Source organism: Cynocephalus volans, chromosome 11 (genome assembly GCF_027409185.1).
Source record: "Cynocephalus volans isolate mCynVol1 chromosome 11, mCynVol1.pri, whole genome shotgun sequence".
NCBI classification, from domain to species: domain Eukaryota; kingdom Metazoa; phylum Chordata; class Mammalia; order Dermoptera; family Cynocephalidae; genus Cynocephalus; species Cynocephalus volans.
In genome coordinates, this window is record NC_084470.1 from 14,634,901 (window position 1) to 14,703,223 (window position 68,323).

A 68,323-nucleotide genomic window follows, 5' to 3' on the forward strand; every position below is an offset into this window, starting at 1 on the left:
CCCCTTCTTGACTCAAAGAGTTCAATCCATGGGCATTAGATTTGGCAAGTTCTAACCATATTTCCTGAATACTACTCAATGCAAGGCAAGGGGCAGGCATCAATATTGCCACATACTTTTCACAATGTAGGACCCCACTCCTGGTCCCTGGGGAATTTGCCACTGTAATGGTGTGAGTCAGAAAATCAATCACCCTCAATGTTTCTCCTCTCCCTTTCATAGACTAGAATCAACTCACCAGCCTCTGCCACCCCCCAAATGCTGCACACACACAGTCACTTGCACATGCATATGTGCACGTGGACATACAACTGCACAGCCCATCCTTCCTCAGTCCCTGAGCACTGGATCTGGGCTTTGGGCAGGAGAGGGCAGTGGCCCAGGGCACTGGGACCTGCTGGGCTCCCTGCAGTCCCTCTCAGGCAGTGCAGCCCCATGTGGATGCTGCTGTCTCTGAAGGCAAGTGTCAGCAGAAGACAGAGGGCCACCGTTCAACATTAATCTCTCTTTTGTTTTTCTTGTATCATTCCTAAACTGTCACCTTCCTGGATTTCTTTCTCAATCACAAACTCTGCTTTCTGTCTCTTCCACTTTTCTCCTTTCTCAGTTTTCTTCCCCTTTCTCTTCTCAGTTCTCATGAAGATCTCTTCACTAATCAGTGGTTACATGTTGTACGATAATAATTTCACTTCAGTAGTACATTTTTCTGTTTTATATGTGGTAGTTTAATGATATGTCCACAGAGTCTATGAGTGTCTCTCTCTCAGGTGGCAGAGCCTAATTCCTTTCTTTTTTGTGTAGGCTGGATGTAGTAACTGGCTTCTAACCAGTCAATAGAATGGATGTGTTGGTGTACAACCTCGGAGGCCAGCTCATAAAACGCCCTGCAGCTTCCTGCTGGCTTTCTTCTCTCTTGGATCACTTACTTTGGGGTTAGCTAACTGGTGTGTTGAGAAGCTCTATAGAGGGGCCCACATGTGTTCCTGAAACAGTCAGTAAGGAGCTGAGGCCTCCAGTCAACATCTGTGTGAGGCAGCAGCCTTAGAATGGGTCATCCGGCCAGTCAAGGTGACTGCAGCCCCGGCTGACGTTTGGCCCCAGCTTCATAAAAGAATCTGAGCAAGATCTGCTAGCTGGGCCACATTTGAATTTCTGACCCACAGAAATGAAAAGACAATTAAGGATATTTTTAGCTACTAATTTTGGGGATAACATTAGATAGACAGATGGATAGATAGATAGAAATAGATATAGATACATAGCTGCTAGTTATTTATTTCTGTGTAATGCGTAGTATATCGTACTCTTGGAAACCAGTTGCAAGTACACTCAGAGGGCCTCTTAGTGTCAGATATTGGCAACCATGACCCAAGGGCCATTTCCAGTTCACTGCCTCCTTGTGTAAATAAAGTCTTATTGGAACACTCATTTGTTTACACATTACATATGGCTGCTTTCAAAATATAAGGGTAATATTGGGTAATTTTAAAGAGATCATAAATGTCCAAATAGTTACTCTCTGTTTGTTTGTTTTTCAGTAAATGTGTGCTAAATCCTGATTTAGGTGATTTGGTTAAGGTCTTGGTAGCATCTTGCACACCAAGGTCTCTCAAACATTATACATGCATCCCATGAGGATTTGTGAAAATCCTCCTTTTCCAAATGTGGGGAAGCCCTGGGGTTGCACATTTCTGAGAGGCTCCCAGGAGATGCTCCTGCTTCTCCTGGTGATGGGACCACACTTAGAGTGTGACACTAGAAGTTCTTCCTTCATCTGTCAACCTGCCATGGACCAGGAAAGTGTGTGAGCCAGTCCCTTGAGAGCAAAGGCAACAGTGCTGTGAGGGGGCCCAAGGTACTGTTGGACTCTATTGTGGATACTTGGTGCCCTAGGAGGTCACTGTCATCGCACTTCTGGCCACATGGGTCACCAGCCATGAGTCCTAAATCAAAAACTTACACACATCTTAGTTGTGCTACCTGGAGCTAGCACCAGAGGTCTAGAAGACAGGACCCCACTGCCAGGGGACCTAGGCTGCCCTGCTGAGAATAACTCCACCAAATGCCCAGCCCCCACCCTTGAAACCATGATATACAAAGTTTCTTAAAGTGCTTATGTTTAATGAGCTATTTTACATAATGTAACTAGAGAAGTAATTTGCTTCTTTTAAAAAACAAATTATTTAAGGCTTCCAATCAAGATGGTTGAATAGATGGTCCCCAGCATCACTCTCTCCCACAAATCAACCAATTTACAACTATGAAAAAGCAATGACAGCCAAGCTGGGGCTGCTGGAGCTCAGAGGAAGAGGAGGAGAGACCTACGGAGTATATGAAGGTGGGAGAAGCCATGATGAGAAAAAGAACCACTCTGACCATTGTGAATCCCTGCCACGTCCAGGCTGGAGCTGCTGAGCACATGGAGCAGGAGCTGACAAAAGCCACAGTTGCACCCTTTGGGTGAAGTTGCTTGGAGGCGGTAGGGGAGAAGAAGGCCTTGGTGGCCCCTAGCCCAGCAAGACTACTAACAGGGTTCCCATGGACCCATATGGGAATAAGGAGCCATAGCAACTGAAAAAAGAAGCCACTCAGAGGCCAGTGAGTCATCACAAGGGACTGGAACACGACCTGCCCCATGGGAAGTGTTTGGAGCATGGGTGGTGGGAGAGACAGGCCCACTGGGGGAGCACTTGGGCACAGCAAGCATAGCTGATCTGCCCTCCAATCAGCCCAGGACCGCTCAGTGGAGACTGGTCAGGAATACAGAGGATGCAGTTTGCTGAAAAGATTCAGGCTCAGACCAGAGTTTCCACACAACCCAGGTGTGCCAGACCTCATCAGACCCAGAAGTACCTATAAAGTCAACCATTAAAACCTGAGCTGCACAAAAAGCCTTCCTCAGGGAATCAGTAGCAAAGCAGCAATTTGGTTCAGCTGCAGAGCTCAAGTGCTGGTCCCCACAGGAAGTTCCCCCATTTAAGTAAGCAAAGGACAACAAATTAGTTCCAATGCAGAGTTTAACTGGTAGGAACAGCAAATAATCCAGCACAGAACTGGAAGAAGAAAAAAAAAATACCTGCAGACCAGAGACAAAGTTTGATATTAACTAGTAAAGGTCCCACATCACCAAAGAACACCTGTAAAACCTAGAAGGACCAGAAGTCCCCTGGGCTACCAAGCCAGGGAGGGGGGAGGGTTGGGGGCCCCAGCCATGCCCCTCAACACCCGCAACCAGCCCAGTGATGACCACCAAGCCACCACAGGAAGCACCCCGGGCTCTCCCAAGCTGGGGTGGTGGGGGCCTCAGGCCTTAGCCACACACCCCCAGTACCCACAACCAGCCCAGTGACAACCACTGAGCTGTTACAAGAATTGCCATGGGCTCCTGAGCTGTGGTAGTGGGGGGTGAGGGCTTCAGCCACATCCCCCTGACACCTGCACCCAGCCAAGCTATGACCAAGCCACCACTGGAAGCCCTCTGGTCTCCCCTGCAGGAATGAGGGGGATGCCACAGGCCTTAATGCCACCCTTCCTCCTTCCCCCTTCCCCTCTACCCCTTCTCCCCAACTGCTCCACAATGATGTCATAGAATGTAAAAAAAAAAATTAATAAATAAATAAACTTAAAATAAATAAATAATTATTTATTTAAAAAATTATTACTTTATTTTTACATCTTAAAAATTAAGGTAAAATTCACATAACAAAATTAACCATGTGAAGGTAAAGAATTCAGTGGCATCCTGTGCACTTACAATGTTGTACTAACAACATCCCTATCCAGCTCTTAAACGTTCTCACCCCCAAAGTGACATTCCACATCCTGGCAACCAACAACCTGTGTTCTGTCTCTATGGATGCACCTACTGCGAACATACCACATAATGAAACCACGCAATAAGTGACACTGTGCGTCTAGCTTCCCAAGTGTACCATTCTTGAGGTCCATCCACCATGCAATGTGCATGAGAACCTTATTACTTTTTATCAATAAACAATATTTTATTGTACATATAAACCACAACTTGTTCATCCCCCTGTGAACACCTGAGCTATTTCCGCCTTTTTCAGGATAGTGCCACAAGAAACATGTTTGCATACCAGTTATCAAATGTTTCAGGTGTGGGGCTGGCCCCGTGGCTCACTCAGGAGAGTGTGGCACTGGTAGCACGGAGGCCGCAGGTTCGGATCCTATATAGGGGTGGCCTGTGCGCTCACTGGCTGAGCACGGTGCAGACAACACTGTGCCGACGGTTGCGTTCCCCTTACCAGTCACAAAAAAAAAAAAAAAATGTTTCAGGTATAAATCTAGGAGTGGATTTGCTGAGACATATGGTATCTGTGTGCTTAGCATTTGGACTGCCAAAATGTTGTCGATAGTGGTTGAAGCATTTTACATGCCCACCAGTAAAGTATGAGGGTTTGAATTTCTCCACATTCTCGTCAACACTTATTTTCCATTTTTTGGATGATAGCCATCCCAGTAGGTGTGAAGCCATAATTCACTGTAGTTTTGACTTGACTTCCCTAATGAATAGTGATGTTGAGCCTATTTTCATGTGCTTGTTGGCCATTTGTATATCTTCTCTGAAGAAACGTCCACTTATGCCTTTTGCCCATTTTTTCATTGGATTGTTTGTGTTTTTGTTTTTGAGTTGTAAAGGTTCTTTGTACATTCTAGATGCTAGGCCCTTATCAGATATATGATTTGCCAATATTTCCTACCATTCCACAAAACTTTTTCACTTTTAAAATAATGTTCTTTGATGCACAAAAACTTTTAATTTTGATGTAGTCTTATTTATCTATTTTTGCTTTTGTTTCTCCTGCTTTTGGTGTCATATCTAAGTGTCCATTGCTATATGCAAGTTTATAAAGATGCATCCCTTTTTTTCTTTTAAGAATTTTGTTTTAGATCACAGTTTTATGTTTTAGCTCATTGATACCTTTTAACTTAACTTTTGTATATGATGTGAAGTATGTGTCCAACTACATTTTTTGGCATGTGGATATCCCCCTGTCCTAGCAATATTTGTTGAGACCGTTCTCTCCCCATTGAATGACCTTGACATTCTTGTCACAAATCAACTGGCCATAGGTGTATGGTTTATTACTGAGATCTCAGTTCTCTTCTATTGGTCTATATGTTTATTCTTATGCCAGCATCAAGTTATTTTTATTAAACTGGAGTTTTATAGTTTGTTTTTCTTTGTAATATTGTAAACAATTTTGGTGCAGAAAAAGTTATTCGGGACCCTTGCAATTCCATATGAATTTGAGGATTTGCTTTTTCATTACAACAAAAAAGGCTGTTGGAACTTTGATGGAGATTGCATTGAATCTGTTGATTGGTTTAAATAGTTTTGCCATCTCGGCGATACTGTCATCCATTCCATAAACAGGGGATGACTTTTGTTTATTCTGGTCTTCGTTAATCTCTTTGAGCAATGTTTTGTAATACTTAGTGTACAAGTTTTCCTCCTCTTTGAATAAATTTATTATTAAGTATTTTATTTTGGGGCTGCTATTTTAAATAAGAATTTAAAAAATATTTTTTAAAGAGTTGTTCATTGTTATGTGAATAAACAATTTACTTTTGTGCATTGATCTTTCATTCTGTAAATTTGCTGAAATGTGTGTGTGTGTGTGTGTGTGTGTGTGTGTGTGTGTGTGTGTGTGTGTGATTTCTTTGGTGTCTTCTGTACAGTATCAATGTCATCTATGAATAAAGATAGTTTCACTTCATTTCCAATTTGGATACTTTTTATTTCTTTTTCTTGCCTAATTGGTCTGTTTAGAACTTCCAATAAAATGTTAAATATCAGTGGTGAAAGCAAACATTCTTGTCTTGTTCCTGATCTTAGGACTAAAGCTTCCAATTTTTCACAGTATTGAGTATGGTGTTAGCTATGGGTTTATATTAATGCCCTTCATCATGTTGAAGAATTTCCCTTCCATTTCTAGTTTTCTGTGTGTTTTATTATGACAATGTGTCGGATTTTGTTAAATGCTTTTTCTGCACCAGTTGACATGAACAGGTGTTTTTCTTCCTTTATTCTACTAATTTAGTTTATTCATAGTTAATTTTCTTATGTTAAACCACCCTCGCATTCTTGAGATAAATCTCACTTTCTCATGGTGCATAATGCTTTAATATGCTGTTGAATTATTTTTGCTAGATTTTGTTGAGGATTTTTGCATCTATATTTATAAGGGATATTGGTCTGTAGGTGTCTTTTCTTATAGTGTCTTTGGCTTTGGTGTCAGTGAAATACTGAACTTATGGAATGGCTTAGGAAGTGTTCCTTTCTCTTTCATATTTCAAAAGAATTTGAAAAAGGTTGGCATTAATTCTTCTCTAACTTGGTAGAATTCACCTGTGTGGGCATCTGATCCTGAACTTTTCTGTGTTGGGAGGTTTTTTTTTTTTTTTTTTTTTTTATTTCTGATTCAATCACTTTAGTGGTAACAGGAGAAATATGAGTGTTTCTAGGAATATGTCTATTTTATCTAGGCTACCTAATTTTTTGGTATATAATTGTTCATAGCATTCCTTTTTAATTGCTTTTATTTCTGAAAGGTTATTAGCAAGTTCCCACTGTCATTTCTAATCTTATCTATTTGCATCATTTCTGTTCCTTTCCTTGTCAGTCTAACTATAGGTTTGTGAATTTTGTTAATAAAATTTTGGTTTCATTGATTCTCTCTATTGATTTTCTATTTCCTAGTTTGTTTCTCTGCTCTAATCTTTATTATTTCCATCCTTCTTCTATCTATAGGTTTAGTTTGTTCTTCTTTTTCTAGTTCCTGAAGGTATTATGTATTTGAGATCTGTTATTATTTTTGCGTAGTTGTTTACTTTTATAAATTTGGCTCTAACCACTTCTTTTGCTACATTCCATAAGTTGTTGTGTTGTTTGGTATGTTGTGTTTAAGTTTTCATTCATCTCAAAGTATTTTCTAATTTCCATTGTGATATCTTCTCTGACCTCTTTGTTAAAAGTGGCTTAATTTTCACAAATTTATGAATTTTCTATTTTTTTTCCTGTTATTAATTTCCAGATTCTTTACATTGTAGTCAGATAATAAACTTCTCATAATTTCAATACTTTTGTTCATTGAGATTCTTTTCTGGCCTGACATATGGTCTATCCTGGAGTATGTTCCATGTGCAATTGAGGAAAATGTGTACAGGCACCCCTCATTTTATTGTGCTTCACAGATAGTGTACTCTTTTTCACAAATTTAAGATTTGTGGCAACCTGCATCCAGCAAGTCTATCAGCACCATTTTTTTCTAACAGCATGTGCTCACTCCAGGTCTCTGTGTCATGTTTTGGTAATTCTTGCAATATTTCAAATTTTATTATTATTATTATATCTGTGGTGGTGACCCCTGATCAGTGATCTTTTATGTTATTATTGTAATTGTTTTGGGATGCCACAAACCATGCCCATATAGGATGGTGAACTTAATGGATAAATGTTGCATGTATTCTGACTGCTCCACCAACCAGCTGTCCTACCTTTTCTCTCCCTCTCTTCAGGCCTCCCTATTCCCTGGGACACAACAATATTAAAATTAGGCCAATTAATAACTCTAAAATGGCCTCTAAGTGTTCAAGTAAAAGGAAAAGTCACACATTTCTTACTTTAAATCAAAAGCTAGGAGTGACTAAGCTTAGTAAGGAAAGCATGTCAAAAGCCAAGATGGGCCAAAAGCTAGGCCTCTGCAAGCCACAGCTAGCCAAGTTTTGAATGCAAAGAAAAAGTTCTTGAAGGAAATTAAAAGTGCTACTCCAGTGAACACACAAATAATAAGAAGGCAAAACAGCCTTATTTCTGACATGGAGAAAGATTTAGTGGTCTGGAGAGAAGATCAAACAAGCCATAACATTCCCTTAAGCCAAAGTCTAATCTAGTGTAAAGCCCTAACTCTGTCCAATTCTGTGAAAGCTAAGAGAGATATGAAAGCTTCAGAAGAAAAGTTTGATGCTAGCAGAGAGTGCTTTATAAGGTTTAAGGAAAGAAGCCATCTTCATAACACAAAAGTACAAGGTGAAGCAGCAAGTGCTGATGTAGAAGTTGCAGCCAGTGTTCAGAAGATCAAGCTAAGATCATTGATGAAAGTGGCCACATTAAACAACAGCTCTTCAATGTGTGTGAAACAGCCTTATATTGGAAGAAGATACCATCTAGGACTTTCATAGCTAGAGAGGATAAGTCAATGCCTGACTTCAAAGCTTCAAAGGACAGGCTCACCTTCTTGTTAGGAACTTATGCAGCTGTGACTTTAAGTTGAAGCTAAGACTCATTCACCATTCTGAAAATCCTAGGGCCCTTAAGAATTATGTCAAATCTACTCTGCTTATGCTGTATTATTGGAACAACAAAGACTGGATGACAGCACATCTGTTTACAGCATGGTTTACTGAATATTTTAATGCCACTGTTGAAACTTAATGATCAAAAACATTAGTATTTCCTTCAAAATATTATTGCTCATTGACAATGCACCTGGTCACCCGAGAGCTCTGATGGAGATGTATAAGGAGATTAATGTTGTTTTCACAGGTGCTAACACAACATCCTCTCTGCAACCCATGGATCAAAAAGTAATTATGACTTTCAAGTTACATTATTTAAGAAATACATTTTTAAGGCTCTACATGCCAGAGATAGTGATTCCTCTGATGGATCTGGGCAAAGCAAATTGAAAACCTTCTAGAAAGAATTCACCATTCTAAATGCCATTAAGAACATTAGTGATTCATGAGAGGAGGTCAAAATATTAACATTAACATTAATAGGAGTTTGGAAGAAGTTGATTCCAACCCTCATGGATTATTTAGTGGAGGAAGTAACTGCAGATGTGGTGGAAATAGCAAGAAACTAGAATTTGACGTGGAACCTGAAGATGTGACCAAATTGCTGCAATCTCATGATAAAACTTAATGGATGAAGAGTTACTTCTTATGGAGAGCAAAGAAAGTGGTTTCATGAGATGAAATCTATTCTTGATGAGAAAGTTGTGCACTATATTGAAATGACAACAAGGTTTTAGTATTACATAAACTTAGTTGATAAAGTAGTGGCAGGGTTTTAGAGTATTGACTCAATTTTGAAAGTTCTACCATGGGTAAAATGCTAGCAAACAGCATCACATGCTACAGAGAAATTTTTCATGAAAGAAAGAGTCACTTAATTTGGCAAACTTTATTGTTGTCTTCTTTCAAGAAATTGACAAAGCCACCCCAACCTTCATCAACCACAATTCTGATCAGTCAGCAGCCATCATGATTGAGGCAAGACCCTTCACCAGCGAAAAGATGACAACCCAATGGAGGCTCAGGTGATCATTAGTATTTTTTAGCAATGAAATATTTTTCAATTAATGTATGTACATTGACGTTTTAGACATAATGCTATTGCACCCTTAATAGACTACTTTCGTGTAAACATAACTTTTATATGCACTGGAAAACCAAAATAATTGGGTGACTCACTTTATTGTGATATTTCCTTTATAGAGGTGGTCTGGAACTGAATGTGCAATATCTCCAAAGTACGCCTGTATTCTCTTGTTACTAGGTGGAGTGTTCTGTATAGGTCTGTTAGGTCTAGTTTGTTTGTACTGTTTTTAAAGTTCTCCATTTCCTTATTGACCTTCTGTATGTTTTTTTTAAATCCGTTATTCAAGTTGGTGTATTGAAATTTCCAACTGATAGTATAAAACTCTGTACTTTCTCTAATATTCTATCAATTTCTCATCTCATATATATTAGAGCTCTGTTATTAAGTGCATCTATGTTCATAGTTGCTATATCTTCTTGAAAGATCAACTCTTTCACCTTTATATAAAGTTCTCCTTTGTCTGTTGAAGCAATTATTGGTGTATTCTCTATTTTGCTTCATATTACTATAGTCCCTCACAGCTTTCTTATGGTTGCTGTTTGAATAAAATTTCATGTTCTATCCTTTCACTTTAAACTTATTGGTGTCTTAGGATCTAAGTATGTCTCTTGCAGACAGAGTATATTGTGTCATTTTTTTTTTCATTTTTTCTACCATAAGCAGCACCAACATATCCTGGTGGCCTCTCAGAAATGTACAACTTCAGGACCTCACAGCCTTGAAAAAAGCCTTTCACAAATCCCCAGGGTGATGATATTTCAAGCAGAATAAATATTATACAATATATAAAAGGTAGGATCAGCTTGAGGAAGAAATCAAGACAAAGCTATCTGCTCCCAGACTGAAGGGGGTATTCAGGGAGAGGTGAGCAGGTGCATGGTGACAGAGGAAAGGAAACAGATGAGACTGGGATTTATTAAAATAATAACTAATTACTTAATTTCTGGATGAGCTGAGGTAGATGGAAAATATCAGAAACATAGGAGTTGAAAACCCCAATTCTCAAGTTCAGTTGTGGAGGACATTTTAATGATATTTATTAAAAATCCTTGTAATGAAGTCAGCAGCACAGCAAAATAGCACTTTCCAGCATTCCTCCCTCGCAGAAATATCAGTTTGAACCAGATACAGCCTCTGGTTGGAGAACAAAAATTAGAAAAGAAGCATTGAAGAGGGTAGAAAAGACAGGTTTGCATAATACATGTCACCTCTCCCAACCTTAGGCAGCACAGCATAGAGAGAGGCACCCTCCATGTGGGGGAAGGAGAGGGAAGTGTGGCCTGGATTTTGTCTGGGATCACAACACTGTACCTGCCGCAGTAAAACCCAGCAAGAGGCAGGCCCCCATGGCCCTAGACTTCGGGCCCATCCCTGAACCAGTCTCACCCCATATCAGGCCCTAGGCCATCCCAGAAGAATCAGTCTTCAGGCCCATTCCATGGCCAGGATGGCCCGAACAGCACAAGCTACAGTCCTCTCCCAGGCTTCAGACTGGCGCACACATGCTAAGCTCCAGCAGACTCAAGGTTCAGGGCCATCCCAGTAGATCATGTTGGCAGGCCACTGTGATAGACCCAGGCTCTGAAACAACTCTACAGATTCAAGTTCTAAGCTCTCCCTCTGAGGAGGCTCCAGGCCACCCCTCACAAATCTAGACCGCAGACCAGAATCCACCCACCTAGTCCACTTTTGGTTACCTTGGACCCAAGGCTCCAGGCTAGCTCCCAGGGCTCCAGGCACCAAGTCAACATCCATATCCCCAGAGTTCACACTGGCCCCCATGGGCTCATGCTTCAGTACTGTTCCAGCACAAGGCACACCTCAGGATCCAGGCCAGTCACTTTGGCCTGAGGGTTCAGTGGAATAAGGGTCTAGGAAATTCTCTGTAGACCTGTAGGCTGGTCCACAGGCACTCAGGTTTCTGAACCACCACTGTGGACCCAGGCCCCATGCTGGAAGATACAGACCAAGGACACAGGCCTGCCCCCTCACAGTTGTGCTTTGGGTCCACTGTAGTGCCAGGCTGTTTCTTGTGGACTCAGACTACAGGCCTGTCCCCATGGATTCATGCACTAGGCCCATCCTAGCGCCTGTCTGGCCCCTTCAGACTCACAACAAAGCTCCGCCCAGTGCCAAGCAGTCCCCATGGACTCTAGCTTTAGTTCAACCTGCACATTTACAGGTTTTAGGCTTATTCTTGTGGAATAAGTCTCTATGACAACCCCTGCAGACCTAGTCAACAGGTCCACCCCAGTAGATCCTGGCTTCAGGCCTGCCCCAGAGGACCCAGGATCCACTGGAATAAGTGCCCACATCAAGAAATGCACAGACACCAACACATAGCCACAAAAATCACAAATGATCAGTGAAATATGACATAACCAAAGGAACAAATAATACCACTATTTGATCCTGAAACAATGGAGGCTTAAAAACTGCCCAACAAAGATTCATATGATAGTAATAGAAAGCACAGTAAGGTACAAAGAATACAGATAGACAACAAATTAAATCAGGTAACCAAACACAAACAAAATCATAAGGTCAACAAAGAAGTAGTAACCGTAAAATGAATCAAACAGAAATTCTGGAGCTGAAGAACACAATGACCATACTAAAAAATTTCACAGACAGATTCAGCAGAAGATTCAAACAGAATAATTAGTGAGTTTGAACGCAGGTCATCTGAAACTACCCAGTGTGAGGAATAAAAAGACAAAAGATAGAATAAAATTTTCAAATTTTATTTGGGAATAAAATAAAATTTTATTTTATCTTATGGGAATTGTGGGGCACCATCAAGCAAACCAATATATGCATTATGGATATCCCAGTAGGAGCATAGAAAGAGAAAAGGGCAGAAAGCTTATTTAAAAAATAATGCCAGAAAACTTCCCAAATTTGAAGAGAGAAAGAGATTAAAGAAGTCCAAGGAGCCCCAAATTGATTAAATAAAGATAGACCTCCACTAAGACACATTATAATTAAATTTACAAAAATCAAACACAAAGAGATAATTTTGAAAATACCAGGTGAAAAGCAACTCAACACATGCAAAGGTATCTCAATAACCCTATCTTTAAATCTGTTAACCAGGAAAGAATGAGATGGTATATTTAATGTTCCAGAAGAAAAAAACTGGCAAGCAAGAATACTATACCTCCAAAGCCATTCTTCAAAACTGAAGGAGTAATAAGAACTTTTTCATACAAACAAAAGCTGTACAAGTTCATCACCACTAGACCTGCCTTACAAGAAATCCAAAAGGGAGTTTTTAAACCTAAAAAAAAGAATGATAATTAAAGATATAAAAACATATAAAACATATAAAAGTATAAAACTCACTGATGAAACTAAGTGCATAATCAGATTCAGAATACTTTAATACAGTAATGGTGTTATGTAAATCACATCTTTAGTAGAAAGGTTAAAATACAAAACTATTTAAATTAATAATAGCTACAGTTTTTATGGGATAATCTGATATGAGACATACAATATAAGAAGATGTAATTTGTGACACCAAAAACATAAAATGTGAAGAGAGGAGTAAAAGTATCAAGCTTTGTTATGCAATTAAAGTTATATGTTGCTATCAGCTCAAAATAGCCTGTTATAATTAATAAGATATTTTATGTGAGCCTCTTGATAATTGCATAGTAAACTAGATAAAGAAAAGGTAAAAGTTCAAAGCATAACACTACATAAAATCATCTAATCACAAAGAAAGACAGCAAAAGAGGAGGAAAAGAACAAAAGATCTACAAAACAACCAGAAAACAATTAACAAAATGACAGCAGGAAGTCCTTACGTATCAATAATTACTTTCAATAAAAATGGTTTAAATACTCCATTAAAAGACATAGACTGGCTGAATGGATTAAAAAACAAGACCCAACTGCATGCTGTTTGCAAGAGACTCACTTCACCTTTAAAGTCACAAGTAGATAGAAAATAAAGAGATGGAAAAAAATATTTCTTTCTAAAGGAAATGAAAAGAGAGCAGGGGTAGCCATACTGATAATGTATAAAAGAGACTTTAAGTCAAAAACTGTTAAGTGAGAAAAAGAAGGTCATTACATAATAATAAAGGTGGTCAATCATCAAGAGAATATAATAATTGTAAATATATGTGCACCCAATATCTGAGTACCTAAATACATAAAGCAAATATTAAAAGATTTAAACAGAGACATGGACTGCAATAAAAAATTAGGAGACTTTAATATCCACTTTCAACAATGGACAGATCATCTAGACAGAAAATTAATATAAAAACTGGGCATGAACTAGCTTAGGCCAAATAGACCTCACAGACATTATAGAACATTTCATCCACCAGAAGCAGAATATACATTTCTCTCGAGTGTGCAAAGAATATTCTCCAGGTCAGATTTTATGTTAGGTCACAAAACAGGTCTTCATAAGTTTATGACTGAAATTATATCGAATATTTCTTCAGACCACAATAGCATGAAACTACAAATCAATAAAAGGAGGAATGTAAGAAAATTCACAAGTATGTGGAAATTAAACAGCATGCTTGATATAATTTGAATATGCTGGTGCCCCCAAAGATCATATTGAAATGTGATCCCTAATGCAGTGGTGTTGGGAGATACAGCCCAGTGGGAGGTGTTTGGACCATGGGGGCAGGTACTTTATGAATAAATTAATGCCCTCCCTGAGGCATAGAGGGGTAAGTGAGTTCTTGCTTTATTAGTTCTCTCAAGGCTGGGTTTTCAAAAGGAGGCTGGCACCTCCCTACCCCCACTTCTTCTCTTGCCATGTGATCTCCTTGCACCCAGTGGCTGCCCTGCTGCATTTTGCCATGAGTGAAAGCAGCCTGAGACCTTCATCAGATGCAGCTGCCCCAGAATCATAAGCCAAATAAGCATCTTTTGTTTATAAATTACTCAATCTCAGGCATTCTGTTATAGCAACATAAAAACAGACCAATATGATGTTCCTGGACAATCACTGGGTCAAAGAAAAAGGAAAATTAAAAAATATATTGAGACAAATAGAAATGAAACACAACTGAAACTGTGGATGCAACAAAAGCAGTTCTAGGAGGGATGCTTATAGCAACAAATACCCACATCAAAAGCGATGAAAGATACCACACAAGCAACCTAATATTACACTGCAAGAAAAAAAAAAAAGAAAAAAAAAGAAACTAAGCCCAAATAGAGACTAGAAAAACAGTAGAAAAGATTAATGCAACTAAGAGTTAGTTTTAGGGGAAAAAAATAAGCAAAACAAACAAACAAAAAAACCCCAAACCAAATGAAACCAAAATAAAAAGATGCACACCTTTAGCTGGACTAAGAAAAAAGAGAAAATGAAATGAAAGAAAGCATTATAACCAAATACAAAAGAATCGAAATACAAAGAATCAAAAGAGATAATATACAAAAAAATTGAATAACCAAGAAGAAATGAATAAATTCTTGGAAACATGCAATCTACCAAGACTGAATCATGAGCAAATAGAAATTTTGAACATACCAATAATGACTAAGGAGGGTGAATCAGTAATAAAAAGTCTCTCAACAAAGAAAAGACCAGGCCCCAATGACATCACTCTTGAATTCCACCAAACATTTAAACAACTAACTGGTACCACTCCTTTTCAAACTCTTCCCCCAAATTGAAGAGTATAGAAATTTTCAAACTTATTTTACAAGACCAGCAATACCCTGATATCAAAGCTAAACAAGAACACTACAAGAAATGTAAAATACAGGCCAGTATTTTTGATAAAGATAAATGCAAAAGTCCTCCAAAAAATAATAACAGTCAACTACTATGGTTTGAATGTATCACCTTCAAAATTTGTGCTGAAACGTAACCCCCAATGTGATAGTATTAAGAATGAAACTTTCAGAAGTAAATTGATTCATTAGGGCAGAGCTTTTATAAATGAGATTAGCAACCTTATAAAAGGGTTGAAGGAAACTAGCCTGGCCCTTTTCCAGCTGCTACCTTCTGCCATGTGAGGACAGAGCATTCAAGGTGCCATTTTGAAGCAGAGGGTGTCCCTCAGCAAACATCAGAACTGCCTGTGTCTTTTTCTTGGATATTCCAGCCTCCAGCACTGTGAGAAATAAACTTCTATTCTTTACAAATTATGCAGTCTATGGTATTTTGTTTTAGCAACACAAATGGACTAAAACAGAAATTGGAATCGAGAGTAGGGTTTTGCTATAACAAATATGGTAGCAGCTTTGGAATGGGGTTATGGGTATAGGCTCGAACAGTTTTTGTTTTGGTGGGTTTTTTTGATATTTTTTTTAAATTTAATTTTCTTTTTCTGTACTTCAACCTGGATAGTTTATTTTGTTTTATTTTTTATTGAAACATAGTTGATCGTACATACCTGTGGGGTACAGAGTTCAATATCAATACCTGTGTGCGATAGTGATGCTCAGATCAGGTTAATTAGTATATTCAGCATTACACAATGCGATCATTTTTTGTGGCCCTATACCAATTCCATCATTACACCTCTGCCCCTCCCTCTTTCTCACTTCTGATAACCACCGTTTTGTCCTCTCTTATGGAAAATCCAACATATATTATGATTGTTGTATATTTTTTTCTTTTCTTAAATTTATTCATTTATATTTTAGCTCCCACTTATGAAGTGAGGACATGCAGTATTTCTCTTTCTATGCCTTTCACTTAACATAATTTTCCCTAAGTTTATCCATGCTGCTGCACATGCAGTATTTCATTCTTTTTTTATAGGAGAGTAGTATTCCATTGTGTAAATAAACAACATTTTCCTTATCTAGTCCTCTGATGATGGACATGTAGGTGGTTCCAACTCTTGACTATTGAAAACAGCGCTGTGATAAACATGAGAAGGCGAGTATCCCTTCAACATGATGGTTTCCATTTCTTTGAGTATATACCCAGCAGTGGGCTTGTTGGATCGTATAGCAGTTCTATCCTGTAGCTGTTTGAGGAACATCCATAATGTTTTACATAATGGCTACACCAATTACAATCCCACCAACACTGTATAAGGGTTCCCCTTCCTCTGCATCCTCACTAGAATTTGTTATTTTCTGTCTTTTTGATGATAGCCAGTCTAACTGGGGTGAAATGATATCCCAGTATGGTTTTGATTTGCATTTCCCTGATCCTTAGTGATGTTGAGCATTTTTTCATGTGACTGTTGGCATTTGTATATCTTCCTTTGGGAAATGACTATTCAGCTCCTTTGCCCATTTTATAATTGGGTTATTTGTTTGTTTGTTTTTTAACTAAGTCATTTGAATTCCTTGTATATTCTGAATATTATTCCTTGGTTAGATGCATAGTTTGCAAGTATTTTCTCCCACTCTATAGGTTGTCTTTTCACTTATTAATTGTTTCTTTTACTATGCAGAATAGTAAAAGTTCTTAGTTTGATATATTCCCATTTGTGAATTTTTCCTTTTCTTGCCTTTGCTTTCAGGGTCATATTCATAAAGTCTTTGCCCAATCCTACTTCCTTAAGTGTTTCTCCTCTGTTTTCTTTTTGGAGTTTTATAGTTTCTGGTCTTATAGTTAAGTCTTTAATCCATTTTGACTTGATTTGGGAATATGATGAGAGGTACAGGTGTAGTTTTTTTTTTTTTCTTTCATAATTGAGATTTTATTGGTTGTGTTGAGGATCATCACAGACATTTCAATTTGTACACAATTCTTAACATATGTACCGAAATTCTAAAAAGCCACATATCATGATTTTTTAAAAAGTTTTTCCAGTGACCTTCCATCTTCAAATTTGGAGGCAAATTTTCCTTAAGAGGATATCAAGTACCAGTATCTCCAGATGTTGGTAAGCTGTTACATAAGTCCCACCAGTTCACAATTTAATATCATATACACTACATAATCAAATTTCCAATCATTCACAACACATTAACAAAACTATTAGGAAAACTAGACTACCATGACCAAAGATGTTACAGAGTGCACACAGTTCTGACAGGGAGAGCAATGATTAAGGAGCGGTCTTCTTTAAGAAACAATTCTACTAAAAAATAACATGGGAATAGAACTAATTTTAAATGTTCAAGACACAGTAAATATGTGACTGTGACTTCAAATTGCCATTTAGTATGCTATGTATTACAGGATATAAAAACTACCCCCATCTATGGAACGTTAAGCTGACACCCAGGACAGTCAAAGCCTCCAATAATTCAATATTCCACTATTTTCTGGTTGTACCAAAAAATAAACAATCAGCGAATGATTTTACCTCTTAAAATAAAGCATTTACACTTAAAAAATGGGATGAGGTGGGATTCCCTCCTTCTTAAAAATGTTTCTAGAACTACTAAAAAAGTTGCATTTACAAAATAGTTGATAAAAATATTCCTCTGGATTGTACAAGGGTGACAGGGACCACTGATAAGACTTGGTATACGATATTAATCAGACTTGGCTCCTTTCTCTCCTGCTTCATCAGAGGCTGGACTCTCCTCGTTTTTAGTTTCTCCATTTTCTGCAGGTAAATCTTCTTTAGTTTCTTGGTTAGTCACTTCGGCCTGTTTTCCCTTTGCCCCCCTTTTCCCTTTTGTTTGTACTTTTTTGTCTGAAGATTTATCCTTGGCTGCTGCCTTTTTTGGCTTCGTTTCCACTTTTGCAGGAGCAGGTTTAGCTGACAACCTCGCCGATCTCCTCTTGGGCTCCTCTTTCGCTGCCCCTTCGGCTGAGCCGACCTTCCTCTTGGGCACCCCGGCGGCGGGGAGGGCGCGTGCCGGGTGCCTGCGGGCCGCGGCGCGCCGAGAGCCTTCGCAAAGCTGGGCTGCTGGGCCGCTGCCGCTCCTCCCGCCGCCCGAGCTTCTAGGACCCCGGTACAGGTGTAGTTTTACTCTTCTTCTTATGGATATCCAGTTTTCCCATCACCATTTATTGAAGAGGCAGTCTTTTCTACAATGTATGTTCTTGGTGCCTTTGTTGAAGATCAGCTGACTATAAGTTTGTGGTTTGATTTCTGGGTTCTCTATTCTGTTCTATTGTTCTCAGTGTCTGTTTTTATGCCAGTACCATGTTGTTTTGTTACTATAGCTTTATAGTATAATTTGAAGTCAGGTAGTGTAATGCCTCTGGATTTATTATTTTCCTCAGGATTGCTTTGTATATTCAGGGTCTTTTATTATTCCAGATGAAGGTAAAGATTGTTTTTTCTATTTCTGTTAAGAATGTCTTTGGTATTTTGATGAGGATTGCATTGAATCTCTAGGTCACTTTGGGTAGTGTGGACATTTTTGTAATGCTAATTATTCCAATCCAAGAACATGTAATGTCTTTTCATATTTTTGTGTCCTCTTTTATTATTTTTTCATTAAAAAATATCTCAACATAATAGCTTTTTTTTGTGTGTGTGAATATTGTAAATGGGCAAGGTTTCTTGATTTCTTTTTTTTGCTAGTTCACTGTTGGAGAATAAAAACACTACTGATTTTTGCATGTTGATTTTGAATCCTGAAACTTTACTGAAATCATTTATCAACTCTAAGGGTTTTTTTGTACTGTCTTTAACCTTTTCTATATATAGCATCATGTCATCTGTGAACAGGGATAGTTTGACTATGTCTTTTCCAATCTTTGTGCCTCTTATTTCTTTCTCTTACCTAATTGCACTGGCTAGTACTGCCAATAATATGTTAAATAGGAGTGGTGAGAGTGGGTATTTTTGTCTTGTTCCCATTCTTAAGGGAAAATCTGAAAGCTTTTTTTGTCTCTCTCTCATATCATTCAGGATGATATTGGTAGTGGGTTTGTCATATGTAGCTTTTATTGTGTTGAGATACTTTACTTCTATACCTTATTTACTGAGAGTATTTATCATGAAGTGATGTTGGATTTTGTCAGATGCTTTTTCTGCATCTATTGAAATAATCATATGGTTTTTGTTCTTGGTTTTGTTGATGTGGTGTATCACATTTATTGATTTGCATATGTTGAACTATCCTTGCATCCTTTGGGTGAGTCCCACTTGATCATGGGGTGTAATTTTTTGATGTGTTACTATATTCTGTTTGGTAATACTTTAGAGGATTTTTGTGTTTATGTTCATCAAAGATATTGGCCTATAGTTTTCTTTTTTGCTGTATCTTTGTGTGGTTTTTGTATCAGGTGATGCTGGCCTCATAGAATGAGTTTGGTAGAATGGCCCTGTTTTAATATTTTGGAATAATTTTAAGAGAATTGATATTAATTCATCTTTAATTTTTGGTTGAATTCAGCAGTAAAGCCATCTGGTCCTGAATTTGTCTTTGTTGGGAGACTGCTGATTACTTTTTCAATCTTGTTGCTTGTTATTGATTTGTTCAGGTTTTATATTTTCTCTTGATTAAATCTTGATAGTTTGAATGTGTCCAGAAATTTTACTGAATGTTTTCAAATTTGTTGGAATATAGTTGTTTATAATAGTCTCTAATGATTCTTTGTATTTTTGTAGTATTGGTTATAATGTCTCCTTTATCATTTCTAATTTTTGTTATTTGGGTCTTTTCTCTCCTTTTTTCAGTTAGCCTTGCTAATGGATTGTCTATATTGCTTATCTTCTCAAAAAACCAACCTTTTGTTTCACTGATCTTTTGTATCATTTGGGGGTTTCTATTTCATTTAGCTCTGCTCTGCTCTTAATTATTTCTTTTTGTCTCCTAATTCTGGGATTGGATTGTTCTTATTTTTCTAGTTCTTTGAGGTGTAGTATTAGGATGATTATGTGAAATCTTTCTCTTCTTTTGATGTAAGCATTTATTGCAATAAGTTTCATTCTTACAACTTCTTTTGCATTATCCCACAGGTTTTGGCTTGATATGTCTTTATTTTCATTAGTTTCAAGAAATTTTTGAATTGCTGTTTAATTTCTTCTTGTACCCATATGTTGTTCAGGAGCATGTTGTTTAAGCTCCATGTATTTGTATAGTTTCCATATTTTCACTTGTTATTGATTTCTAGTTTTGCTCTATCGCAATCTGAAAAGATACTTGAAATTATTTGGATTTTAAAAAATTTATTGACACTTGATTTGTAACCTAACATATGGACAGGGGTATGGAGGTTTGACTATTATTGTATTTGGTTTTATTTCTTTCTTTAGGTCTAATACTATTTGCTATGTATTTTATATATATATATCTGGGCTGATGTTGGGTACATATATATTTATGATTGTTATGTCTTCTTGCTGGATAGATCCCTTTATCATTATATAGTGGACTTTTTTTTGGCTATTTTCATAGTTTTTGGTTTAAAGTCTATTTTAACCAATGATTTCTATTTGTGTGGTATATCATTTTCCATCCCTTCACTCTTGCTCTTTGTGTGTCTCTACAGGTGAGTCTCTTGTAGACAGCACATAGTTGGGTCTAGCTTTTTAATCCAGTAAGCCATATTGTGTCTTTTGAATGGGGAATTAAACTCATTTCTATTTAGGGTTGTTACTGAAAGGTATTGTCTTACTCCTGGAATTTTACTGATTTTCATTTGGGTATTTTAAGTATCTTTGGTTCTCTCTTTCTTTTTTATTGTTTGTCTTCAGTGATTGTTGGTTTTTGGAGGTGGTAAGATACAGTTTCTTTCTCATTCTCATTTGCATTTTTGTTCTACCAGTGGGTTTTATTCTTTCTTGTGTATTCATGGTAGCACTTATCACTTTTTGGATTCCAGATGCACAACTCTTGAAGATTTCTTGTAGGGCTGGTTGTATGGTGGTAAACTCCTGTAGTTTTTGTATGTCTAAGAAATGCACTATTTCTCCATTTCTGAAGGATAGCTTTTCTTCATATAGTATTCTTTGCTGGCAACTTTTTTCTTTTTGGCCTGTAGAGTTTCTGTTGAGAAGTCTGCTGTTAGTCTCATGGGGACTCCCTTATAGTTGACTAGATGCTTTTACCTTGCTGTTTTTAAGACTCTCTCTTTGTCTTTGAGTTTTGCCAGATTGACTACAATGTGTCTTGGTGAGGATCTTTTTGGACCAAATCTGTTTGGGATTCTTTGAGCCTCCTGAATATGAAAGTCCTTGTCTTTCCCTATTCCTGGGAAGTTTTCTGCTATTATTTCATTGAATGTGTTCTCAATGCCTTTTCCTTTCTCTTCTCCTTCAGTAATACTCATGATTTGGATGTTTGGGCACTTAAGGTTGTCTGCAATCTCTCTTAGATTTTTTCATTTTTAAAAATTCTTTTTTCTTTTTTTGTTTTGTCCTCCTGAGTTATTTCAAAGAGACTGTCAAGATCAGAAATTCTTTCTTCTGCTTGCTTTAGCCTGCTGCTTAAGCTTTCAGTTATGCTTTTGTTTTGTTGAATGAATCCTTCAGTTCCATGAGTTCTGCTACAATCTTATTTAAAGGTTTTTTCTTTTTTTTTTTTGCTATTTGAAAGATCCAGATTATCTTATTTATTTATTTATTATTATTATTGATAGTACATATTCCTGGGTCAAGAGCTGTCAGCACTTGATGCCAAGATGTGATGAGAAAAATCAATGCTATCGGCATGCCCACTACCTCAAATTGAAATTTTTCTCTGTGTCCCCCACCCAACCTCTCACCAATACATCTCTCCCTCCCCCTCCCCCCACCAACCCTAGGTCTGTTCTCTCCCTCTGCAAGTTCAACACACCAATGTGGTCTTTCTTTTCTTCCATCTTTCTCTATTTTCCCCCACTTATGAGTGAGGACATGCAGTATTTTTCCCTCTATGACAGGCTTATTTCACTTAATATAATTTTCTCCAAACTCATCCACATTGCTGCAAATGGCAGAATTTCTTTCTTTCTTTTTTTTTTTTTATGGCCAAGTAGTATTCCATTGTCTACATATAATGCATTTTCCTTATCCAGTCATCTGCTGATGTACATTTAGGTTGATTCTGTATTTGGCTATAGAGCTCTGATAAACTTGGAAGTGCAGGTATCCTTTCAACATGATGATTTCCATTCCTTTGGATATATACCCAGAAGTGAGATTGCTGATTGTATGGCAGATCTATCTGTGGTTGTTTGAGAAGCCTCCATACCATTTTCCATAGTAGTTCTTTGTAAATTTCCTCTTTCATGTCCTGGATAATTTTGCTCAGTTTTTTCTATCATCTAACTGCATGTTCTTGTATCTCATTGAGGTTCCTTAAGATTTTTACTCAAAATTCCTTTTCAATCCTTTCAAAGATTTTTTGCTCTATGGATCTGATACTTGAGGGTTATTGTATTCTTTTGACAGAGTCATTTCTTTGTTGTTTTTTCATATTTCTGCTATCCCTACAATGATATCTGGTCATGTGGTAGAGCAGTTGCTTCTTCTATTACTCTCCTTCCCTGGACTCTGCTAGTGATCCTCCTTGTGTTAATGCAGTTGAGTGGTCAGTGGTCCACCTGCAGAGTGGCAGTGGCTGCTGTGGCTGCTGCTGTCATAGCAGGCTGCCCTTGCAACAGCAGTGGCTGTGAAGGTGGCTTTGGTGGACTGCCTGTGTGCCAGTGGTGGATCAAGCAGTGGCAGGCTGCTCACACAATGATGCTGACTGCCTCATGATGCTGGTGGTGGTGGCATGACTGCAGCAGTAGTGGTTGCAGTGGCCACCTGCTTGGCTACAGTGTCCACAGTGTCTAAGCATGCAGCTATGATGTCTGCAGTGGCAGCAAGTTTACCTCATGGTGGTGGCAGCAGTGGTGGTGGCTGATGGAACAGATTTAAAGTATGTGGTAGAAAAACTTAGATTACCATGAATGGAGCATTAAGGGCAATTCTGGCAAGGGCTCAGAAGAAAAGGAGGGCTGTGGAGAGATCCTCAGTCTTCTTAGAGATTATCTAAGTGGTCATGGTCAGAAAGCCAGTAGAATTATAAACAGTAAAGGCCATTCTGATGAGGTCATGGGAATAAGGAAATTCTTACTGGAAACTGGAGTAAAGGCTATCTTTGTTATAAAGTAACAGTGAACATGTCTGAATTGTGTCTCACTACTTTGTGGAAGGCAGAATTTAAGAGCAATAAATAGATATATTTGGTTGAAGAAGTCTCTATCAAAGCATTTACTTATAGTATAGTGCAAGAATAGAGAAATGAAATTAAGACAGTTTTTATTCAAAAGGGAAGCAGACCTTAAAGATTTGGAAGATTCTCAGACTGGCCATGAAAAAATTGAAATGCTATGTTTAGGAAAGAATACCAAGAGTTTGGCCAAGCTACCATCTGATAAGGAGATTCATACAGACAGGTAGAAGCCAGGTGCTTCTCATCAAAACATTGGAAGAATGACCACAAAGGCATTTTGTAGATTTTTGAGGTTCCCATTTCCCTCACAGGCCCAGAGTTCCAAGGCATTGAGGGCAGAACAGTTTCAAGAGAGGGGCCCAGGGTGCCCATGGGACCTTGAGGCTCACTGCATACTGTTGTCTCAAGATTCTGCTGCACATATTCTGGTGTAGCATTCTTTGGCTGCCCCAGCTGCAGCTCAAACAGGCCCAGGTGCAATAGGGAAACCATTGTGAAGAGCACAAATGGTAAACTCTGTGGTGTCCACATGGTGCTAACTCTGCAGGTGCACAGTGTGAGAGCTTTGAGGGCATGGCTGCCTCCACCTAGATTTCAAAGGATACCTTGGAGAGACTTGTGGCCCAGGCAGAGAACTACCACAGGGGTAGGACTAACACACAGAGCAGCCACTAGGGCAATACCTAGCAGAACCATCCAAGTGGAGCCACTGCAGACGGTACCCACTGGATTAATGCCCAGAGAAGCTGTAGTAGCAAGGCCACTGCAGAGAGCCCCTGTTAGGGAAGTGCCAGTAAAGCCATTGTGTCAGGGCCAGCAAAGTCAGTCCCAACTACAACAATGTTTAGCAGAGCTATGGGGGTAGGGATGTACCCAAGATCCCAGAACTATAGACCCACCAATGCGCAGCTCCAGCCTGGGAGAGGTTCAGGCACTGAATCTCAAACTGTGAGAGCTGCAGTGTGGGTTGTGCCCAGCAAAAACATGGAGGCAGGGTCCACTGGACCCCCACTCCAGTGTGTCTGGAAGGCAAGGCATTGACTCAAACAAAATTATTCTCAAGCCTCAAAATTTAATGTTGTTTGCCTCGTTAGATTCTGGACTTACTTGGGACCTATTACCCCTTTTCTTCTTGCCTATCTGTCTTTGTTTGGAGTGGGAATACCTATCGTATGCCAGTCCCACCATTGTATTTTAAAAGCACATAACTTGTTTGATTTTACAGGCTCAAAACTAGTGGGGAATTTATCTCAGGATAAAACATTCCTTCAGTTTCACCTACATCTGCCTTAGATGATATTTAGATACAACACTGGACCTAGCCTTGAAAGTTGAGGCTTCAACAAGTTAAGACTTTTGAAGCTATTGGAATGGAATGATCATATTTTGTATGTGAGAAGGACATAAATTTCGGGGTCAGGGCAGAATACTATGGTTTGACTATTTGCATCCCCTCCAAACTTCATGTTGAAACTTAAACCCCAATGTGATAATAATAAGGGGTGGGTCCTTCAAGAGGTGATTAAGTCATAAGTGTGATTTGTGACCTTATAAAAGGGCTAGAGAGAACTAGGTAGCCCCTTTTTTCCCTTCCACCTTTCACAGTGTGAAGACACAGTATTAAAGGAACCATCTTGAGGCAGAGTGCAACCCTGACCCTCCAGAGCTGTGAGGAATAAATTTCTATTGTTCATGAATTATCCAATCTGTGCTATTTTGTTATGAAGCACGAACAGATTAAAACATAAACCAAATTCAAGAGCACTTTAAAAGGATGATTCATCATGATCAAGTGGGATTTACCTCTGGGATACAAGAATGGATCAACAGATGCAAATTTATAAACGTGACACTCAAAATTAAGAGAATGAAGGACAAAAAATATATGATTATCTCAATACATGCAGTAAGAGCATTTGACAAAATTCAACATCATTTCATGATAAAAAATGTTCAACATATTAGGTATAGAAGGAATGTACCTCAACATAATAAAGGTGATATGACACATCCAAAGCTAGTATCTGACTCAACAGAGAAACCTTGAAAACTTTTTCTCTAAGATCAGTCCCAGCAACATGTCTCCTTCTCTACTTCAATTCAACATAGTACTGAAGGTTCTAGCCAGAACGATTAGGCAAAGGAAAGAAACGAAGTCATCCAACTCGGAAAGAAAAGAGTTTTATGTGTTTTCATATAAGTGCTCTTACACACAGAAAACCCTAAAGACTACACCAAAGGCTTTTAGAACTAATAAACAAATTCAGTACAGTTTGAGAATACAAAATCAAGATAAAAAATCAGTAGTGTTTCAATACATTAACAACAAATTATCTGAAGAAGAATTCAAGAAAATTACATTTACAGTAGCAAAAAAAATAAAATTAAAATACTAAAGCGCAGTTTTGTCTCTCTGCCTCCTGCCCTGCTGGTGAGTCCATGGATTAGCTTCCACTTACACCACTTGCGTCTGTGTGCGCCTTTCAGTGCTGATTCTGGGGTACTCAGTTAGAGCCCTCCTCTGACCCACGGGGGCCCTGGGGAGCAGTTCTGACTGGGACTCAAGTCCAGGCCCCTCTCTCCCACTGCTGGTCCTTCCCGCCATCCGTCCTTGGTGTTGTCCTTCCGTCCTGGACAGGAGCTAAACAGCTTTGGCTGGAGGATGTGAGGCCACATGTGGGAGGGACAGGGTGTAATGCAAGAGATGAGGCCCAGAGGGGAGGAGTTTGTGCATAAACAGATTAATTAAGGGCAGGACCTGAGGCTGGTGGCTCCTGTGAGAGTCAGGCTAGACCGGGCGAGGGCAGAGGGGGCTGGGCACCTGCAGCACGTTGTGTCTGCCTTGGAGCTGGGTTCTGCCCTGGGTGATGCTGCTGCTTCTCTTAGGCTTATCATGGAGTCTTGGTTTCCTCTTTGTAATTTATACATGAGGAAAACATAATCAAATCAAGTCAGTTTCAGTTTCTACGAAAACACTTAACTAGGATTTTTTTTAAATGGTTCAAAGTCTACCCAATACTAGATATATTATTCAGTCTTCATAATTTTTATGATGCTGCTTAACCGAAGAATGGCTCCCAAATAAGGACGGCAGAAGAGATGAAGCTACTGAGTAAGGAAAACAGCCCCAGAAGAAATGTTCATAGAGAGAGATTGAGAAGGGTTTCAAAGAAACGAAATGAGAGAGATGATTAGAAAACCAGAGAGATAGCCACACACAGAGAGAGAGACGCTAAGAGAGCGAGCACTGGAGGATTCACGGAGCTGTAGGGAACCTCCCTCAGTCCTGAGTGACACTGTGTGGTCACTTCTCCTTCTCTGACGCCCTCCTGCTCTGGGCAGGCGACCCCAGCCCAGCACACAGCTGAAGCCTCTGTGCACACCTGCATGCATTGCCCTGGCTGGTGCTGCTACCCCTGCTCTCTCGGGTGGGGACTCCCACGTGGGGCTCCTGGCTCTGTGTGTCACAGTCAGGCTGATGTTTGGGACAAACGGTGGGATGGGAGGATGACATGGGATGAAATGAAGGAGAATGGAGTGCAGAAGAGCAAGGAATGCTTCAGATCACACTTTGTAAGAGGGGCAGGTGGTGTTCCTGAAAACTGTGGTTCCAGTCGTGTGCCAGTGTGTGGTGGCAGCAGTGCAGGACATGTTCTCACTGTGGGTCACGTGCAAGCACTGACAGTGCACGGTGCATGGGGCCCCCTCTCTCAGGGCTGAGATCATCCAGCAGAGGCTTGGAGAGCTGACACCTCCCCAGGCACTTGGCACCTGTCCTCCGAGGATGCAGTCGGAGGCTGAGACGCCTGCTGAGATCGAAGAGGGGTCTCACCCTGGAAGAGTGGGCTGTGGGGCTGGAGGTGGGTGCTGTGGTAATGGAGAGTGACTCAGCCTGTGCCTTCTCTGTGACCTCCACTGTGCCCACCTGCCCTTTGCTCTGAACTCCCCAGCTACAGAAAGTCCCCCTGGGTTTTACCTCGAGAGAGCTGATGCCAGGCCCATGGGAGAACTTCCCAGTGAGGACAGGGTCTGGGCTCTCCCTACACTGGATGCATCTGTCTGCACAATCAGCTTCTCAAGGGCAGCAGGAGGGGTGAGTCCACGTGAGCCTCTGTGTTCAACAGGATTGGTAAAGGATGGTGTTCTCCATGAACCTGCTGCTTCGTCAGACCAGGTGTGGTCTTCTTTCAGGAAGGCATTGACAACTGCACTTTCACAAATGCCCAGAGCTGAGCAAGGTGAGACAGGACACCAGCACCTCATGTACACAGCTGTGGATGCTCCTGCGTGGGGGTGGGGTGAGGTGTGGAGCAGGTGACAAAGCCGTTCTGAGGGACGTAGAGGAGGGGCCAGGACAGGCTCTGCCAGGCTATGCTGCATGTGCCTTAGTGGGGAGCCCAGCCCGGCAGGCAGCCCAGGGGTCCACGTGCAGGCCCCTGGCCACTGTGAGTTTCCTGACCCCACCCACTCATAACATTGAAGCTGCCTGCACCCCGACCACATGGCCCTCACGCTGCTCTCGTCCCGTTGGGTCCTGATCTGCTGGATTCTAATAGAGGATGTCCCCTCTCTGGTCTTCACCTCTTCTTTTTCTTCACCATTGATGCCATGCCCTGGGACACACAGTTCAAACTCCTAAAGTCCTGGTCACAGGGGTTCCCCTGATTGGGATCTACCCACAGGCCTGGCCACATGCTGTCCTGTCTTTCTGTGGACACCTACCAGTCACAGCAGCTAGCACCTCAGTGGCTGAGCAGCTCCATACTTCTTGATCTCCTGTTTTGCAAGAATCTGAGGTTTCAGGACTTGGCATTTTAGAAATTCCTCTTGGTCCAAATTCATCATGTTTAATGGGTTATTAAATATCAGCATTCCCAGAAACTTTGTGATGGATTTTGGACGTGACTGGTGCCATTGTGTACACAATAAGCACCAGCACAAAATAGCCACCAGCCTCGTCTTCCACTCCAGCACCAAGCCCCTCCCCGCTTCCCTTTAGGAGAAGCCTCCTGACTTAGAAACAACTTTCTGCCTTCCGTATTGGCGCAGTTCTCCACCCAGTTACATCAACCTAATGGTCCCTCCCCCCATACATTTCATGCCCAACAGCTAATACAAACTCTTGCAAAGCCATTGTTGCCATTGTCCCCCATTTTCAGGGCAGCCCCGGGCTGCCTGCCACTTTGAGCATAGCCTGGAAGATTCTTTCCCTTTAGTAAAGCTTGAATGGTACCTGGTGTCTTGGCTCACTTTCTTTCACTCTGTGTGCCCTGTGCTGGAGGGATTGGCCCCAGCAATTGATGGGTTGATTCTCACTGATCGTCGTTAGTTCACTGGGGGAAGGCTTCTCCCTCAGTCTAGGACCTTCTCAGGTGTAACAACTAAGGTGCGTTTCAGCTGAAGTCTCAGGGCTCATGCACACTCACTCACATGGCCAGAGGATGGATGACTGTGACCTCCCAGGGCAACAAATATTGATGATGGAGCCCACCAGGACCTCGGGCTCCTTCATAGCACTGTGGCTTTTGCTCTCGTTGTGCTGGCTCACACACTTTCCTGGTCCACGGCAGGCTGGTAGATGAAGGAAGAACTTCTAGCGTCACACTCTAAGAGTGGTCCCATCACCAGGAGATGCAAGAGCATCTCCTGGGAACCTCTCAGAAATATATAACCCCAGGGCCTCCCCACCTTTGGAAAAGGAGTCTGCATATTCACAAATCCTCAAAGGATGCATGTAAATTAATGTTTGAGAGACCCTGGTGTGACAGATGCTGCCAAGATCTTAACCAAATCTCCTAGGTAGACCAGGGCTCAACAAAAATTTTTTTAAATGCCAGACACTAACCATTCTGGCTTTTGTTGGCAGATGATCTCTTTTTCAACTACCCAACATTGCCATGTTTCTTAAAAGCAGCCATAGGCAATGTGAAGCAAATCAGAGTGGGTGTGTTCCAATAAGACTTTACTTACACAGGTGGGCAGCGGGCTGTTTGGCCCTTGGCCATAGCTGTCAACCCCCGAATGAAAACTTCTCTGCATTCACCTGCAGCCGTTGCCCCAGTACCAGCGTGCTGCCAGCTCCCATCTCAAGCGCCTGTTTCTCCTCCATGTGGCTCAGGGCTTACTCTGTGTAGATGGAGCTCCCTCAGCAGAGCAGGAACACTCTGCACGTGTGGGAAATGTCAAGAATGAGGGTCACCTCCGTTATCAAGAGGGACGCAGATAAATATCCCAGTCTCCCTAACCTCAGGGCACCCAATTCAGAGGAAAATTTTTATATCAGTTCTCAGAGCTTCTCTAGCAAGATGAATCCCCATGGCCCACAGTCTGGGCTCTAGAGAGAGACCTTCACAGCCTCCAGCTAAGAACTGAATAATGTACTCTTTCTGGACAAGATAAGCTTTCCCTTCACAAATATGACTTCAGCATTTATTGTCAGCTACTAATAAACTTCAGAGGATCTAGAAGCCCCTGAAGGCAGGTTAAAACCCAAGCTCTTATTGTCCCCACCCACCAGGATACTGACCCAGCAGGTGTGGGCCGGACCAGTAAATTTGCATTTCTAACCTGTCTCCAGGGGATGGTGATGTTCCCGGTCCCTGCACCACACTTTGAGTAGCCCATGTTCAGAATACTTCACTTGGGGGTAGAGAAAGATCAAACCACAAGTGAGAAGTAACTGAACTTGAAGGGCATTGGAATGGGTTCCTGAGAATGGTTTCTGCAGTGCACACTGCATCATGAAGGCATCAGAACACCATTCCTGATGACAAAGAAAAAGGAGGGTTTCTAGATCCAGGGCATCAGTTTCCACAGCAGTGTCCTAGAGAGCAAAAGAGGATATTTTGAACCTGACAGTCTGACTTTGCTGCACAGTAGTCCCTCAGAGCCGGGGGCTTCCCTAAGAGCTGCAACTCTCAAAACTATGTCTTATGCTTAGTAAGTGCCCAAGAATTGACCGTTTAAATTTTTAAAATATTTGCCATTATATAAAGTCGTGTAAGGAATATGTCTTTCATATATATTTGTGTGTATATATGATTACTGCTTCTTTGTAGGCAATGTGCTCAAAAGTTAAGCTATTATCTAATATTTTTTGACCCCCAAAGGATTATTAGTAAACATTATTAAAATGTCTGCTGTTAAAGCAAATAAGAAAGGTGCCACTAGCCTGAGGTTGTCTCTGTACCTAGAGCTCCTCCATAAGCAAACCAAAACTTAACTTGGAGAAATTTCTTGTGTCTGACATAAAAAATAAACCTAGCCTCAATTGATCACAAACAGCCAGCCAACCAATTGGTTATATAATTAGGGACCTCCCATCACACCATAATCAAAGAAGAAAAATGCATAGTTATAGTCAATCAGATAACTTCTTTACTCTGCTACCTTGTTCAGCCTGTGAAAGCTCACAGTTCACGCTGCTTGAATGGAGCTCTCCCAACCTCTTTCAGTTTTGAATGCTGCTCAATTCAGGAATTATTCTTTGCTCGAATAAACTCTGTTACATTTATTTTTTCTAAAGTTGTTTTTTGTGTGTGTTTGTTTTTGTTGTTTTTGATTTTTTTTTTTTTTTTTGGTAATCAGAGATATTCATTAAATGGGGTGGTTTACAATTTACAGACAGGAAATCTGGACTCAGTGAAGAATCAGTCATCAGCAGATGAGAGCTCTGAGTAAAGTTTTGTGTCAGACATGAGATCCCTAGGAGACCTCCAATAACATCCAAGAGGACCCACTGACCAAGTAAAGGTCCTGGCTAGGAGCATTGTGCTCACTGCTCTTTTGCTCCAACTGTAAATCATGGGAGCATTCCCTCTTGGATACAAGCTCCTACTCAAATTTGCATTTTGAGATTTCCAACTTGAGCTAAGCATTTCCTTAGCCAGATACCTTTAGGAATCATATTGGATACAATAAATTAATGGACTGGGCCCGGTTAGACGCCTCAAGTAGGTATCTTCTGAAAATGAAATTCTCCAAACCTAAAGAGTCTGAAACTTCACTTTCTGGAATACTGGCTAATTTTATGTAAAAAAAAAAAAAAAAAAAAAAGCCAAGAACTTATATATTTTTTGGACAAATAAGTTAACCTCAATAAGGACAATTTAATATTCAGTGTCCACAATGAATAAATTTTAATCTTAACAATGTTTATTTTCAAGCATCTTAGAGAAGGTACAAAACACCTAAAAAAAAAAAAAAAGAAATGTTTGGTTATGTTTTGGATTGGTATGCAGAGTCTTCTGAAAGATTCAATAAATTAAAAACTGTAAGAACCCAAATGCCCCAAGGGACCACACCTTGATCACATAAGTCCTTCTCGGCCACACCCCATCATGGCGCTGGTAGCCCTCTAAGTAGGGATTGTATTTTAAGCCAATCAGCCTTCCCTAGAAGCCCTATATATATGTGTGTGTGCCGCCTAATAAACGAGCCCTCTCCGGTGGATCGTCAACTGGTGTCGACTCATGTCCTTTCAAAAACTGCCTTTCTGAAAGCTTTCTTCCAAAAAGCAAATCATAAATCTTGATTTTTTTTTAGTTTAGTTTCTTTATTTTTTAGTGAATATTAACAAGATTTAGCCATCTGGACAAGTAATCTTGTTCCATGGGTCACAAACACAACTTAGATGAAGATATTCTTTTATAAACTCATAAGATTTGGAATACGACTTAAATTTTAGGCTGAAAGCAATAAGATCTGCTTTTGTCTGCATGTTTTGGTATGTCTGTATGTGTGATATTTTTCTACTTCTGGATGGCATTGACAACCTTAATTTGTAAAAGATCTCTATTTCATTGTCTTAAAGAAAAACAAGCACTTATATAATTATTCCATAAACTCATAGAAATATAGAAAAGTTTTCCCACAAAAGGAAAGAGAAAGCAAACAGGACAAAACTGAATTTATATAAAAAAAAATGTTGTAGAAGTTTTGTGAAAGAGGAATCTTGAAAAAAATTTATGTAATCAAGCTGGCTAAGATTTGAAGATAATTACTTATACTTGTGTTTCATTGAGCATTAATATCAAAAGTATACTGATGTAAAACTAGAATTTGGTCTCCTCTGTTAAAACAACAAGGATTTCTTGGAGAATTGCATTGCTTCTAATAAGAAATAGTGAAAGATTTGTCTTTACCTTTTAAGTCATCTGCCTCAGAAACAAATACTTCGTATCTTATCAAAATAATTTTCTGTATTTTCTGTTGTATTTCATCAGATCTTTTATTACTTAAGAAAACTGAGTCCTCTCTATTAAAAAGATAAGGTTTTTTTCCCACAAATATGTAACTTTCTATATTTACCTTTAAAATCTCTTTTCCACTATTTTTTTTTATTGAAGCATAATTGGTTATATATATTTTGGGGGTACAGTGTTAACTATCATTACTAGTATACAATATGTGATGGTCAAATCATTATTATTAGCATATTCATTACTACAAATCATAATTACTCTTTGTACCCCTTACAAAATTTCTTCCTAACTCCCCTCCTTTGCCCTCCCCCTTTCCCACCTCTAGTAACCATAGATTTGTTCTCTCCTTCTGAAAGTTCAACATATCATTGTGGCCTTCCTTCCTTCCTTCCTTCCTTCCTTCCTCTTCCTCTCTCTCTCTCTCTCTCTCTCTTTTTTCCTTCTTTCTTAACAACCACTTATGAGTGAGGACATGTGGTGTTTCGTTTCTGTGTCTGGCTTAACTCACTTAACATAATTTTCTCCAAGCTCATCCATGTTGCTGTAAATGGCAAAATTTTATTCTTTTTTATGGCTGAGTAGTATTCCATTCTGTATATATACCATATTTTTCTTACCTAATCATGTGTCGGTGGGCATTTGGGTTGGTTCCATATCTTGGCTATTGTAAATAAAGCTCTGATGGATATGGGAGTGCAGGTATCCCTTCGACATGATGATTTCCATTCCTTTGAATATATATCCAGAAATAGATTTCTGGATCATATGGTAGTTCTACCTGCAGTTGTTTGAGGAAGCTTCATAGTGTTTTCCATAGTGGCTGTACTATTTTACAGACACACCAACAGTGTCAAAGAGTTCACCTTTTTCCACAACTTTGCCAGCATTTGCTATTCTCAGTCTTTCTAATAATGGCCCATCTATCTGAGGTGAGGTGATACCTCAGTGTGGTTTTGATTTGCATTTCCCTGATGCTTGAGCATGTTTCCATGTACCTGTTGGCCATTTGTAGCTCTTCCTTTGAAAAATGTCTATTCTGCTCCTTTGCCCATTTCTTAATTGGATTAATGTTTTTTTTTTTTTAATTTTAAAGTTGAGTTTCTTGTATATTCTATTTATTAATCCCTTGTTGAATGTATAGTTTGCAAATATTTTCTCCCACTATGTAGGTTGTCTTTTCACTCTATTGATTGTACTCTAACCCTAATCCTAACCCTAACCCTGTGCAGAAGCTTTTTAGTTTGATATAATCTGATTTATTTTTTCTTTTGTTGCTTCTCTTTTGGGGTCTCATTCTTAAAATCTTTGTCCACACTGAAGTATTTCCCCTATGTTTTCTTCTAGGAGGTTTATAGTTTCAGGTCTTTACTTAAGTCTTTAATCCATTGTGAGTTGATTTTGGTATATGGTGAGAGGTATGGGTCTAGTTTCATTCTTCTGCACATGGATATACAGTTTTTCCAGCACCATTTACTGAAGAGGCTGTCCTTTTCCCAGTGTATGTTCTTGGTGCTTTTGTTGAAGATCAGTTGGCTGTAAGTTTGTGGCTTCATTTCTGGTTCTCTATTCTGTTCCATTGGTCCATGTATCATTTTTATGCCAGCACCATACTGTTTCAGTTACAATAGCTTTTTAGTGTAGTTTGAAGTCCAGTAGTATAATGCCTCAGTTTTATTTTATTTTTGCTCAGGATTGCTTTGGCTATTCATGGTCTTTTGTTTTCCATATGAATTTTTGGGTATTTTTTTCTATTTCTGTGAATAAATGTCATTGGTATTTTGATGGATATTGCATTGAATCTGTAGATTGCTTTGGGTAGTATGGACATTTTCACAATGTTAATTCTTCCAATCCATTAGCAATAAATGTCTTCCTATCTTTTTGAGTCCTCTTTAAAGTCTTTCAGCAGCCTCTTCAATAAATGGTGCTGGTAAAATCGGGCACCCATAGAAGAATGAAACTACACCTGTATCTTTCATGATATACCCAACTCAACTCAAGATGGACTAAAGACTTAAATATAAGACCTGAAACGATTAAACTCCTAGAAGAAAACATAGGGACAACTTTTCAGTATGCAGGACTCAGCAAAGACTTTATGAATATGACCCCAAAAGTACAGGCAACAAAAGAAAAAAAAAAGGTATTATATCAAACTCAAAAGCTTCTGTACAGCAAAGGAAACATCAACAGAGTGAAAAGAAAATTTACAGAATGGGAGAAATTATTTTAAACTATGCATTCAACAAAGGATTAATATACAGAATAAACAAGGAACTCAAACAACTTAATAGTTAAACAACAGCTAACCCAATCTAAAAATGGGCAAAGGAGCTGAATAGGCATTTCTCAAAGGAGATACAGAAATAGCCAACAGGTACATGAGAAAATGCTCATCATCACTAAACATCAGGGAAATGCAAATCAAAACCGCCTTGAGATATCATCTCAACACAGTGAGACTGGCTATTGTAAAAAAAAGAGAGAATAAGAAATGCTGGAAAGGATGCAGAGAAAGTTGAACCCTCTTACACTGTTGATGGGACAGTAAATTAGTACAGCCATTATGGAAAACAGAGTTTCTGCAAACAAGGACAGATAGAACTACTGTATGATTCAGCAATCCCACTGCTGGGTATATACCCAAAGGAATAGAAATCATCATGTGGAAGGAGTATCTGCACTCCCATGTTTATTGGAACTCTATTTACCAAGAGTTGGAACCAATCTAAATGTCCATCAACAGATAACTGGATAAGGAAAATATGGTACATATACATAATGATATATATTAATCAGCCACAAAATAGAATGAAATTCTGCCATTCATAGCAATATGGATAAGCTTGGAGAAAATTATGTTAAGTGAAACAAGCCAGGCACAGAAAGAATACTGCATGTCCTCATTCATAAGTGGGATCTAAAAAACAAACAAATACACAAAAAAGAAAGTTATAGCAATCACAATAATATGAACTTTCAAAAGGAGAGAACAGATCTATGATTACTAGGGATTGGAATGGGGGAGGGAGAAATGGGTTAGTGAGAAATTGGTGAAGGGTCACAAAGAATGATTACATTTTGTATTGATGGTTATTAATTATCCTGATTTGATCATCATTTATTGTGCATAGGTACTGATATTCAACTCTGGACCCCACAAATACGTGTAATCAATTAAAAGGGATAAAAAAAGATCAATGACAAAATTAAAGTTTTTCAGAACTGTAATAAAAAGTTTGATGGGTTTATGAAACTGCTAACCAAAATCAGGCAAAGCAAAAATTAATTATATGAGGTTAAAGAACTGATAAAGATAATGCTTTTATGACTTTTACTTAAAACATTGCTGGTTCTTTACTTAAATGCCCAGATTTAAGAAAACTTCTCTCTTAAGCTATCTATAACTTACTCCAACTTGATAAGATATACTTTCACAAATTTGCTTTTCTTTCTTATTTGATTCCTTCAAAATTTGGAAACTGTTTGTGAACATCCTTATGATTTTTATGGCAATATGGAAATTTACATAAGTTCAATAAAAACTTGCTCTCTCTTTATAGCAGGATACAATTGGAAACATTGATTATAAACTGGCTTGTCTCTTCTAAATTCCTGAGTCCACTTCATGTGGCCCTAATTTGCCCTAATTTCCCACCAACATGGGCCATGAGGACCTGAGAATGAGCCTCCCAGCACTGAGGGATCAATACAAAGAAAAGTAAGACCTTTTCAGTTAGGAAATTGATCATCAGTGCTTTCAGGAGGAATGTTTTGATTGAAAAGGGGGAAATAATGTCTTCTCAATGACTCAGTTACACCAGCAGTTCTCTAAAAATATTCACAGCCTTGAAGGGGGAACACATGACTTGGATGAGACATCCTGTTCCTAAACAAAAGATTCATGTAAGTTCTCGAAATTGTTGATGCACCAATTAATGTGTAGCTTGCTAACTCTGAGTCAGCCACCTGTTGCCAATCAATTATTAAAACAATAGATAAACAAATGCCCTGATCCCTCCACCAGCTGGGTTGCAAATGCCATGTCCTACATCATGTCAAATAGTTCCATTCCAGATTAACCCCTTCCTCACCCTGACCCACATGAAGCAGTAAGATGAGTTTGTGGCCCATTCCATAGAAATGGAAGGAACTACTGACAGTGGGGAAGCTGTTGGAGTGAGCAGGAATGAAGCCATGTTGAGAGCTAAAACTGCACGGACTTTAGGAAAGAAAAAAAAAAATGACACACTTTTTTCTCAGCATGCGTTTCTCTGTGTTTCCTCTGTTCCCATGGTTATTTGGTATTTTGAACCTTGGTTATTTGGCAAGATGACTTTATTTACATGAATGCAAAGTTGTTTTCCAGCCAGCCTGGAGTTGTAAACTTGCCATGAGATGGGACCCTAACATAACATCAAGAAGGAGAACAGAAACCAGACAGAGCCTTGGTGAGATTTTGCACTGGCCCCTTACACGTCCCCCTCCCTCCTGCTTTTCACTTCCCACATTCCATTCCCTCTACCCCCTCTTAAAAAACCCCTCAGTAAATCTGAGTCCTTGAGATGGTTTTAGTCTGGCCACTCTCCTTCAGGTTTACCAAAAAGATGAGTTAGCCTACATCTACTTCAGGCTACCTGGCTGAATAAAGCTGCCTTCCCTCATCATCAACATTTGACCTTTGAGTCTTTTGTTTGTTTGGGCGATGGGCAGCCAGACTTGGTTGGGTAACAATTTGCCTATTTTTTTAGAGGATTATTTGGTTTTTTGCTGTTGTGTTGTTTAAGTTTCTTGTATATTCTGGATATTAATCCCTTGTCAGATGAACAGTTTGCAAATGTTTCCTCCCATTCTGCTGGTTGTCTCTTTGCTCTGTTGATTGTTTCTTTGGCCGTGCAGAAGCTTTTTAGTTTGATGTAGTCCCACTGTCTATTTTTGCTTTTGTTGCCCGTGGTTTAGAACACTGAAACCAAAGCCCTGCATTTCTGGAAGAATATTTTTGAACAATCAGAGAATGTCAGCAATGACTAGGACCAAGCTCCCAGCCCTGTCCTTGAAGGTAAGTGTGAGGTGGCTGGCAAGGGGAAGCTCACCCACCATCTGTTTGCAGGACACACGATGCTGTCCTGGGCTCCCTCTGAGCTGCAGCTCAGCACCTTCCTGTGGTCTGGCCCACTGTCCTCACGGACTAGCTAACTTAGCCACATGCTCTCTGTACTGCAGGATCTTGCCCGTAACCTGCCTGAAGCCTCGCCCTGGGCTTAGTTGGAACTGCTGGGTTCCAGGATTGTCTGCTCGGCTTCCACATCGCTTCCTAAGATCGCTATACCTCCTGCTGGACATTCTTTTAGAAAGCCTCCCTAATAACTCAAGAGATATTCCCTGGGTTTTTTTATGGCTGCAAAACAAGATGGTGTCCTGAGTCCACAAGATTAAGAAACAGGGGGCAGGGTGCAAAACAGAGAGAACCCTGCCACAGTCGGGTCAAAGGAGGCAATGACAGAGGGAGAGTCAGAGACACAGAGAGACAGAGACACACAGACCTGAGAAAGACCATCCTTTGTCTCCTCCCCCAGTTCTTCCACCACGTGGGGGTTCTTCTTAGCTCAGTCTTCAGGTGACTTTGTTTTGATAATATAAGGAATGAATCCCATGTAGACTTCCAGCAAATTTAAACTGAAAAGAGGTGTAACAACTGAATCTAAAAAGGGCAAAAGGAAAAATAAAAATACAAACATTATCACAAAGTATATGAGGCCTAAATCAGAGATCCCTTGCAACATGTGCAAATCTAAAGTTTCTTCATCCTGCCAGTCCAGCAGATCCCCCACTGCCAGGTGAGCTCTGCCCTGTCCTGGGGCAGCCATGCTCTGAGGAGGAAGAGCTGCCCCACCCACCCTCCTCGACTCTTTTCTTATGTGACTAGAGCTGGATTTTCCATCTCTTTTACTGCTTGTTTACACAAAAACAAAGGCTTTTGTTTAACTTCAGGCTACACAAGAGCAAAGTAGATTTGAAGATTGAAACAAAAAGAGAGAAAAACTGTTATCTCTTATAAATACAACCCAGGTCTGAGCCCACGTCCCTGGCTGTGCCTGCTAGGGGCCTGCTGGGTGCTCTGTGCTAAGGTCCTCACCGTGGGGTATATGGTCTGGGTTTGGATCCAGCGTCTAGGAAGCACTTCATGCACTAGTTACTCTAATCGATGCTGTTGTTATTATCTCCAGCAGAGACCCTGCAGCCTCCACCCCATTCCTCCATTATTGGAAACATGAGAATTGTTCTTTTGTCCATTTCTGAACATTTTGATTTTATTCTTCAAGGACATTGTCTTCCTGGAAAACTGGAATTACTTTTTTGGTGCAGGCAACTGTTTGCCTGAAGGGTAAGGGGAGGGATTGGGGTGTCCTTCACAGAGAGGCCCAGGCTGCCAAGCTGGGAACAAGGTGGGTGGGGGAGATCTTGACAGTTTGTAAAGAAGCTGGACCATCACTGGATCCATGTGCAGACGCTGGGGTTTTTACATGATTCCTATGGTCAATATTTTGTAGTTTGTAAAAACCATGGAAGGAGGCAGAGCAGAGGTTGAGAGGGTCAACCTGTAGAATTGAACACACCTGAGTTTGGGTCTCATTGGCAGCTCTTGCTAGTTGCAGTACCTGGGGCACAGTTTTACCTCATGGGAGCATCTGTTTCCTCAACTATAAAATTAGAATTATTTTGTATCTCTTTCAAAGGGCTGTTATGAAAATGAGCGACATGAGGTGCGTGAGGCACTGGCAGAATGTCTGGCAGAACAAGAACCAGGTGCTACACAGATAGCATTTGTGCTGCTCACTGTCACTTCTCACTGTGTGATGGAGATGCAGAGATGACTCAGAGCCCAAATATTAAGAACAATGAGAAGCTGGAAGGGACTGCACCAAGAAAACTCTGTCAAGAAGGGAGAAACAAGGTGCAGCCCTGAGTCAGTTATTTGCTTCAGCTTTTATTGTAAAGACAAGGAAATATAAGAGGAAAAACAACTTAATCAATCATTTAACAAAGGAATGAAAATAAATTGGCTATGGGGCATTCTCTGGAAAACATCTTGAGAAACAAAGGAAAGGGAGTAAGCTGGATAAGAAATGACCTTAATGTTCTTATCTAATCTAGCAGAAACTATTTGCTGTTCCCTGCACTTAGGCTCTGCGTAAGAGCATTTAGGACTTTTGCCCTTGGTGCCCTCCCTGTTCGTTGTCAAGCCTATGGGCTCCCACACTTCATCGCATCATTGCTGACTGGGAAAGGGGCCCTACGAGCCATGTGTGGTTTTAACAGCCCTCGCCATCAGGTAGGTGGTAGGTGAGCCCAGGATTCCCAAGGCGTTCACTGCAGTATGGGGTGGGGGCATGCGAGGAAGGTAGACGAGCTCATTCCCCACCTACCGGGTTCCCTGGGATGGTGCAGACACGGGCATGGAAAAGGGATAGCATAGAGCTGTTTGGCTTCTAGTTTAGACTTTTTGTCTTATTCGAGTTGAGATCAGAGCTCAAGAAAATCTATTCTGGACCATCTGTATGCTGGTTCTCTCTTCAAAACATGCTGACAGCAAAACTCACATTCCTGAGCTTTAAATTCAAAGTGCTGAGAAGTTTGGATTCAAGTCCCTGTGTTCCATAGGGACTTGTAGCTGTGAAAGCCAGCACACATCAGCCTTCCTAAGTCCCCTCTCCTGTGACATGGTTTTGTGCTCGGCCTAAGGGAGGGGTTGTGTGCAGTGAAGCTGTGACCTCTCACAGCATGAAGTAACTGTTTGCTGCCAGAACATCCTCATCCCCCATCCCCCCTCTACAGTCAGAATAGCCCCTGGGTCCTTCTTTTCCTCTATACAGTGCAAGTTTTATTTCACAATAACAGAAGGCATGAGCGACAGATGTGCTCATCAGCAAGACACTCCCAGCCGTCTGTTCCAGACACTGCATTCTGCCTGCCAACAGCACTTTGTCCTGCAAGCCCTCTCTGTAGCATGCACGTGGGCTGTCCTCAGACGCTTTATTCACGCAGTGCACAGTGTTCTTTTCATTTCTACAGTCTTGGACAGCGCTCACCACCCTCCTTTCAACCGTTCTCTTGGACGGCGTTTACCACCCTCTTTTCAAAGGTTCTCTCCAGACCTGGCCCGTTTGTCAACCATGTCCTTTCTGCCTTCCTCAGTGGTTGTGGCTGTCCGGGCATGGACAAGGGCCGTGCTCTCCTGCAGTGGCTCCACTCTGAGTCCTTCTCGGGTCTCTTGCAGCCATCTCCGTTCACTCAGCCACATTTCCTTCCTCAATTAGTGTTATTTAGAGATCAGCTTCAAATGTCCAACATTGGCACTTATGTTGGAAACATCAAATAGTAAAGTGGAGAGGATAATACTCCCTTTTGGGGGACAAAAATCTGGTTCAGTCTATTTTCCACCTTCTTTGTTTTCCAGGCACGTCAGTTATTCTTGACTAAATTAACATCTTTCTTAAGCCTCACCACAATCCATGTGAATTCAAGCTAAGAAACTAGATTTGGAATATATTTCTCCCATGTCCACATGCAGTGGTGGTTCAAGTTAAAAGACAACCTATAAAAGTATTAAATATAAATAACAAATATTGAAGGTGGGGTTATTCCTGAGTGGATCAATTGCCATCTCTAATATCAGAGATCAGACAGATATTGTTTAGAACTGGTAATACAGTTATGTGGCATAGGCCTCTGATCTAGACAAGTTGTCAGGGAAGACACCAGAAGAACTGAAACATAGCAATCTGCTCTTGCGTCTGGGACAGAGGCTTGGAACAGGTGGAGACTTGTTTCATTGTAAACTCATCTGCACTTTCTATCATGCACAGACATCACACTGACAAAAATAAAATAATGGTCCTTAGCTTTTTTGCATCCTCTTGAACGCAAAGAGAAGCTGTCAGGCCAAAAGGGTGATTCAGATTCGGGGTGTGGGGTAGGAGGATTGGGTGGGGAAAGAGAGACCCTGCTCCTTACGGGATGCTTCCCATGGGCACCCAGGAGAGGAGCAGGTAGAAGGAAAGCAACGCTACCAGAAACCCAGTGAGTCATGAGGGGAGGAATCATGTTTCTTGTCTTTAGATTTGCTGGGTTACATGCCTGAGATAACCATGGAGAATGCTTTGTCCACTATTGTGTGTTTCAGAGCTTCAGGCTGGAGTCTTCAAAGCCAAATCCTAAGGCTGCAGAATTTGTCTCCAGGGTTCCCCAGCCTGCACCCCATCTCTGTGCTCCCTGCTCTGTTTCAGGAAATTTTTCTACAGAGCTCGCACATTTCCCGGCCTCATGGGATTGCAAGATTGCTTTGGAAAAACAATTCACAGCAATGTTCACTTGCTCTGGCAGTAAAAATAAAACACATGCACAAACAGAAAAAGACTCCTTGGTGAAAGCTCAGAGCACTGAATTCAGCCCTGGCACAGGTGGGCTCTGATCCCAGAGCCTTTCCTGTTTTACTGTGTCATTAGAGGGGAACTAGAGTCCTGGAGAAGTGACTCTCTCAATATCTGCTTGGGGCCTTGAAGGGACCACCAAGGACTAGTTGGTCCAAGCCTCTTTATGTAGCAGGAAGACCATCGAGCCCCACAAGACTCAAATCCTCCAACTCCAAGTTACAAGTTATGTTAGGTAGACTTTGCTTATCTTTCCACACCATTGTCAACAATTCGCACATCCAATTGCCCATTGGAACCATCTGGGGAGTTTAAAATATATGTGGATTCTGAGGCCTTAGAGCTAGACTCAGAGCCTCTGGCAGTGAGGCCTGGGAAACCAGGATTTTAAAAAACCTGCCAGGTGACCTGATGCAGCAGGCAGGGTGCCCCCTGCAGGCTAGCCTTTGGAAGCCACTGTGCAGATGGCCTCAAGGGTCTTTCTGCACTCTCACTGCCTAGGACCCTTTGATTTAGTGAATGCATTCCTAACACAGGGCAACACGCCAGCAGGAGGAGAGTCTGGAGGGTCTTCAGCCACTTTCTGCATGCACACCCATCCCTATGGAGCCTCCTGCCTGCTTCCACCTCTCCCAAGTTGTGGTTGCTTTTGAAAACTGGCAGGGGTGCTGGTCCTGCCCCTCACTGTGACCCCTTGGGATCCCAGCCCAGTGAGACCCAGCAGGAGGAGAGCAGGGCCTGTTTCTGGGTGGAAAGTCCATGCTTCAAATCTCGCTGGTTCCACAGGAAGGCCCTGCCCATTGCAACCTGGGTGATGCGGAATGACGTTGCCCTTAGGCAATTGTTTCTGGCATAAAGTGAGAGTTCAGTGCCTGCGACTACTGAAAAGGACGTGATAGAGGCAAGAAACACTCTGAGGGAAAAAGAAATGTGGCTGAATGTAAAGATTTTTTAAATTTTATTTTCTACTTGTAAATATTCTTAACAAAAAATGTACCATTTTAATTATTTTTAGGGTACAGTTCAGTGGTGTGAAGCACATTCACATTGTTGAACAACCGTCACCACCCATCTCGAGAACTTTCTCATCTTCCCAAATTGAAACTCTGTCCCCATTAAACATTAACTCCCTGTTCCCCTTACCCCAGCCCCTGGCAGACACCATTCTATGTTCTGTGTGTATGAGTCTGACTGCTCTAGAGACCTCATACAAGTGGACTCCCATACTCTCGGTCCTTTTGTGACTGGCTTAGTCCATTTAGCATAATGTCTTCATGCATGTTCTAGCATGTGTCAGAATTTATTTCTGAGGCTGAATAATATTCCAATGTGTATATACACCACATTTTGTTTACACATTCATCCATCAATAGACACTTGGGTCATCTCCACCTTTGGGCTATTATGAATGATGCTGCTATAAACATGGGTGTGCAAATATCCATTTCGGTCCTTGCTTTCATTTCTTTTGGGTATATACCCAGAAGTGAAACTTGGATCAAATGATCATTCTATTTTTAATTTTTTGAGGAACTACCATAAATTTTCCATGGAGGCCACACCATTTTACATTCCAACTAGCAGCACAAGAGTTCTGATTCCTACACATCCTCAACAACAGCCATCCTAACGGGTGTAAAGTGGTATCTCATTGTGTGTTTGATTTGCATTTCCCTAATGATTAGTGATGTTGAGCACCTTTTCATGTGCTTATTGGCCATTTATATATATTTTTTGGAGAAATGTCTGTTCAAGTCCATCACCCACTTTTAGTCACATTGTTTGTTCTATTTTTGTTGTTGTTGCATTCTCAGAGTTCTTTATACATTCTGGATATTAACTGCTTATCAGATATATGATTTGCAAATATTTTCTTCTTTTCTGTGGGTTACCTTTTCACTCTGCTGATAGTGTCCTTTGAGGTCAGAAGTTTTCAATTTTGATGTAGTCCAATTTATGTATGTGAGGAAAATAGAGTAGTTTAGTCAGGCCCCCTCACCTCAGGTCCAGTTGGGGGTGGTGCTGCACATTCTTTGTGAACAAGTTGTGTAGGGATGGAGTTAGTGCGCATGCGTGCCCGGGTACTTTTAGCTTGTTGCTATTCTTGTGTGTTCTTTAGTGTGTGAAGCAGCAGCTCGGCAGAGCATGTGTCTAAAAATAAAACATGTTTACTCTGCTGGCAGATGCTCAGTTTCTCTTTGGACTGCCTAGCTCTTAGACGTGTGTGTGCTGAATAAAGCTTACTATTTCTTCAACCAGGCTCCAAGGACCTTTTTCTGGTTACCTAGCTCGTAGACCTGCATGTGAAGGGTTTGTGAACAGGCTTGAGGGGTCTGTGAGCTCCAGACCCAGCCCTAGCTCTACAATGTATGTTTCCTTTCATTGCTTATGCTTTTGGTGACAGACAAGTTATCAACAAATACAATGTCATGAAGATTTTTCCTATAGTTTTAGCTCTTATCTTTAGGCCTTTAGTTCATTTTAAGACAATTTTTATAAATGGAGGAAGGTAAGATTTCAACTTCATATATATATATATATATATATATATATATATATATATATATATTTTTTAAAGTGAATACCTAGTTTTACTAACACCATTTATTGTAAAGACTGTTCTTTCTCCATTGAATGGTGTAATGCGGAAGCCCCAAATCTGTGAGGACACTCACATATTATATGCCTATTCCAAAGAGCTCATGTGGAGATCCAACAGGTAGAGACATTTGTTTATTAGACTTATGAGAGACACTGACGGTGGTTGGTCAGCCTGATATCCACACTGCCATGGAGTATCTACAACAGTTATATAGCAAACAGATCAGAGTAGAAGTGTAAATCATTTTCAGGTTTACATGCAGACCCTCACATCAACCACACAACTCATAGTGCATAGTGCATAGATAAATTAATCTACTCGCAACTCTCCTGGTGACAGAATACTAGTTCATTTACTTAGGTTCCCTGCTCTCTCCAACCTTCTGATAGTTCTTAAAGAGGATGTGCCTTTCCTTGGGCGAAGGGGTAGACTCCCAGGGGGGAGTAGGAACTCTGGTATGCACACAGAGGTTGGAATAGGGCTATGTCCAGGATTTATCCCACAAATGGTCTTGGTACTATTGTTGAAAATTATTTGACTATATATGTGAGGGTTTATTTCTGGATTCTGTATTCTATCCCATTGTCTTTATGCTAGTATCATACTGTTTTGATTAATGTAGCTTTGCAGTAAGTTTTGAAATCAGGAAGAGTGAGACCTCCAACTTTGTTTTTTCTTTTTCAAGATCATTCTGGCTTTTCTGGGCCTCTTAAGATTACATGTAAATTTTAGGGTAGATTTTTCTATTTCTGCAGAAGAAAAAAACATACAACACTGACATGCCATAACCCATTTAGGTGTCACAGCCTTATTAACAGTGTGGAGAAATAATCTAAGCTAATTTGGTCATTCAACAAAAGTCAAGTTCTTCTGTTCAGTATATTCTGGTAGTTAAGCTGAGAGAATGCTATATGATCCCTGCCTTCCTCTCAGTCTCACCACCCAGTGATAGAAAGAAGCCTCAGATCAAACTCTTTCCAACATTCACATATTAATTTACAGGCATGCACCCAGCAGTCCTGTGGCCTTTCCTTGGAGCTCACTCTCTGAGCTCCAGCTAGTGGCTGCATGAGAGGTTTACTCCAGAATGCACAGGTTCCGGGACCTCTGAGAAGAAAATGTCACAGGACCAGCACAGCCACCTGCCTCGAGCCTGCCCCAAGGTGGCATGGGCTCCTGGGTTTGTCTTATTCATTCAAGAGGGTCAGAGCCTGTGCAACAATTTCCCAGCCAAATTTTATATTATTTTTACAAACAAAAGTGAATTCTATCAGCTCTTGTGGTGATTACCTCTTTTACTGTAGGTTTCAATAATGGCAGTCATTGCTAATTAGAGACTCAATTGTAATGAATTGCCCTGGGCTTTGGATTCCTGATGGAGCTCTGAGCATTCACAGCTGTCCTTGGACTATAAGAGTTTATCCGTGTAACACACACTTCCCCCCTGTTTATGCTGAAGCATTGTGAAGTTCATTATCACACTGACCAACACTGTCCAAAGGAAATATAATGTAAGTTGTGTACGTAATTTCAAATTTTCTAGGAGCTACATTACCAAAAGTAAAAAGAATTAGGTGAGGATAATTTTAATAATATATGTTATCTAACCCAATGTATCCAAAATATTGTTTTAATGTGTAATCCATATAAAAATTACTAAGATACTCTTTCTTTTGTACCAAATTGATCTTGATTCAGATGATAAATTTTCAACAGTTAAATTGAAATACAGGCCTACCAAAACCAAAAAGTTGTGTTTAACAAATTTTAAACTCTTTAAGTTTTAAAATTAAAATTAAATAAAGTAAAAATTCAGTTTTTTAGTTGCACCAGCTACAATTCAAGCACACAGCAGCTGTGCATAGAGACAGAGCTTGTTCATCCTCCCAGCATCCTGTTGGATGGCGCTGGCACAGACTGATGGTATGACGGCAGACAGTGCCATCTGTTTCTTGGCGTGGAGCCTGTGGCTAAGAATGTTCACGTCCCCTCCTGGGGTTGCTCAGGTTTCCTGTGCAGTTGGTTATTAGTCTGTGTCTGATTCTCTTCTCTCTACATCCAAGTGAAACTCTCCAACCAGAGGTTGGGTATGGCATTTGAGCTAGATGTGGAATTAGGATTCATCTAAAAGGACATGTTTACTAAATTTTTAGAACCAAATAAGGACTCTGAGGGAGAAGGCAAACAAAGAAAAGCAGAGGGTAGATAGAGGACACTCGGAACAGAAGAGAAGGGAGACTGGAAAAAAAGGAAAAGTGCTCAGAAGAGGAGCCGAGGCCTTGACTACGGTAAGGTGTTGAATTGATAGGCTGAGGAATTATCTGCCTGAATATTTTTAAAACACCATTAAAATATTAAGGAAAAGATAAGGAAGAGGAACTTTCGGGAATTAGGAAAAAATGTTGTGGTTGTTCACGTGGAAACGGCATGTGTACTGTGCTTGTCTCTGTTGAGCTGTCTTGTCCTAACCAAAGAGAACTCTGGGTATAAAATAAAATACACAGGATCCCTGAGAGTTTTGGTTAACCCATGCCGCAAGAGGGAGTTTCTTATGTGAAACAGGTAAACCAAAGGGCAGATAAATCTACCTGCAATGCCAGGTCTGTGTGTTCCACACCCGATCTACCCTGCTGGTGACTTTTGCTTGACTGGTTCCCACCATTTCCCTTTGGGTGCTGGCTCACACCTCCAAAATTTCCTGAAACTACTCCCCTCCTGCCCCCTATTTCTTTGTGGTGTAATGTCTCCTGCCTTCCAAGCCAGGTGAAGAGTCTCACCTGCCAGGGAGCCACCGTCAGTGCCAGGAGTGAAATGCCTCCAGAAAAGCCCTGCAGCGTGGTGTGAGTGGCTCGTGTTCACATGAGGTGCTTACATAACTGGCCAAACCAAAGGGAGACGCATCCCCTCCTGAGCAGAGAGCTATATCAAGTGGAGCCTACCTTGATGAGCGGGTGTAACTCCTGCCTCCAGCCCTAAGGCTGGCCTGCCCGCAGCCTCTGGAATTTGAATCAGGAAATTCTGAACTTTCCATAATGCTGTTAAAAATCAAGAACAAGAGATTCATTTTATTTTCTAAAGAGTAAAGTCTGTATACATATTGCTCTCTGCTGTTCACCAGAAACAAGGATTTATTTCATTAGTGAGATAATAACCCCGAAATACTATACCTCCTCAAGGAGTGAGTGGTTTAGAAATTCTCTCTCTCTCTGGTACACCCCCACCCCCAACAGACATACATAAAGAGGGAAGAAAATATTAAAAATGGTATATCTTTTGCTCACGTGCAAGACGGAAGTTTAAGTTCTTCACTTATCTTGCACAAGGCTCTGTGACCACATTTCCCAGTTAATGGTGACTGTGTCCCCTGGGCTGCACAGCTCCCTTCTGAGCTCTGCTCTGTGCTGCTGGCAGCCGCATTCCTGCCAGCTGCCGCCTGTTGGGCTCTACCAAGAAGTGGTGCGGAGGGGGTGGGAGGCTGGAAGAGGGGCACAGATCCCAGGTAAATGGATCCAGCTCAGATAAGAACAGGAAGATGTTTCATGGAGGCAGACACTCCCTCCTTGATTCTAAAATCCCGTATATACTCGATGGTGTATTTTGTGCTCACATAAGCTCAAATCTGTTTGATGTAATGGACAGTGAAATCTGACTTACAGAATACAGAAGGCACCTCCTTTTTTTGTTCACATGAGTGACAGTTGGGTCCCCCCTGCTCACTCTCTTTTCTTTAACAGTAGAACCCTGGAGCTATGATTTGGACACGATTGTCCACCCAGAGGCCAGTTCCCAGCCCCTCAGCAGCTGCATGCAGCCAAGTGAGGAATGTTTGCCAGAGGAAATGTGAGCAGAAGGATGTGGAAATGAGGCTACTGAGCTCCCCCGGCTGTCACCTGCTCTCATTATAAAGAAAATTTGTGCTCTTCTCAGTGATGTCACTGCAAAGCTAATGGCCAGGAAGGTGACAGAAGGGGCTCGTGCTTGGAACATTCTGTTCCTAAGAATCAGATTTCCTGGGGAAATTAGGCTGGAACAGGAGAGTTTTGGAAAACATGCTTCAGTTCAGCTTTCAAAACAAGAACAAAGGGAAAATAAAAACAAAAGATGAGAAAACCACAGTGATGGCTAATTTTGTGTGTCCACTTGGCGAGGCTATGGTGCCCAGTTGTTTGGTCAAACGCTAGTCTGGGTGTTGCTGTGAAGGTGTCTTGTGGAGGAAGTTAACACATATAATCAGTTGACTTTAAGTAAAGGAGATTACCCCTGATAATGTGAGTGAAACTCGTCCAATTAATTGAAGGCCTTAAGAGAAAAACTGAGGTTTCCAAGAGAAGAAGGAATTCTGCTTTAGACTGTAACATAAAAATTCCTCCTGCCTGTCAAATTCTGGATTCGCCAAGCCATATATATAAAAGTCTTGTATATATACACACACACATACATAAATCTCTGTATATATATATATGATCTCTTAATATACATGTACATACATGTACATAGTATGTATACATTATACATTTTACATATTTTATGTATAATGTGTATATATGTATACATATAAATAATACGGATCCTACTGGCTTTCCTCTCTCCGTGTGCGTGTGCGTGTGTGTGCCTGTGTGTGTGTGCACGTGCTATTGGTTCTGTTTCCCTGGTTCTGCTTCCAAACCCTGATTGATAGGTACACTGGCTAATTCAGCAGCAGGAGAGAGACCTCCCTGTGAATTTAAGGACCTGGACCAATGAGACCAATGCCAAGTACAATGTGGCTCAGAAGGCAAGGACAGGGAGATGGGGACCCACCTTGATCCAATTTGTCTTTGAGGCCCTAAAAAGTTGAGAGACACCTAAGCTGCTCCTGAATTAGAAATAGTGACTGGGGCCAAAGGCATCTCACTGATGAATGAGAGATTAGTCTCAGAGGACGCACTGGAATGACAGCTCTGGGGTGGGGGGACAGGTTGGATCCATGACACCACTCAGGGAGGGGCAGCCTCCTAGGGCAGCATGAAGAGGACCTACAGTAAGAACAGTTGAGGGTTTGCCTCCTACAACTGTTGCAATCTCCTGGTGTACGTGCCTGGGTGGGGCCTGTGAATCAGCACCTATGCAGGTGATTCTGATGTGCAGCCAGGAGTGAGGACCATTGGCTTGGTGACCAGGTGAGATCATCCAGACCACTTCACCTGCCTGAAATCGCCAAAGCTCTACTGGGGTTCTCTAGGTAAGGCAGACACAGCAGGTAGAGATACAGGTTTGCTTCAGCTCCAAGAGAGTGTGCTTGATCAACTCAAGGACAGCAGGGAGGGCCTGGCAGAGGGGTCTTACCAAAGGGGAGTTGACTGCAGGTGGCTCTGGTTAGTGGATATTCTGATGGGAAAATGTGCTTGTACCAGGATGAGAGAATGAACTAGACTTGTTCCAACAGCGCACACTTTTGGCTGGCTGGAATTTGATTTATGCCCTTCCTTAGGGTGTTCTTTGGGCAAGATGCATAAGGACAGGAAAAAAAAGTCAGGAGAAAGAAAAAGCAAGGAAGGCAGGCACTCAATCAGGTGAATAATACAAGCCCTGTCACGTAGAAAAGGTGAGGGAGCATCCACACGGAAGATGAAATGATCAGAAACGCACCTGCCTTGCTGGAGGGCAACAGGAAGAGGGAGAAATCCTGATTCAGGTGTTGAAGGATGCTTCCTGAAATGAAAGCAGTGATGCTCGAGCTCTGGCCTGCATCACTATCACCTGAGAGCTTGTCAATTAGTCACACATCGCAGTTTAACAAATTATTGAAGCCCACAGCAATCTAAAACAATAAGCATTTATTATCTCACAGTCTCTGTGGGTCAGAAATACAGGTGCAGCTCAATTGCCTGCCTCTAGTTCAAGGTCTCCCATGAGGTTACAGTCAAGCTGTTGGTTGGGGCTGCAGTCTCATCTGAAGGCTTGGTGGGGTGGGTGGGTTGGGGGACTGCCTCTATATTCCCTCACATGGCTGCTGCTGCTGTAGCCCAGAAACTCTACTCGGGAATCTTTGCCTTAGAAAAACTCCCTCCAATCATCGTGAGACTCCTACAGGTGCTGCAGGAATCTTCCCTCCAGCTGTACAGCAAGGCTGGGATCTTAGTGGCTGAAATTCTGACTGAGATTGAGCTGAATATGAATTTGGGGAGAATAGTTTGTAAACTTTAAGAATTTCACTTTGGCTTTAAATTCTTTGGACTTAAATCTCAGGACTTGAACTGAAAAGGAGAGTTAATCTTGCACTTTAATGTTTTCTGGGAATGAGATAATGGGATTTGGGGGTTGGGTGGTAAATTTATGGTCACATTTGGAACATTTACACATTGGGTCCTATGCCATCCTCATGCCAATCACTTGAGGGAAAGGGTGCTCTGACTGGCTTAGCCAAGGTCTCATGCTCCAACCGTGGTCCAAAGGGTAGAGTCAACTTCCCTGGAAAGAGGTTGCATGGGAGGTAGCTTGCTGGTGAGGTAGCTGTTGTTCCAAGCAGGCAGGGCACTCACTGACTTGTGAGTCAGCCACCAGTCTTGGGGATGTGTTTGGTGGTGGTGCCTCCATGCGGACCAGAGTGATCAGCCAGAGAGAATGCACAGAGCCCCTCAGCACCCTCTTCAGCACCATTTCCCAGCTGGTAGTGATTCAGGAAAGGTGGGCATTTTCCTTACTCTGTTCATCAAGGGCCTGGATTTAGGTTCAAATAAAATGTTGCTATTCGTGATCAAGTCCCTCCCAAAGAGGGTGGCTCCTTTTCACTAGGAAGCTTGTTGGTTTCTGAGCACCTTGAAGGGTGTGGGAAAGTCTAGAAAGAGCTGAATCATTCTGCCCTGCAAAGTGAGCCTGTGGACCTGCTGAAGGATCTAGAGGGAAAAGATGGCATGAATGAGTGAGAAATGCTAAGGGAAAGAGGAGCCAGTGAGGTCAAGTGGAAATACCTTTAGGATTGAAGTCAAGGGCATTTCAAGGACAGAAATGCTCAATGCTGGAATTGACGATGTGGGCTGACGTGTTCCACAGAAACTTGCTCAACTTACTAAAATCTCCTTTAAAGTTCATTGCCCTAACCAACGCTTTGGCTGGAGTTTTCATTTGCTTTTGCTCTGTCATGTTTTATTTACTGGAAATCCGAGTGGCTGGGCTGTACGTCTGGGAAGACACCTGGCATGTTCAGGGGCAGGTGTGACCATGGGAACATCTTCACAGGCTGTGATTTGCAGATGTTTTAGGAGCTACTGGACTTTGACAGGGAATCTAACTGGGTTATAGTTCAGTGGTGCCTTGGGGAAGCAATTGGGTGATATTTAAAAGTCCACTGCCCACACCACATCCTAGGTCAATTAAATCAATTTCTCAGAGTGGGAACAGGGGCTTGCAATGTGCAGCCAAGCTTGAGATGAGTGTTGCATTTATATAAGCCTTACCTGGTCTCAAGGGAGCTGGAGACTCCAGCCAATGTCAAAGTAACCCCTGAGTATAACTGACTCAGCAACACAGGCCTCAGGTGACGTGATTCTGAAGTGACCAGCTAGTAATGCCAAGGGGAGAGAGCAGATATGGGTGATTAAGAGAGAATCTGCTCCTCATTTCAGCTACCACTGTGTTCACGGCTTCTCAGCTTACTGTGTGTTCAACCAACGGCGTCAGACAGTACAGCGGCATAAAACAAGAAGCAATGGAGAGGTTCCAGACAGGGTCAGTGCTTCTCTCTCTCTGCATCTGTTAGTGAGGCTCATGGCCTAGCCTGAGGTCACTCCTGCTATCAAGGATAAGCCAGCTCCCTTCTGCATCTAAAGGCAGCAATGGGTGCAAACTCCCAGACCTCTAAGTGCCTATAGATAATGGGTAGATACAAGAAAAAGAACCAAAATCAATACTTTTCTTATCAGCCATGACTGTTTGGAGATACAATGGGGAAATATTCCTGACAAGAATATAAAATATCCAGAAATAAATTTCACAGGAAATGCGAAAGATGCATAAAAAGTTACTTACTCTACTGAAGGGCAGAGTGGAAGCATGAACACATTGCAAAACACACGGTATCCTAAAAGGACAAGCTCAAGTATGACATGCTGTCAAGTTTTTCTCCAAATTGAAATATAAATGTAATGTAGTCCTGGTTCAAACACAATACTTCTACTTTTGAAGCTGAGAAAATAATTCAATTTGAAAGAATAAATACATTTAAAAAACAAAATCTAGGGGGAAAAAATAGAGAATGGTCATTACCTAAAAGATGTAACAACTTCATACGTAAAATGGAGCAGTTGGCAAAAATTTAAAAAAGAATCAGCTAGATTTAGGACTGAGATCCAGAATCTGACCTGTGAAGCTATGGGAATTTGCTATAGGATCAAGATGGCTTTTTGAAACAGATTTTGTAAATCTCACAGAAAAATAAATGGGTAACAACATCATTTGAAAACCTTAAGTTAGTGTATTAGAACATTTTGTGTTGCTATAACAGAATACCTGAGACTGGATAATTTATAAAGAACAGGTATATCTAGCTCACGATTCTGGGACAGCTGCATCTGGCACGGGCCTCGATCTGCTTCTACTCATGGCAGAAAGCAGCAGGCAGCTGTTGGGTACAAGTAGATCACATGGCAAGAGGAAGCAAGAGAGAGAGGGGGAGGAGGGAGGTGCCAGGGTCTTTTAAACAACCACCTCTCATGGGCACTAACAGAGTGAATTCTCACTCACTACCCCCACCCCCCAGGGAGAGCATTAATCCATTCATGAGGGATCTGCCCCCATGACTCAAACAGCTCCCAGCACTGCCACATTGGGGATCAGATTTCCCCATGAGTTTATGGGGGCAACATGTACAAACTCAATCAGTTAGACTTATAAGTAACCACACAAAAATAAATTCTAGTAACATTTTGATTGGAATAACATGTATTCATGAAACACATTTTTTTGTGTGTGTGTGGGGGGGGTGTTGGTGTCTGGCCAGTAAAGGGAACTGAACCCATGATCTGGGGGTTATAAGGCTATGCTCTAACTAACCGAGCTAACCAGCCAGCCCTCATGTAAAAAATTTTATGGCAGCACCGTGTGCTATGCACTGTTTTAGTGATATTAATATATTTAATTCTCATCACTCCCATGAGTGAAGAACTATCACTGTCCCCATTTTACAGATGAGACAAATGAGGCTTGGAGTGGAACGAGCTTGCCCAGGTCACACACCAAGTGGAATTCACTCCCAGGAGGTCGCACTGTAGGGTCCCTGGGCTTCAGCCCTTCGACGGGCATACACATGCACAGGCATGCCCCAGACACCATTGCTGGGTAACAAGTTGATGGAGTTTGGATGTGTTGTCTCCTCCAAAACTCATGTGAAAATTTGATCTCCAATGTGGCAGTGTTGGAAACTGATTGAGTCATGGGGGTGGATCCCTCATGAATGGATTAAAGCTCTCCCTGGAGTAGAGGGAATTAATGAGTGAGTTCTTGCTCTATTAGTTCCCACAAGAGCTCGTTGCTTAAAAAGACCTTGGCACCTTCTCTCTCTCTCTTGCTTCTCTCTCTTGCTTCCTCTCACCATGTGATCTGCTTGTACCCGCCGGCTGCCTGCCACTTTCTGCCATGAGTGGAAGCAGTCTGAGGCCCATGCCAGATGCAGCTGTCCCAGAATCATAAGCCAAATAAACCCCTTTTCCTTATAAATTACCCAGTCTCAGGTATTTGTTATAGCAACACAAATGGACTAAAACACAAGTCATCCTAACTCTTAGCGGTGAGGTCAACAAACACTTCATCTTGCTCAAAATTTCATGGGTGAGGAATTCAGGAGGGCACAGCTGGGAAGTTCTCCCTTGGGGTCTCTGTGTGGTTGCACTTGGATGACAGCTGGTGCTGCAGTCACCTGACAGCCCAAATAGTACTGGACAGTCAAGTAGCCACTCACCTGGCTGGCAGTGATGCTGGCTTCAGCAGGGAGCTCAGCTGGGGCTGTCACCTGGAGCACCTCCTCATGGCCTCCCTAGCATGGAGGTCTTGGGGGAGGTGAACTCCTAACATGGAAAGTGGCTTTGCCCAGGGCGAGGGTCCAAGAGGAAGGCACGGGGGCCTTTCCTGACACAGCCTCAGAAGACCCCATCTCACTTCCTCTGCAGTTTCTGGTTGATACCCCCACAAGCCCATCCAGTGTCAAGAGGCGGGGGCACAGACCCCACAGCTCAACACAAGGAATGCCAAAGAATTCCGGGGCCATGTTTTAAAACCACCACGATACATAATCAGATCAATGAAAAAATATTTGCTGAGCCAGGCACTGCACTAAATCTACTTGTATGGGTGATTTTACATGAAATATACTCTTACATTTAACGCTGAAAATGAATAAACATAAAAGTCAAACCATGCGGGTATGAGTTGCAGGGGCTGAGCTTCCTCTGCAGGACGGGAAGCTGTGAGAGACTTCTCCAGGTCAGAGAGGCTTCTGGCTCACATGCCTCACCAAGAACATAGGGCTGAGGTACCCACAGGCCCGCCGGCTCCTCAGGTGGCCCCAGTCTGCATCCCTGTGGGACAGGAGGCCACTGGGTAGAGGCAGGGGAGGGGGCAGACACACAGGGAGGAAGTGTGGGGAGCCAAGGCACAGCCCCCACCCCTACCCTCCCCAAGGAAGACAGAACTGTGTCAGAAAAGGGACTGGTTTACACAAAATCAGCAGTTCATTGTGTGCCAGGATGGTGGATGCTTGTGTCAAAGGAGACCTTTCATCGAGGTAGAAACCTTGAGCACCTCCCCACAAAGAGGCCTCCCCAGACCACTGCTTCTGTTCACAGGCTGCTCTGCCCACAGCCCCTCCCTCCCACAGAAGAGCTGCCACCAGGTCCAGGCACTCACGGCAAGGTCACACCCCAGACCCAAGCCTCCCCAGCTCCTGGCCATCTGGAAGGCTTTTGTTAGATAAGAATGAGGGCTCTGCCAGCATGTGCAGATGGAAGGGGACACTCCTGCCCTCCCTCTAGGACCTTCTGGGCTCTGGTTTTGCTGGTGTGGCACGTGGGCACTGGCCCTGGATCTGTCTGGGTGGCTTCCCCTCTGTCACTTTGCCTGCAGTGTTCAGGGCACTGGACAAAAGAGCACCACATGTGCTGCTCTGGGCATGGAAGGCAGCTGAGAACACAGCCCAGGCCTGGCCGGGGCCTCCATCACCCTGCCATGGCAGCAGAGGGATAGAGCGGAAAGGGCTGTGTGCAAATGCATTTCAGGACTGCAGCCTTCCTGTTCTGGGAAACTGAAATACCCTCTATTACATAGAATGATGGCGACACTAAGGTGATATTCTTTATTAGTTAAAACTTCTTTCTTAGGAAAAAAGAAGAAAGCTCACTGTGTGTCAGTCCTGTTTGTGTTTTAAATGTGACACCCCTTACATGAAGCTCTACACAAGGACTAGTTTTGAATCACGTCCAGAGAAAGGCCTGGAGGGGTACCTGTGGCGGGGCACCGTGCAGGGCACACTTTCCCAGTGGGTCACAGGAGGTGGGATTTCCCTTCGTACTGTTCTGCCCATCTTTAATTCTGGCTGATCTTTTCCCCCGTCAGTTCCCAGGTGGTCTTAAAGTCTTTTGTGGAAAGAAGTAGACATAAATCATTATTTACAAGTATTTAGTCTCTAGGGAATATGACGTGTGAAAGTCAGTCCCTGGCATCTGATCGGCCCGGCAAACACGGATGAGACCTACTGCCCGGCAGAGCTCCCTGAGGGCTGACCCTGGGCTATGGACACCGTCCAGCCGCCTCCTTACTCCTCTCCCTTATCCACTCATCAGGAGCCGCTGCAGCTGAATGTCTGGGGTCCCAGCCCCTCCTGCTCCTTCCCCTGATGGGCGTGCTGCAGCCATGACAGCTGTCCAGAACCAGCAGGGCAAGGAGCCACCCACGCCTCTTATGTGCACATCCCCACAACAGCGAACAGCACAGAAGGAACGATGCTACTTTTTTATTGAGGACGGTGGAGCAGTGCTTATGCACCACGTGCCGGTGTATGTGACAGGCAGTGAGAAGGAAGGACCGGGGTAGAGCCACTTGGCTGCTCACAAATGCCTCAGGACACCACCTCTATTTGTCTCATGGTACCGGAGCATGGGGAGACTTCCACCAGGGTGCAGGCCACCAATCTAAGCATTGGGAGAATTACAAGGGGGCTGGGAAGAGGCAGTCAGGGTGGCCCAGCCTGGCACAGACTCTTAGGCATTCTGACAGCTGGATTTCGTCAGGGAGATTTTGCCCTCCCAGGGAACAGTGTAGATCTGGAAAGAGCAGAGCACCGTCTGCAAAAGAAGAAAGAGGAACAATCAGTGAGGGTGACAATTAAAAGGGAAGATGCCCAGAAGCCCAGCCAGGAGATGTCAGAGTGGGGGTGAGGAATGATGGAGGTGAGACACTCAGCCCCCACACCCCTACCAACTCCCAGAACACTGAGACAGACTCTGTAGTGACTGCTCCATTGCCCCTTCCATAACTTCAAATCCACCAGATGGCACTGCGTCCCCTGCTCTGGCCCCCAGGATTCCACACTGTCCTGACCCCAGCATAGGCCTGTAGAAGCAGCCTGTGCAAGGCCCCGGGAGGAGGGCAGGGGGAGGTGGCTCACCACCCCAAGCTCCCGCCACCTCCAATGCCTGGGCCAGCCAGCCCTGAGAAGGTCCAGAGGGAGGACCCCAGGGATGGGAAACTCCCCCTGAAGGAGGTTGGGTATGAGGAGGGGGAGACAAGGGGAGTGCAGCTTTCCCCAAGCTGAGATCTCAAGAGAACCAGCCAAACCCATGCAGAAGCTGGAATTGGGGCAGCGGGGACAGCATCTGAGGGCTCTGGCCGCTTAGTGGCCTCAAATTCCCTGTAATCTGCTCAATATGGCTGGGGCTATGGGCAGGTGGCAGGGCCGGGATTACTCAGAGCCCCTTTTCCCTCCCCAGCAACCACCCCTGCACCCAGCACTTCCTCCAGCCCAGCTGGTGTGGTTGTCCCAGTAACCAGTACCCCAATTCCCAAGTTAAACCCCCCTTAGCAATTCAAATTAATCATGTGCATACACAGCCCTCCCCATCCCATCCTACATGTGCACACATAGGCATCTAAATTAACTCAAATGCACCCCCACACTGCATGTGATCTATGCATGAACCTCCCCCCTCCCCCCACCCAGGCACATACCTGCATGCACAGACACTCTCCTGTACTTCCCCATGCACCCACACACGTGCACACATACCCTCCCAGACATGCACAACTGTGCACGCACACCCCTCTGCCATGCACAATTGTCCCCGGCCCACGTCGGGCACATACCCTCTTCAGTTGTGGCTGGTCATGGAAAGGACAGTTGGCCAAGTTGGACTGGGACTTGGTACATGTGGTTCGGCTGATCTTCACATCCAAGAAGTAGTTCACCCCAGCCACGATCTGTACATGTGAGAGAGCAGGATTCACTCACAACATTCTTGGTCAATTTCGTACAAGCGCAGCTGCTTTACTGTTACTGAGTTATTGGCTTTGCCTAGGGACTTCTTCCTGTATTCATGAGCTGCCAAAACTGTTGTCCACAACACACAAGCCAATCCTCCTCCTACAGAGTGGCAGAGGCACGCCCTGCAGCCCTGGCTTGCTACTTGTTTTCTTCTGAGCAGCTCCAACAAAGTGACTCATGCTGCCAAGTGGGAGGAGAAGCAGGAAAATGGAAGGTGGCAGCCAGGGACTAAAAACCCGCTAACTGGATTCCAGAATGGAAGGTGCAGCTCTGGAAAGCCAGCCAGGAAGGAGGCAAATAAGCTGTCCCATGCCTCAGGAGCGCAGGGCAAGGTCTCAGCACAGAGTGAAGGCTGTGACCGAGCAGAGGATTAATTAAGTTCTAACTGTGGCTCAGGAGGCAGAGAACACTGAATCTATTCTAGGAAGGCTGTTATATCTGATGAGTATATTTCAGCCCACAGAGAATCTCGTTCCCTCTGTTTAATCCAGATTTATTCATTCTCTTATTTAAGAGTAATCACACTTGAGAGGTGCAGGCCAGTGGGGACTGTGGTAACCACGGAGTACGTTATGTCCAAGGGGTCCCCTAGCTGGTTGCTGCAGGAGAAGTGGGGCTGCTCTTGCCTCATCTGAATTTTCAAGAGAAGGTGGGAACGAGCTCTAAATGCTGGCAAACCAAACACCACCTGTGTTGCTGTGTCACTTTGTACTGCTCTGCAGTGGGACATAGTCCACCTGATCTAAATTCTAGCCTTCCTTCAAGGACAAGCGTGGGGCCCAATGGCCCATGCTGTGGCTCCCTCCTGACCCTTCCCCACTCCTTGACTGCCTTCTTATCTAGCCAGTGGCAGGGTTCAGGCATGGTCCTCTTTATCCCAGCAGGTGTCCACAGCTGTTGGCAGTACTGCAGTTGTCTTAGGGTGGGGGATGCTAGCCCTGCAGGGCTGCTCCCAGGGGTGTGAAGCACAGAGGGAGGAAAGACTCTTCAGGAACCAAAGGAGACCAGGCTCCTTGAATGGCATCTTCTGAGAGCCCTCACAGAGGAGCACGTGGCTCATGACCTGTGTCTCACCTTGGGGAAACATCAGGTCTGCCCAGATTGAGCGACAGTCTATATACAACTGGCTGGACCCTTCCAAAATGCCAATGTCATGAAACAGAGTGAGGGGCTGCCCCAGATTAAAGGAGGCTTAGGCAATGCATGGCCTAGGAGTGTCCTTGGGTATAAAAGCCATCAGTGGGACAGTAAGCCAAATCTGGGTAAGTCTGTGGTATTAGATAACTGAATGTGTCAATGCTGATTCCTTATACTCAAAACTGAATTGTGGGCATGTAAGAGAATGCCCTTGTTTTTAGGAAGTATACTGAGTGTTCACTCTCAAAAGGTTCAGAATAACCAATGCACGTATACACACACACGCCCCCACATACACACGCATGTGGACACAGTGGGGTGGAAAAGGCACACAGGCGCATATGAACACTAGAGGGATCTGGGTGAGGGGTCTGCAGGGCTGCTTTTCATTGCTTCTGCAAAGGCTCTGTAAGTCTGCAACTACGTCAGGATAAAGTTTGAAGGAAAATAGTGCTTAAAAAAATTATTTAGTGGCAGCGCCAGGAGGGCAACCAGGGGTGGGAGTCTGTTTTTGCTTTTCTCATGGTCATTTAGTTAACTGTTCACACTAAGCCCCCTGTCCCGGGAGCGAAGTGGGACAGACACTGACCCTGGCGCCACGGGGCTTTTGGCCAGCTGCCACTTGGAAACAGAACTAAGGCACCAGGGGCTGCCCTGGAACGCGCGGCAGGGCTCCAGGCCAAGCCTGAGTCAGGGTTCTCCCAGAGACTCCCGCGACGGGCTACAGGGCAACAGGAAAGACCAGAGACACGGCCTGGGTGACAAGCACCGGCGTGTCGGCGTCCCGGGCTGATGCCAACGGCCGCCAGGCCTGGGCAGTGCATGCGGGGGTGGGGGGCGCCCGGGGATGGAGTCGCGGCGGGCAGGGGGAGCGGGGCCGGGGTGCGAAGCCTCCGCGGGGCTGACCCAACCCTGGCCCAGGCCCTGGGGCTGGGGATGGCGTTGCGGGGGGTGGGGTGGGGTGGGGGTGGGGTGGGGGTGGGCGGCACGCACCTGCTTGCGGGCGCGCACCACCTGCAGCGCGCGGCTGTGGTACCTGTCGTTGCTCGCCTTGTTGTACTCGCTGAGAGCGAAGTCCAGCGCGCGCTGCACGCCCTCCTCATTGACGTCTGCGTCCTCCAGGCCGCCCAAAAGGCGCTGCGAGCGGCCCGGGCTCGCGCTGGCTGCGGGGCTCACAGCCAGGGCCAGGACGGCCAGCAGGAGCAGCGGGGCGCGCAGGGGCCCAGCCATGGTCTGCGTGGACGCGGGGAGCGGAGCCGAAGCTGCAGAAGACAGGGAACGAGAGATGCCTACTCCGCCAGCCTCACCCCTTCCCTGCAGCAGCGCTTTTACCCCTCTCGGCACGGCACGCCCCCTGCACGCCCCCTGCACGCCCCGGCACGTCCCCCCCAAGCTCCTCCTCTTCCGCCCTCCCCTCCCCCCGCCCCACTCCCGGCCCCTCCTCCGTCTCTCTCGATCCTCCCTGCTCAGCATCCTCTCCCCGCCCCTCCTGCCTCCAGTCCCGTCCCTCATCCTCTGTCTTCCCACTTCCCCACTCCTGCGCTTGCTCAGGGTCCCATCCTCTCGGCTTCGCCCCTTTCCCGCAATCCTGCCCCTCCTCCAGAGTGCTCCCAAGCTTAGGTCACTGGGCTGCAGAAAGATGTCACCGCTCTCTGGCCCCTGAAAAGGTGTGACCCCCAAACTCTATTTTCCTCAGAAAAGAGTAGAATAGCGGTCTCGGCCTCCTGAGGCCGTCAGAGGTCGGGGCGTTCGTGAGTCAAGCTCTTGGAACCCTCAGAACGGGGATGCTATTTTACAGGCTCCTGGAAGACTCTCCACGCCCTGATCTGGAGGAACTTCTCTGCTGAACATAGGTGAATGAAGCTTTATTTGGGAAAAGGTCACGGGATTCTCTTCACAATTCATTATTATTGTTATTCCATTAACAAACCTTTCTCGGGCTTCTCCCTGGGTCCCGGGGGTGTAGGGCCTGGAGATGGAGCTGGTGACTGAGCCCTGGACTTGACCTTGTGGAGAGGCTGCCCAGTAGAGGTGTAACACAAACCCACGTGTAATTTTAAATTTTCTAGTAGGCAATTAAAAAAAAGAAGAAACAGGTGAAAGTAACTTAATAGTGTTTTTTTATTTGACCTAATATCTCCAAAATATCATTTCAACATATAGGAACAGTTGTTGAGATATTTTAGATTCTTGCGTGTGTGCGCGAAGTCTTTGGAATCCTCTGTTTATTTTCTACACTTAGAGCAGGTGTCAATTTGGACTGGCCCCATTTCAAGCACCTCATGGCCATGTCTAGCTGGTGGCTGTGGTGTGCACAGCCCAGCCTTAGGGTGTGTGTAGTGGTGGGGTTAGAGTTGGGGGATGGTGATTGACAATTAAGAGCAGGGAGTTATAGATGCTCTGTCAGAAGTGAAAAAAAGGTGATAGAGAGTGATGGGTGCCACTGGACACTGATCAGGGAGGTCTCTTTGAGACCTGAAAGGACACAAAGTCCTGCTTAGACCAGAAAAACAGAGCTCCAGGTAGAGGGAACAGCCAGTGCTAAGGCCTGAGATAGGCCTGGGCTTGCCTATTTTAGGAAGCCACGGTGTGTGTGTGTGGGGGGGGCTGTTACACTGGAAGGGGTATTGGAACAGGACATACCCAATGTTCCCCACAAAGCGTGTCCCTTAGCTATCCCTGCAACCCCAGCTAAAGTAGGCCTCAGCTGAGGGAGGGAGGCAGGGAGTAAGGAAAACCTGCTTGGCCAAACAAAATGGGCTGAATTTCTAGGAGCAGCAATAAAGTACGGTTAACAATAAGGGAAAAATAAAGTTACGCACTTCCTTAGGCTAAAACTTGGTCAGGATGTTTGTGCCTTGACTGAATGCTTTACGGCTTAAGATAACAACCGTGATGCTAGTCTCGAGTTGTTTTTGCAGACCACCAGCAACTGCAAGTCTGCTTTCAAGTATGCACACCCTGGACCCTAAGGTGCCATGGAAAATATCAGTCAAGGTGCCAGGAATAGCCGTGCTGACTTCGCCCTGGGAGCGGAGAGGTGAAAGGCTGGTCTGAACAGATAGCTGACCCTAATTCTCTCAACCACATCCTTCACGCCTGAAGGTGACCCTGTGGCAAATGACCTTAGGGTAAAAGTGGCAGGTACTGCCAGAAACACTCTCTAGGGGGCGGTGAAGGTGATGGTCAGCCAGCATCAGCCCAGACCTGCTGGGATTTTGGGTCAGTGATGGGTGGGGCTGGATCAGCAGGAATGCGGCAGACTGGAGCAATATTACTAAGGAGTGTTCACATTTGGGGTTAGTATAGGATTCCTTGTTGTCTGAGGCTGGATTACCATCTTAACCTCACTGTGAGGTGGGAGCCCCTAGAAAAGTCCCAGCACCCCACTAGGTATAACAGCTGTCAAAGAGATGGTGTTTGCCATTTGGAGAGGGTGTAGACATTTCCTAATGGGGTTGCACATGGTGCTTTCCTGGTTAGGTAGGAAAGAGGGACTACACAGAGCAGGGGAAGAGAGGAAAAAGAGGGCTGTCCCTGGCCAGGTACTTCTGAGCAAAATGGTCACCTTGGAAGGGTGGGAACTGGTCCTTGTCTGTGGTTCTCCACCTCCTCTGGGCAGCTGGGACCCAAGTCTTAGAAGGATGTGTTATACAAAGGGTAAGGTGAAATATAAGAAATCCTTCCATCTTTTGTCGTTAGGAGGAAGGTACTGGTCACCCAAATGGCTGGAACATGGTGGCGGATGCAAGTGTGGGAGAGGGGTAGCTTTAATGCTGACACCTGCTGCTGTGTGTGATTACACTGCTTAGTATCATCGCCTGTTAGAACCCGGGCCTGTGCTGCATGGAGGTCAGGTGTCTTGATACAGTGACACCTCTAATCCCAATAAAACAGACACCAGTGTAGGGCGCTCTCAGGAGTTCCACAAGCAACCTGCAGTACTGTGTGATAAGAAGTGGAAGGTTACAATAAGGTTGCACATCTGCTCCAGGTGTTTGGTTGACCTTGGGCAAATGTTTAGCCTTCTCTGCACGTAATAAATCTGGAGAGGTGGGCTGCTTTGTAAATAGAAGGGTCTGACGGGTAAGAACCAGCAGAGAGGAGCAGGCTTCAACTATGATACACAGGCATGGTTAAAAATGACAGAAAAGTCTGTGCCCGATTCCCGTAGCCTACAGTTTCAAGGACATCTAACAGGGGCCCAGAGAAAAACAGTGGACTAGGACTGAGCCCTGAGGTTTCTGGCACCCATGCAATGTGGAGGCACACATCTGCCCAGGAGGTGAGCATGTTCTCTTCTGCCAGATGAAGAAAGAGAAAAGGTGTTCTCACAGGCTGTGCATGTGCTCTGAAGTCCCTTACATGCCCTCTTCCACCTTCTCTCTTCTCCCTACCCCAATCTCACAGATGCTTCTAGACCACATACCAATGCTGGTAAATCATTGACTGCTCTGATAGGGATCGATGCTGTATCATTATGAAACTGTGATGCTCATGGGGAAAGCTGTTGGCAGCCTTGTAGAAGAAGAGAGTGCAGGGCCCAGCATCTGTGATTGGATTGTTTTGCACTTCATGGGAGAAAAGAAAATCATTTTGGAAGTTTCTGTTCAAACTCATCCTGGTGAACAGCCCTCATTGCCTTGAATTACAAGTTATCATTTATTTTCACAAGTAATACATTTAACAGAGCAGATGCAGTGACCAAAGAACCATAGATGAGCAGAGGGGTCAGGGAGAGGTCTTCTGGGGACAGGGACGGCTGGCTCCTGCAGCAGGGCACTCTGTGTCTCTGGACATCAGCCTGCAGAAGCTCTGGCCATGCGGACAACAAGAGACTCTGAGTCAGGTTGAGCAATCCCCTTGGCGTCTCTTTCCAAATCCACAGTCTGGTCGCTGCTGTAACTTCCCTCTCAGTGTCTGTGTGACCTTGAAGTGAAGTCCTTTAGCAGAATGTAGCGGAGCAGTAGAGTGATCCCTGCCCCTGCCTCTGATCATGTTAGACTCAGAGGCCATTTGGGGCACCCCACCCTCCCCACTGTGCCTGACCACTCCTTTCCTGCCTCCACAGAGGAGCTGGACCCAGAAACTCTCTCCTTGATCAAACTCAGGCAGGCTCCCCTGAACACTCTTCTCCAGGAGAACTTGGCTTGTCCTGTCTCCCTTGCCAGGGCTGCAGTGCCCAGTCTGGGCAAAGAATCCTGCTAAGTCAGTTTAGGGAGAATCCACCACCCTTGATTTCTGATCTCTCTCAGCCTCTGAGCAAGTTCCTCATCCCCCAGCTCTGATGTCTATCTGAGTCCTTGGTCCTACCTTTAGTAAGATTCCTGTTAGGTCAGTTTAGACCGAATCCCCCCTCCCTTGCACCTCCTCTTAGTGATTTTCTGTCCACCAACCCCTGCCCCGTTCCTTGGTTGTAAATCCCCACACTTACTTGTTGCATTAGGAGGTGAGCTCAATCCCTCTCCAGCTGGATAGTGTTGACCCTATTGCCATAGTCATTTCAACAAGTGTCAGAATGACATCTGGTTAACAACAGAAGCCAGCCAGGCCGGTGCTCTACCCAGAACAAGTATGGCGGAAATACTGTTGCCAAGTAGGAGCCAGGGGCCTAGGAGGCTGGGGGAGAGCAAGGACAAGGGGGAGGGGAGGGGAGGAAGGAGGCCTGAAGGGTAAGGGGGCTGCGATGCGTCTGCCTGACATTTCCGTTTGAAAATGCTCAAACGTATACCAAGCGTAGAAGAGTGTTACAGCGAACACCTGCGCACACCTCCTGGGGCTGGCTTTCTCCATCACCTGTGCACCCTGTTCCTCCCTACCGCCCTCATCCCTCCCTTTCTGGTGCGTTTGCATGTGAGTTGCGGACATCAGTATACTCCCCTCTAAACACTTCTGCACGCATCTCGTGAACTGGAGCTCAGTGTTTACTTACAGCTTTTTCACTTGTTGTAATATTTACCTATTGTGACATACACAAATGTTGTGTACATGCACTGGATTTTGACAAACGCATACACCTGTGTAACCCAAACCCCTATCAGATACAGAATGTGACCATCGCCCCAGAACGTCCTCTCATCCCCCTTTTCAGTCAGTTTGGGACTTTCCCCTGAGGCAACTGCTGCACTAATTTTTTTTTTTTTTTTTTTGGTTTTTGTTTTTTTCCCCTCCATGGATGGGTTTTGTCTAGTTTCGAAGTTCAGGAATGGAATTATACAGAATGTAGAATTTCTGTCTGGCTTTTTTCACTCAGCATGATGTTTCTGAGGTTCATCCATGTTAACATGTTAACTTGTACATTGATAAGTTAGTCTTCGATCGCCTCAGGGAGCCCCCATGCAGACTCTCTGGATTTCAGACCACGTTTGCCATCATGAGGAAGCAGCTCCTGATTACGAGGAAGATTTGCTGCTGCTTCTTTTCCTTTACTGTCTTTAACCTGGGACAACTCCTCTCCCTCCGCTTCCTGCCTGCCCCTCTGTTCTCTCCTAAAGCTAGCTTTACTTTTTGCTTCAAGCCAAACCTAGAAGGGGAAAAAAAGGTGTCACTATCAATGGAGCAAAACCTGATTTTATAAGAGAAGCAGATTTCTCCAACTCTTCCCATATTTAAAAATAAAAATTCTATTTTTTCCAAAAAATTCAAATTAGTAGAATATGTTCATTATAAAAACAAATAAAAAAATAAAAAGTATAAAAAAGACACATAATGTGCATAAGACAAATAAAAGAAGATTTTATTTTACCTTCATTTATTCCTTCTCCAGTGCTCTGCTTTCTTGATAGAAATCTGACTTTCTGGAAAAAAAATATACAGTTCCCCTCTTTCTGAAAAGCAGTATCCACAAGGGATTCATCGGCATCTTTGAGAAGCACTGTGCCAGGTGACTGAGGTGTGGCACTTTGTCACAGAGGCTGTGAGCAATTTCTTCAGGCTGGTGAAGAACAACCGGTCCAGACCTTAAATTGCTGCTGTCCTAATGACAGGGACAGAATCCTGGAACAGGGAGGAGGGGTGGTTGGGGTCCTGCAGACTCCCCTGCTTCAATGTCCTTCATTTACTGGGGCTTGAGGAAGGAGGGGGGCAGCAAGTCTTGGAGACTTTTAATTTCAAAAAATTTCAAATTTATAGAAAAGTTGCAAAAATAGATGATCAGTTTTCTTTGCTATCCTGGGAGGCTACCATCCATTTATTGAAACACTCAGGTGTTGCTGTGAAGGTATTTTGCAGATGTGATTAAGGTTCACACTCAGTTAACTTTGAGGAGGGGAGATTAGCCTAGATGATCTGGGGGGGCTTGATCTAATCAGTCCAAAGGCCATGTGAACAGAATTGAGTTTCCCTGAGGAAGAAGAAATTCTGCCTGTGGATGGTGCTTCAGCTTGTGCCCAAGAGTCCCGGCTGCCCTTCCTTAGGGCCTGGCCTGCCCTTTTCACCTGGCCAGCCACCAGCACCACACAGGCCAGCGCCCGGCAGTGCCCCCACACAGCTCTCCTGCTGGCCGTGTTTCTGGGGTTGCCTTCCAAGTGACACATGCTCACATTCCAGCATTTGCTTCTGTCTCTTCTATGTGTGTGCACATGTGCATTACAAACATATGTGGAGTTACGTAAATACACATATACATACTGTAATTATTCACTGAAACTTTTGAGAGCAAGTCGTAGATATTATGGACCTAATACTTCTGCTTAAGAAAGAAGTTCTTCTAAGAAAAAGACTTTTTCAAACATAATTATTAAATTCAGGAGATGCACAATTATTATCTAATGTCAGGTCTTTTCAAAATTTTCTCAATTGTCCCCCAAGTGTCCAGCACAGCATTTTCCCATCTGCTCCAGGATCCAACCCAGGACCCCACTTTGCATGTAGCTCTCACATCTCTAGCTTCCTTTAATCAGGGACAAATGCTCTGCCTTTATTTGCCTCTCATGTCATTCACATTTTTTGAAAAATACCGAACAGTTGCTTTTTATAATAATATTGTGTATAATATGATATCATAATCAATTTGTATGTTTCTTTCTGATTGTTTCTTGATGATTAGGTTCAAGGTAAACATTTTTGGCAGAAGCACTATATGGGTGACATTGTGACTTTCTCAGGAGGCCCATGACCTGGATTTGTTCCATTTCATTAAGGCTGAACACTTGTTTAAGGCAGTGTCTGCCAGGCTTCTCCAAATGTCCTGCTCCCTCTTCTATTGATAAGTAATCTGTGGGGAAGTACTTTGAGACCCTGTAAATTCCCAGTTCTCCAATCACCATCCCCTGGTTCAGCATCCATCGATGACTCTGCCTGAATCTATTATTATTATGGGATTGCCTTCCAGGCTTTTATAGGCAGCACTTAGCAGAGGACCCTGCTTGCAGCAGGCTGTCAAGCAAGGCTCTGCCTTCCGGGGTGAGCACAGAGCCCCCGAACACTGGACTTGGAGGGAAGTGGCCATGTGTCCAGGTCAGCCAGAACATGCTGTGGGTCCCCTTTCCTCTAAGCAATGCATCAGGCTTTTCGGGTGAGTTTTGTTAGAAAGTCTCTTTTTAAGACCTGAGGGTCCTCCAGCAAATGGCACATTTTTGTTTTAACTATCAAAGTCTATAGGCCTTAAATGTGCTGGCTGGTGGCTAAAAGTGGGCCAAGACAGCACTGTAAATTTAGCAGCCAGTGCTATGCCTGAAACATATCATGTGATTGATGGGAAAACAGTGTCTTTAAGAGGGGCTGGTGGTTGCTTGTGCCTGAGCAGTCCAGGCCCTGAAGAGGAGTCGGGAAGAAGCCCCTGAGATAGGGTCCTAACTGGCAGCCCCTCTGGGACAGTCCAAAGCACCCACACACCTGCCAGGCCCGGTGCAGCCAGCTACTGCAGCGCTGCTGAGCAGGCTCCTCGTGCATGGGGAGAGGGGGGACCTGAACCTCTCGGGGCTTCTGCCATTCGTGATCTCTGTCCTCTGCAGGGGTGGGAAGGACAGCTACCCCCCTCCCCTCTGGTGTCAGGACTGGGGAGCAGCAGGAGCCTGCTGTAGGCTT

The 68,323-nt window shown here is 43.2% G+C and overlaps 2 protein-coding genes and 2 long non-coding RNA genes across 4 annotated transcripts; 1 reads left to right on the forward strand and 3 right to left on the reverse strand.

Moving 5' to 3' along the window:
• Positions 1-17,800: 17,800 nt before the first annotated feature.
• On the reverse strand, positions 17,801-23,077 carry LOC134390033 (non-histone chromosomal protein HMG-14-like). The gene is made up of 2 exons (XM_063113355.1): positions 23,073-23,077; positions 17,801-18,260 (listed from the first exon to the last, which is right to left on the reverse strand). Exons 1-2 carry the CDS (start codon positions 23,075-23,077, stop codon positions 17,846-17,848), a joined length of 420 nt encoding a protein of 139 aa, XP_062969425.1. The 3' UTR covers positions 17,801-17,845.
• Positions 23,078-31,548: 8,471 nt separating this feature from the next.
• Positions 31,549-48,019, reverse strand: LOC134391261 (uncharacterized). Its single transcript, XR_010024930.1, has 4 exons — positions 47,934-48,019; positions 47,592-47,687; positions 38,163-38,320; positions 31,549-31,605 (listed from the first exon to the last, which is right to left on the reverse strand). It is a non-coding gene; the product is annotated as an uncharacterized LOC134391261 (long non-coding RNA).
• LOC134391260 (uncharacterized) lies at positions 46,680-48,767 on the forward strand. The gene is made up of 2 exons (XR_010024929.1): positions 46,680-46,940; positions 48,387-48,767. It is a non-coding gene; the product is annotated as an uncharacterized LOC134391260 (long non-coding RNA).
• A 7,850-nt stretch (positions 48,768-56,617) lies between these two features.
• LOC134390971 (cystatin-C-like) lies at positions 56,618-60,652 on the reverse strand. Its single transcript, XM_063114783.1, has 3 exons — positions 60,290-60,652; positions 57,982-58,095; positions 56,618-56,963 (listed from the first exon to the last, which is right to left on the reverse strand). The coding sequence occupies exons 1-3, from the start codon at positions 60,524-60,526 to the stop codon at positions 56,880-56,882; spliced, it is 435 nt and encodes a 144-aa protein (XP_062970853.1). The 5' UTR covers positions 60,527-60,652; the 3' UTR covers positions 56,618-56,879.
• Positions 60,653-68,323: the final 7,671 nt, after the last annotated feature.

Coding starts and splice junctions, on each gene's coding strand:
- LOC134390971 (XM_063114783.1), bottom strand. CDS start 60,526: ATGGCTGGGCCCCTGCGCGCCCCGCTGCTCCTGCTGGCCGTCCTGGCC. Junction 58,096..60,289: donor TGGTGCGCGCCCGCAAGCAG/GTGCGTGCCGCC, acceptor TCACATGTACAG/ATCGTGGCTGGGGTGAACTA. Junction 56,964..57,981: donor ACCAGCCACAACTGAAGAGG/GTATGTGCCCGA, acceptor CTTCTTTTGCAG/ACGGTGCTCTGCTCTTTCCA.